Consider the following 72,089-nt stretch of genomic DNA (forward strand, 5'->3'; position numbering starts at 1 on the left):
CACTGCGCAGCGATCCCTCTTGCTGTTCTGGCTTCCGTGATTCAGAATATTTTTTTTCTTGTTTTCCTGCTCCAAAAACTAGGTGCGTCTTGTGGTCTGGTGCGTCTTATTGAGCGAAAAATACGGTATATCACGTCTAGTTTGGCTCTCACTTAAACAGCCTCTGATGGGGAGTGGGTGATTCCTGTCAGAGAGGTCCCCATCAATCCCCTTCATACAACTTCTGTGGTAAGTGGATGACACATAGCTGATTACCTCAGCCAACACTCCTGTACGGAGCATGTCAAGTCATACAAAGGATAGTTATATGAGCTGTGGAGGGTTCCTTTTCACACACCAGAATCAGCCTTGTGTCTAATAGCAAGGACCATGTCTCTATACCTCCACAGTGCAAGCTGGATTTATTATTATACACTTGCATATGATATATAGACACAGCATGCATCCTTTCTCCTTTTCAGAGTGTTTTGTTTATCTTAGTGCAGTTTTCAAATTGATTGTCTCAGATTTTGCATGTATTTATTGGGCATCCAACCATTCCACTTAAGCAAAATAGTGCTTAATATGCCCCAAGGAGAAACTTTACCCAATTGGCTCCTGGTGCTGTTAATTTGCATATCATTACCACCTTCTTAGACTGATAGCTTTGACAGAAGTGTCTCCCATTACTCTGCATTTAACTTGCACATTATCCAGGCTAAGTCACTCTGTGCTTCAGTTGCCATGAAACATCTTTGATGGTGGGGTTCCCTCCCCTCCCTGAAAAATATATACCATGTAAATGAACTAATTTACAGACTAAAATTGGTGCAGAGAAGAGAGAAATACACCAAATACACACACACATATATATATGCCTTAATCAATAATTACAAAGAACACACGTGTTTTAAATACATTTCCCCCCTTAAAACTATGTGGAAGAAGTGGATAGGAAAGAAACAACTCACCCCACTGCAATTTCTGTGGATTTTTAAAGCAGGGCTGGGGAATCTTTCGCCCTCCAGATATTGTTGGACTCCATCTCCCATAAGTCCCAGCCCAGCAGGGCCAATGGTGGGCAGTTGTGATGATGATGGCAGTTGTGGCCCAACAACATTTGAAAGGCCACATCTTAAAGAGAGAAGGCACATTCGAAATAAGGTTATAATAATTGGTGTGTCACACAGACAACAGTGTTGAGGAGTGGGTCATAATCAGGCATCCTCCCATGTTTTTCAGCTTAACTGGTCTGCAGACAGGACTGGCACTGAAAGATTTGCTACTATGATTTCCTTGAAGCAAACAGGTTCATGTGTTGCATTCAGTGCATTCTGCTTTCTCAGTTTGTCTGCTAATGAGTCTGCTCTCACCTTCTTGCTCCCAAGGCTCACTAGGGTTACTTTATGAGGGTCATAATTCAAGTAGAGCCATTATCCTGGCACCCATCCTCCACCCACATGATGCAAATGTAATTATTACCCAATTAATTGTGTTCTCTGCTGGCTCTCAGTTTGTGCGTTTGCTGCCTACCTATTATTATATCAACATAATGTTGACAGGCCCTTTAGGCACAATTTTATGTTGCCACTGTATGTCCAATAATAAATGATAACATTTATTAAATATAAAGATGATAAAATTGTATAGGTATTATTATTACTATCGCTATTGTTGCTGCTGCTGCTGTTATGTTGATGTTCTATTGTGCTTTTAATTCTGTTGCAAGCCACCAGAGTGGCTGGAGAAACCCAGCCAGATGGGCAGGGTATAAATAATAAATTATTATTACTATTATTATTATTATTTAGACTTATATACTGCCCTTTATCAAAATATCTCAGGTCAGTTCACAAGAATGTATTCAAATACCATTCAGCATACAAATGGGCTCACGTAGGGTTGCCATATTTTGAAGAGCAAAAAAGAGGACATTTGCTGACTTCTACTTTTAACTAAGAATCGCTATGACAACTGTTTTGTTGTTGTTTAGTCGTTTAGTCATGTCCGACTCTTCGTGACCCCATGGACCAGAGCACGCCAGGCACTCCTGTCTTCCACTGCCTCCCACAGTTTGGTCAAACTCATGCTGGTAGCTTCGAGAACGCTATCCAACCATCTTGTCCTCTGTCATCCCCTTCTCCTTGTACCCTCACAGACAACTGTACCCATGAAAAAGAGAATGTTTCCTGGAAAATGAGGACATACAGCAACCCAACAAGTTGAGAGGGAAACACTCAGTTTAGGTTTGCATAACCACAGACTACAACACTACTTAGCATAGAGGCTGGGATGAGCTATGAATTAGGAAGTCCCTAGGTTGACTCTCGGGACGCGGGTGGCGCTGTGGGTTAAAGCCTCAGCGCCTAGGGCTTGCCGATCGAAAGGTCGGCAGTTCGAATCCCTGCGGCGGGGTGCGCTCCCGTCGTTCGGTCCCAGCGCCTGCCAACCTAGCAGTTCGAAAGCACCCCCGGGTGCAAGTAGATAAATAGGTACCGCTTACCAGCGGGAAGGTAAACGGCGTTCCGTGTGCTGCGCTGGCTCGCCAGATGCAGCTTTGTCACGCTGGCCACGTGACCCGGAAGTGTCTTCGGACAGCGCTGGCCCCCGGCCAATAGATGTGAGATGGGCGCACAAACCCCAGAGTCTGTCAAGACTGGCCCGTTCGGGCAGGGGTACCTTTACCTTTACCTTTAGGTTGACTCTCACCAGAGCCGTCAACTATATAGATATGTGGTTCTTATCCTTCTTTAAAGTTCACATAATGTTGTTTAATGAAATCTCTGTCCCCCTGGTTGGCTGGTAAGCACTGGCAGAGGTGGATCTGGATCTCCTTGAGGTTCTGCGAGAGGCTTTCTCTTCTCCTGCCATCTTCCACTCCTCTGGACCTGAAAGACAGCAGTGGTCTTCCATATCATGCAATCATCGGCTGCTTCCTTCCCATATGCTCAGAGATGGAGTTTGTGAAAGATCTGTGCTGTGTAGCTTGGTGGAAGTGGTGTTTTTGAACTTTGGGATGTCTCAGTATCCTGGAAGGGACTCCTCATGCTTGGTGGTTCTATATAACTTCACGGACCATCCTCCACTGTGTTCTAAGCTCTTGGAACATGTTGGCCGCAGCATGGCAGAAACACCACAAGCTTACTTCTGCCTCAACCGGGAGCTTCTGCAAGCTCAGATCTAGCACTTGCATTCTGCCTTCTGCCTTTGGGCCTATTCCTTGGCAGCCTGCTTGTACTACCTTCTAGGCTCCATGATTTGGGGGACTGGGGGTGATAAGGGGCATTTCTGACACTGACACTATTTGGAAATGTCTGGTAGGGAAGAAGAACCCGTGGCCTTCCAGATGGTGCTGGACTCTAGCTCCCATCAGCCTGAGCATCATCTGGAAGGGACTGTAAAGCAACTCTACTATAGGTTCCACTGCTCCCATGCTTGCAACCTTATGCTTTAAAGGATTACTAACAGACTAAAGATATCACCCAATATTTCCTTTATAAAATGTATATACCATTTGACTGTAAGACACAAACATACTTCAAAGCAGTTGTGTAACATGTATTAGTTAGGTCCAATGTGATTATCAGACCAATTGTCAGATTATCGGTTCTTCTGTGTTGCTTTCATTTTTAATCTGCGTGGACATGTTTATTTTAAAGCGGCACAGGGAATCTCCCACTGTTTTGGGTAGCTGACACAGAAAGGAAGGATTTCTTCTTCTGTTTTTACAACCCAAACTCTGCGGAAAAGAGAGGGAAACAGAGGAAACATAGCTCTCTCTCGCTCCTTTTAAAAAAGTGAGCGTTTGGGAAAGGAGAAGGAGGAGGGTAAGGAGGAGGGGACAACCCAAGATAGCTCTGAGGTACATTTCAATCTGCATGGTTCAGGAAGGCAGGAATTTTCAATCTCCTCTCTATCATTTTCGATATCATTAATCCTAAACACTCCATTTTCCATGCTTGCCCGCCCAGGCCCTGAGAGTGAGCGACACAGAAAGTGACACATATTCATCACTTGGCACTCGGCTCTGTGAAGGCTGTAATATAATATTAGTGTTGGGTTATCACCGTGTCTTTCTCTGTAGCCTCGGCAGCGAGGACGGTAGATGACACAAATCGATCACCTGTGACATTTTTGATTTGGTGTCACTTTCCCTATTTCTGCCATTTGTTTTGGCAGTTAAGAGGTAATTGTGTGACATTAGCATGAAAAAGACTGACTTTCCCGGCATATTTTATAGAAAGATATAGATTTTGTTCCCCAAGCGGCAACAGAGGGATGTGTCTCTTTTGTCTTTACGTTGTGGACTTAGATCTTCTTTGGAGGTGGGGGAGGGTGGAGGAAAGGGTGTGACATTTGCAGAATCTTGCAAAGTTTCCCCCCCCAAAAAAAAAAAGTTTTTGGCATCGATAGCCCTATCAAACAGTGTTTAGGAGACAGAATTCACACCACAGTGTTGTATTTTCTACAGCCACTCAGTAAGTAGTATCTGGAGACTCAGGCCAATCAGAATTATTGGTCCATGTTGTAATTTAGCATATATATATTTCAACCCTTTGGTGGCCAGCAAAGCAAATTTCAAGCTCAGCTACTATTTATTTAAATGCAAAGAGCAGCTGATTTTCCAGCCAGTACCCTTATATTGATTTTCTGCTTAATAAATTCAAATCCAGATACATTCAAATGCAAGCATTAAAGCTGCTAGCCACCTTTGGGAAGGGAATGAATCATGTACACTTGCAAATAAAGCTGTCATCAGCATCTGCTTTTGGCTAACTGCGAGAACTCACTGAAGTATCCTATCCTATATACTAACAACAACAAATTCATTCTCTAAGTATCAACCCTTATGCATCCAAAAACTCAGCAACCATGAACAAGAAAGAAGTATTAGCAGGCTCAATGGGACTTCCCAGTTCACAGAAGTACAAAATAAACTTTAGAAAAATTTAAGGAGGTCTTCCTTTAAATGATGACTCAGTTCAGTGAGGACTGGCCATGTTAAATGGACATAGAATATTGGCTGTTGGGGGTGATGGTGGTATGGAATTATATTGGGAAAGGGAATGGCTGGCCAGAACCTTGAACAGAACAGTCTACAATGAAACATTTGTTTTGCATACAGATGTCCCACTTACATCTGTCTTGGTAACGAGATCTAGTTCAGGCATAGGCAAACTCTGGCCCTCCAAATGTTTGGGACTACAATTCCCATCATTCCTAGCTAACAAGACCCAGTGGTCAGGGATGATGGGAATTGTAGTCCCAAACATCTGGCGGGCCAAAGTTTGCCCTTGCCTGATCTAGTTTGTTACCAGGAGATTGATGAATGGAATGGCTGGTCTTTCAGCTACCATGGGCAGGGCCACTAACCAACTGTCTTCATCCTCCTGTTGACAATAGATTATGAAAAATAAACCGTTTCATGCCAAATCAGAAATGCTATAAGGATCCTCTAGCCTAGGAACACCCAGCCTAGTCTATTGAACTGCTGTTAGATAGAACCAGCAGTATCCCATACCATCCATGTTGGATGATATTTTGGGCATGTTTTTTAGTTAATTATGTTTTCGTAGGAACATTTTAGTTTTATTCTTGTTGTAAACCATTCAGGGAATACGACTGAAATGTGATTTTAAAATGTTTTATAATAGATGAATGAAAAGTCCAGAACTCTACATTTACAAACAGAAATGAACTTGGAATATTTCACTTCAAACAAACAACATTTTTTTTTAATGCCTGTTAGCCAAGGTTACAACATTTGGGTCTGCCCAAGGCAATTTCAACAAGCTGAACAAATGCAATGAAACTAACATGTAGGTAAATTAACGTATGAATCAACCAGAACTCATTCCTTAAAATTTAAATTAATCCCTTCATGGTTTTTAATGTGCATTCATATTAAGTACCTAGGAATTTTTTTTACCATTATAATCATATAGGAAATTACCCATACTACAATTTTAGTTAAAATTACTGAAAATCTTCCTTTTCGCTGAGAGTTAGAAAGATTACAAATGTGTAATATGGAAGTAAAAAATAATATATTTCCTTTTTAATGCTGAAAAATAATTTCAGGCAATTGGGTGAATTGTCAGTAAAAGATAACCCCACATTTCAATGCTTTCTTAGTTACCTTAAAATAAGCTTTATGAACAATGTGAATCCTCATTCAAAATTCAATTAAATGTTCGGAAATGCTCTTAGGATGTATTTTTAATCTTTTGTTAGAAGCCACCCAGAGTGGCTGGGGAAACCCAGGCAAATGGGCGGGGTATAAATAATAAATTATTGTTATATTATTATATGCAAATGATCACCTTGCTTCTACCACACCTGAAAGTGACAGAGGACCTCAAATAGCAATTAAATAGTATCCTAGTGCAAATCTAAAAAATAACAATTCAACAAAGCCATCTCCAAACAACAGCAGTAGCCACAGAAACAAGAACAGCACACAGTCCATCAGATGCTTTGGCAAAATCAAACATTTTAAACTTGCCTTGAAAAGCAGATTAAAACTGCTACGAATGGTAGCAGCTGCCAGAGCCCGCCACTGGTGGCTGTTCAGGGGCCTCCTGTTTAAAAAGAAGCAGCTGGATCTGGGAGCTGCCATTTTAATTTCCCACAATACCCATGGTGTAGTGTCACTAATTCAGAAGGAACTGCTGTCTGCCGTTATGCAGACCCACCAAAGTAAGCTCACCAAGGTAAGGTTCACCAGATTACTTTGCTGAGGGTGTGCTCAGATATGGACCTGGACCTGGTGGGACGATGTACCTGAGAAAATATTCCACTAATGGAGTGCCACTACAGAAAAGGCCCTGTCCCTAATTCACCAATCACCTAAGTTCTATGTAGCTCGTTGAGTAATGGCTCTCACCTTCAAATTTAACTCTGTGGGCTATATGGAAGGATATGCATTTTGAGTGGTCCAGCAGGGTGCAACACATACAGTGATGAAATGGATGGATGTACGTTCTATACTTGCATCAGCTCCTTCTCTCATCAGATGCGCCATACCAAGTTGAACATGTTTAACCTAGTCAGGAGATAAATTGCTCTCCTTGTCAGTTTCCCATTTAAAATGCAAACGAGATTTGACAGAGTAAACTGAATAAAGATTTGGATCGGATAATCCAGTAAAAGCTAATTACTAAAACAAAATGAGACACTGAAGCACAGCCTCCCACCACCCTGCCTGCCTAACAAGGCTCCCTCATTTGATGAGTTCCCTGCCTCCAGTACCAGCGCTTTCTATCAAGGAACGCAAGCTATTAGCTCCTTTTAACAATTTATGACGCTCAATATACTGATTAGGGGCCTGTGATACATAATTTAAAACCACTTGGATGTCCTGTGGCCGTTAAGGAGAAAGCAATGAGTTTGAACAAACCTTGCTAATTAGAGGCCTTGATGACTTCTGATTAGGATTCCTAATTAGGTGTCCAAAGTAAATCTTTTCTTGTTTTTAAATTTGTTGTCTTCGGGGCTTCAGCTTGCTTATTACCTGATCCTAGGAAAGTGCAGCCAAGCCTCACTGGGGTGGCAGGTAACAGATTAGCTGCCAAACACCCCTCTTTTAAAACAAGGCATAGTTTGGGGGATGTGAACTAGTGCACAGAAATAAGATGTTGAGGGGTGAATATTAATATACATTCATTTTGAGTGGAGGATTTGTTGCCGTCACTATTTCTGCTTCTGCCCTGCTTATCATTGTTTGCTTTCTGTGATTTACTTCATATTTCCTTTACCTTACCCTCTAATAGGTAGTGAAAAACACTACCAAGACTGAATATTTGGAGGTTTTGAAGTGTGTGTGACCGAATCCTTAACTCCCCATATCAGCATTAGTGGTCAGCTCAGTGCTATCAAAGTTGACAGTGGCAATCACCAGTTCAGGTTTGAGGAAATCCTTCTATGCACCGGAATAACCCAGCCATCTATTGCATGCAAAAATATTTGAATCAGATTATTGATTCTTCTGCACTGTATCTCTGATATCTATCTCCATCAAGTGTGTGTGTGTGTGTGTTTCCGATTGGGAAAATGGAGCATGTGCAGTGAAAGTCAAGAGAGATCAGCAACAGACTTCAACTCATCTAGCGTGTTGCTGAGTGCTGGCTGAATGGCTTCATGCTGAATAAGGAAGCTTATTCACATGAACACGTAACTCAGATCCGAATTGCTACTTTAGGAGTGGAAGCCACACATTTTCCTCTGCCCTGTAAGCAAGGAAGGGATGGTTTGGTGGTGAATCATGGTCCCATCTTTTTCTTTTGTTTAACCCTGAGCTTGAGGAAGATGAAATTTGAAAGATAGCTGATTGCATAGTGATTTATAGATAGTCCCAGGTAGGATAATATGTTCCTGTTTGGATTTGGTTATCTGATGATTTCACAACACACCCTGTTTCTGAGTCAATCAATACACTGCCATTCAGTCTGATTTTTCAGATCTCCAGTGACATAGGAAATGTGTGTTGTGAACTAAATGCATGGTAAAGGAATCACATGGCAGCCTCAGTACTTGTCTGTTTCATCTCAGATATACCGGTACTCAGCTCACATTTTCAACATGGGACCTTAGTCCTAGGAACTAGCTGGAATTTTTTTGGGCAAGCCCCTGCATTAAATAATACAACATACAAATCTCAGCAAAGTACGATATAACTACTCAAGGAGATAATCTTCAAATGGACAATGGCTCATGAACCCAGTGCCTAACTGATGAAGAGCTTTTTTATGGTGGCCTTGAGCAAAACCGCATTTAGTCAAAAGGCAAATCATGATTTGATGTCTTAGTCAATACCAGTTCTTCTTTGGAGTTATAAATTGCACATGGGGATACCGTGGGGAACTAGGACAGTCTGTTCTTTTGTACTCAATCCCACTTCCAGTGGTTTAATTTAAAACTTTGTAATGAAGTTGCGTTTGCAATTTGCTCCACTTTCACTAATACATACCGTGGATGTGCAAGCACAGGTATTATCTACTAGATCTCTTTTTACAGGGGGAGTGGGAGTGGAAGAGAGAAGGGGAAAGGACTTAACCTCTGCCCTTTAATACCTAGTCAAAAAGCCAGTCCATTCCCTGGAAATAGCTGATCTGTTTTTGTTATCCTGATCTTGGATTTATTGAGATTCCAAGCTGATTTAACAAGAGAATATTGGAGGAGAGAAAGGAATGTTTGCGTAGCAAATTTATGTGCTCTTTTTTTAGCAAGCTGGGTCTTCCCTCTTTCTCACATCCAGCTCAAAAACCCAGTTAAGTTGAACTACCTGGATTTGAGGTGTTTTAGGACTCAGACCTATGAGCCTCTGGACTGCAGCAGCTCATAATAGTAGAGTTGGAAACAGGACTTCTACCTGCAACACACTTGAACAAAGCTGCTCCTCTTCCTTTCACAGATATTTTGTTTCCATTTGCAACTGTAGCTCCCTCTGATGAGTTATCATTTAATTCTTTGGTGGGGAATTAGCACCAGACGTCATGTGCATGGAAGTTGCCAAATCAATTAACCAACTAGAAGGGTTACTGTTAATAGCACCAGTTTTCCTATAACTTGATATTGCTGGATAGTCCTGATGAACTGCAAAAGCATTATTAGTTTGCTTTCTGTTGCCACTCTGGAAATTTTCTTTATTAGTGCCACTTTGTTTTATACAATTCTTTGCAAATGAAGGAAAACAACTTTTCTGCTTGTATATGTTGATAATATAATTTTGGTTACTGAGAACAAACAAGACTGTACAAAAACAAGATTGGGTGCAGGCCTGGCCAGGACATAGGCGTGATGCACCTGTGACAAAGGTGACCTGTGGGCTTGCTTGCTTGAGTAACAGCTGTTAGGAACTTCAAGGTCCCTGCTCTCCCTTCGTATGGTCTTTATATTGGACCTGGAGACTCCAAGAGAGAACATTCCATGTCAAGAAAGAGGGCAAGTGGGCACCCTATCAAATGACAGGGCAGGAGCTACATGGAGCAGGGCCTTTTCACTGGTGGTGCTCATTCTTCCCACTCTTCCCAGACTTGCTGTCTTTTGGCTTGTATTTTGGAGCTTTATAATTTAGGAAGACTTTGGAAGAACTCGTTGACAAGTTGCTGATGTATGAGCAGATTTTATTTGCTGCTATTCTGGGCTTCTGGTGCACCAGGGTTTACACCAGCATAATAGAGTTGGCCAGAACACCAGAAGGGATTCAATTTATGAGTTTTTGCCATTATCTGCACAGCAGGGGGTGGTCAGTCAACAGTGCAAAGGCTGAGCTGAAGCATTTCCTGCTAGTTACCTGCTTTCAGCAATAAGGGTCGCTGTTTGGTAGTACCCAATTAGTTAGCTGTCAGATTCTAGAGCTCCCTATTGGTGGCTCTTAGGTAATTCCAAAAAATACAGAGTAATTCCAAAAATACAGAGTCCATTAATGAAACACAGTGCTCATTCATAAAGCAGTAACATAAATCTCCTTTGCCACATATTGGGTGTGTATTTCAATGGTTGAATGTACAGTTTTATGGCCATGTTGTAGTGTAGTGCTTATGCAACTGTGAATAAAAGGTGGCTGGGCTCACCGTCTCGGGGTTTGGGGGGGAGACACAAAACAGATTTCCAATTAAGTGCCCCCCTTTATTTCTGAAACAAGGCCTGTACTCTGAATAGTGACACCAGGGACCTAGAAGGTGCAGGGCTTGTCAGTCCAACCCCTGCACAATCTCATCAGGGCTGACCTTAAGGCAATTGGAGCAATTTGGCCAAATTGGGCCCTGTGGGCTGCTCCTAAGGGGGCCCCCACACCAGGGCACTCTAGATGGATTTATTTTTATCTATAAGATTTCACAGACTTTACTATGAACTGGGGCCCTACAAAAAAAACCTAAAGTTGGGCCCCACTTCTTCAAATTGGGCCCCACTGGCTAGCCCTGAGTCTCATAGTTGCTGGGCCTGAGTTGCCCTGCCCTTGCATGAAGTCTTGGGTTTGCAATTTTGAGAGAGGGGAGACTGCGGCACTGGGGAGATGGCAGGCTGGTGAGGCCCCCTAGATTTAGAGGCCCTAGCCTTCAGCCTACTTAGCCTATACATAAATCTGGCACTGAGAATCAGGCTTAAGATCAGACTTAAGGGTCTCAGTATTCCTAAGTCCCTGGTGCTAAAGCTAGTTGAACTCCAGTGATAGCATAGCAACCAAACATATTTTTAAAACAGCCTTTTTGGGTTCTTTACCAACAGTGGTTTCACATGGAAATAATGTCATTGGCTTTGTACAAACATAAATGTACAGCCTACAGGGAAAAATAAACACAAAAAAGATGATGGGGAGGAAAAGCCAAGATAATTTCAAATGGTTCCACTATGGTGGGGAGGGATGGAGGGAGTAATGATGGGCTCCATCCAATCAGGGGTCATAGCACTCATACAACCACTGTTCCTGCAGCATAGCATGAGGGAGTGTTGTGTTTGTTTGTCTCTCAGTTGCAGTTTCCTAGCAACTTTAAGGAGTGCTGCTGTTGCTTAGAACAACGGATTTGAAGAAATAATATTGCACAGTTATCAGTTATCTGCAAATCTCATCAATCAAACAGTGAGCCTATTGGTGTGGAAGGTGGGCCAGAGGGGCATGTGTTGGGACACCCATAGTCCAAAGTTTGAGTGAAAGATGGTGCAGCATGGTCTCCTGGATGCTGTGATGCTACAGCTTGGTGAGAATGACTTGGTCAGCAGAAAAAAGCATCAACCTGGTATTAGGAAGCTTCCTATGTTTCTAAGGGGAGAAAGTGCCCCTAAATATCAAGGGACTCTTTCCATTACTTTTAACTTAGCTCCTTAGATTAACTCTTTGATTAAGTCTACCAATCCAAAAACTGAAGAAAATAAAGGAGTAGCTGGATAAGCAATCATATAAATAAGCCCTGCATCACAATACAAATGGTCCTGTAGGTTCCGATTATGTAAGCGGAATTAATAGCAACGGGTGCTGTTTCTTTACACCACTGTGCACAGCTTAGCACACAGCCAGATTCATTTTTCATTTCAAGCAAGGCCTAAACAGCTTCAGTGTTGCCTAAGATGAATATTCAAGGCCTTCCTGCAATTTACATATCTGTAATCCGACAGGGAAAAGAAGAAAAGGTTGTCAGGCAAAATGAATTTGTGTCTCAAGGTCAGCCCTGTTTTGAAACCGATAATGATATTTAAGAGCCCCTTTGCTGTGATCTGCATTGCATTGCTCTAATTGACAAATTAGCCATCCATATGGGCTCAGAGGCAATAATGCAGCCACAAATCCCAATAAATACAAACATAATCTGATATAAGATGGATCAGCCAAACAAGTTAAGGTAAGATTTAGCGCCTCAAATGATTGTGCCTAAAGGAACTGCTCTTTGACAAGTTCTCATGGATCCATATGGCAAGAATGCAGAGTTTAGGGACACAGCGACATGTCTCTAATGCTACTGCTTCTGTTCTACAGGGGAAAGTTGGGTTGCTAAATTGCCACTTCCTACCCTGTCTGTCCTAGTCAGTTCATTGAAACCCTTTTTGGTGGGAAGGAACCAATACTACTTAAGAGGTGTATTGTTGCACATCATTGCCAAACTCTTCTCAGCTCAATTCAGAATCAGCTTAGTTAGTGGTAGCCAACTGGGGCTCTGAAACACCTGGAAAGGTTTTTGAAAAGATGAGGCATCGGCATTTGGTCTCTTTCCCCCCTCACTACCCTACCAACACAACAAATGTAGAATCTTTGAAACTCCTTTGCTTCTGTGGCCACTTTTTATCTAAGCTTAACTTCCATTTACAAAACACAGGTGTGCAGCTCTACTGTTATATTAGGGAGAAGTTACCTGCTTCCATTTTTTGTCAGAGAAGAATTGAGACCAGGTGCATTGTTGGAATGGATGAGGGAGGATTGGTCTTTTGTGTTGAGTTCCAGATCTCCTTCCATCCCCTCTTTAAACATCTAAAATGAGTTACTTTGCTCACAAGGCTATTAGCAGCCATGTGACAGGAGCCAGCCAACAATAAATAGCACAGTGCAAGTTGGGCTTAATGCTTTATCAGCAAAATCAGCTATCTTCTCCTCTGCCCTCTTCATGCATCTTCTGGTTCTGGAAGAGCAGGTAGAAGAGGGGTTTGTCACAGCAGAAGTGGGAGACACTCATGCCTCTTCACCAGCCAGAATCATCTCTGCCTCTTGGCTTCCCTCCTCTCCTGCTTCTGCCTCTGATTCAGGACTTCTCTCTGCCACAGACTCTCCCAGCTCACTACACCTTCCGCTTCTGACACCTGTGGGAAGTAACATAAGCAGCCAAGTACAACACTTCCTGTTTGCCAGGGTGGCAGACAGGAAGTGTTGTACTTCCAGAGTGGCAAACACACATGGGGATGTTACTCCAGCTAGGAGGACTTCCTGCCACACCTGTCTGGAGCATCCTCCCCCTGCGTGTGACCAGGTAGATGGGTGTGACCCTGGGAGACCCTGTAAAAGGGCCAGTCACGCAGCCCTCTTCCTCTTTGACTTTCTTGCAACTCTTGATGATTTTGCTGTCCGCTGGCTCTCAGCCAGCAGCACATGGGCTCATTCCTATATGGGATGAACTCAGACTCTTATCTGTAACTACAAGCTAAAGCCTGCCTTCAGTGAACCTACTGTGAACTGAATGTAAGTAAACTTCTGATCATTACTTTTAAAAGAGGACTGTTGTGTCTTTATTCTTTTTAAGAGGGAACAAAGGGGATTGACCAGGAACCAACCCAATCTGGACAAGGCAGACTGGATTAAGTAAAGAGATTCAAACGAATCTACCAACTAGCTTCCAGCAATATACTGGGGAATGTACTCTGCTACTAACTCACTAGTGTGATTGAGGAAGGATAATATTTAATCAGTATATCCTCTCCTACTATCCACAACATTCCTCCAAACACCTCCTCCTCCCAATCTTTCTCCTCTTCTCCCTCCTCCCAATTATTGTCATCCCATCACCAATCCTCAGGATCTGAGCCTTCTTCCCTCGGGGGTTCCCCAGCTGTTTCCTCCCACCATTCCTCTGCATCCAACCAGTCCATGACCCCAGCCATCCAATCTCTTAATTTGCTCACAGACCGACATTTGCATAAAATTAGCTTATGTAAATTATATTCAAATTTGTGTCTCAGACCTGCGCTCTGAGCTTTTTCAATATCTAGCAATGGTCTGCACCTGACTAGTACCTTCCAAAAATCATTCTCTGTTGTCAGTAAAGAGTAGTTTCTGTTCTTTTCCACACAAAAGGAAACATGCCTTTCTTGCTTCCTTTAAAGCCCATTTTTCTACTTTAGCTAAATATCACTGATACGACTGCATTAAAATGATCTATTTTGTGATTAGGATTATACTATTTAGAGTACAGGCTTGAGCCAGGGTGAGAGGATAAGTGAGAGACTAACGTAACCATCTGGCCAGCATTAACTTCCCTGACCTTGACGCAACCAGGCACAGCTTTTTAAAAAATCATTAGTTAAGTTGGACTGTTGTGTCTTAAATCTCAGTAGGTGATCCGGAGGTTTCCGCTCAAAGACGTCGTCCTGCATCATTCACAAATCATCTTTAGCCCATAAACTATACGTATGGGCTTATGCAGTGTGTTCTTTGCTTTTTCATTCTCTCTTTCCCTCTCATTGATTTTTTAAAAAAGGATAATGGACAGCCATCCCACCCACCCCACCCCATCCTCAGTGCATGAGGATTCAATAAATTTCCTAAGGGGATTGGTTGTACAGTGCTTGTCATAAGGGTTCAGATGAAAGCCTGTAGGGTAGAGGTGGGGGAACCTGTAGCCTCCAGATGTTGCTGAAATACACCTCCCTTTATCTTTGACTTTTGGCCATGCTGAACATCATCTGGAGGGCTGCAATTTCCCCATCACCACATTTTGCAGTAGCTGGGAGGAAGGTACCATAGCAAGGCCAACAGACGCTCACCTATATACCCTGGAGCAAAATGTCAGCCTAGAATTGCTCCACATTTTACCATGTCAGTTTTATCATAGCTCTTCTACCCCAATCCAAACCTTTTAGCTTGGCAAAGCACTGAATCAGAAGTGTAAGAAGCTTCCACAGAAGGGGCAAACCTTCATGTTGCTTTCTTGGCTAAGCATTTGAACTGCACATTCTAAGCAGTTCCATCATTACATCGGCACCAAAGGGAAATTCATTCATATATATATATATATATATATATATATATATATATATGGAGTTATATATAGTCTGTACTAATCAAAGTGCACACACACAAACACAAACACAAAACTGCACTAAGGGAACCCATAGTTTGTCCCAAGAAAAACTGAATTCTAAATGGCCGAAATATTGGGAAATTTTGGAACAAGAGGGAGATAGACTGAAATTGCAGAGTTTTGAGAAATTAAAAAACAAAGTGCAAGACTGGCTTCATTATTATCAGATAATGGAGGCATACAATTTGGACAAGAAAATTGGCTTCCAGGTGGAAAAATCAAAATTAGAAACAGAACTGCTAGAACCCAAAACTAAGATTTTGTCAAAGATGTATAACTTGCTGTTGAAATGGAATACACAGGATGAAACGGTGAAATCTGCTATGATTAAATGGGCACAAGATGTTGGACATAACATAATGATGGCTGACTGGGAACAGTTATGGACCACAGGTATGACGTTTACGGCATGTAATGCCTTAAGAGAGAATATTATGAAAATGATATACAGGTGGTACATGACACCAGTCAAGCTTGCAAAAATCTATCATTTGCCCGATAATAAATGTTGGAAATGTAAAGAGGCTGAAGGTACATTCTATCACCTTTGGTGGACGTGCCCAAGGATTAAGGCTTTCTGGGAGATGATTTATAATGAAATGAAAAGGGGTCTTAAATATACCTTTCTGAAGAAACCAGAGGCCTTTCTCCTGGGCATGGTCGGCCAAATGGTGCCAAAGAAGGACAGAACTTTCTTTATGTATGCCACAACAGCAGCAAGAATACTTATTGCGAAGTATTGGAAGACACAAGATCTACCCACTCTGGAAGAATGGCAGATGAAGGTGATGGACTACATGGAATTGGTGGAAATGACTGGCAGAATCCGAGACCAGGGAGAAGAGTCGGTGGAAGAAGATTGGAAGAAATTTAAAGATTATTTACAGAAATATTGCAAAATTAATGAATGTTAGAAGGATGTCAGAATGAAGTTAAATGGTTTAAGCAGCAATGTTATAAAGGTGTATGTAAAAATGGATTATTAACAGGTGAGAATCCAAAGTTATAATATATTAAGTTAAAGGATTAAGATAAAAACAAAGAGGGAAAGAAACTGCTGAATTAACTAACTGAATTGGAATACAAAAAAGGGAGGTGTGAGGAGGTCAGGGAAGCAAGGAAATGAATGCAAGGTGGAAAGATTGATGTATTTTTTCAAGTGTTTTTAATCTTTTTTTGTATTTTGTATTTTTCTTTTATTCTTATTTCTGTCTTTTTTTCTTTTTTTTATCTATGTGATTTTTTTCTTTGAAACCTTAATAAATATCATTTAAAAAAGAAAAAGAAAAACTGAATTCTAGAATGTATATAAATAATAAAATGTGCATATTTTGCATACTTGATTTCACTTCTGTTAAAAATGGGGAGGAGTGACATGTCATGCAGATTAAGAATTTGTTCTCAATCACTGGAAATTGTGATCAACTCCTCCTTTGGCTTTTGAGACCTGCCCCCCCCCCACTACACATCTTGCATTGTCTGAATGCTTTTCAATTTGTCTTCCAAGCTGTGTCATTTGTGAGGCTCTAATGTAGTGAAGCAGAATATCCACACCCCAAAAGTGAAAAGACAACAGCTGGACATTATATGAAAAGAAACTTTGTTGCTCAGAGTCTCCATATTTCCAGGCAAGAAGCAGAGAGAGCTATCCAGTCATAGTCAGGTAATGTAACTTGAAATCCCAATAGGGTGTTTAAATCCCAATAGTGTGTTGGAGTACAGTAGGCATCTCACTAGTGCATGAACACCATTCACCAGGCAGCTATTCATTTATTTTATTGATTGATTTATTAAGGTGCTCCAAGGATCAAGAGCAGTGTACATAAAAAAAATTACAACACAACTTAATAATACACTCATTAAAATCAATTTATATAAGACAGCTGCATAATTAATATAGTAGCAGTGCTTATGCATAAAGCTGACTTTACTCATCACACTTCTCCACCCCTACAAGCATCTTCCCCTGTCCCTGAAATGAATACATTGTAATGGCATGAAACAGCTCATAGGGGAGATTATTCTCTGGGGTCACAGCTGTGGGGTCACCACCAAAAAGGCTCTTCCATGAGTTCCCACATATATGACCTTAATGGATCCTAGGACTGGCCTGCTCCAACATGCTTGTGCAATGGCCCATTTGAGCATTACATTTTCTTCCTGGGGCCCACTATCATGCAACCTGCATCTCTGCATGGTTACTTGAAAGGAAGTCCCAATGAAGCATGCCTATACTCTTTCAGAACAATGAAAGAGCACTCTTTGAGAAATATACATATTTTTAAAAACTACCCCAGGGCACTTGCAGGCACACAGCAGGGGCTGCAAATTAAGCTTGATTACTCCGTGCAAAACATTAGCCGGGATACATTTACAAACAGTGGCTTCCTTCGTGCTAAAATTTATTTACTGGTAGGAATCGTTTCGTAGCTTTTAAAGCCTGTTGGGGAATTGCTCCACTTGGTGCTTGGCCATCTGGGCTAATTAAGAAAGAGAGGATTAAAATCACAGATGGGCTCCTCTAATAACAGTGATCAAAACACAACAAAATAATATAACAGGATTATCAGATGAAATTGCTCAAGGGACAGTATTAAAGCATGGCAAAGCCACGGATGGTTTGCATTTGGCCAATCTGAACCTAAGGCTAGTTGAGCCTAAGCCCTTGTTTTCATTTAACTGAGTCATACATTGTTACATTTTCCATATTTTTCATATGGCACATACTATTGTTCTGTGGTTTCTGTATTATTCTTTGTACACCCTCAAACTATGCTAAATGAAATAGTTAGCAGTTTCCATTTTCTCACTCTGCTTGCTGCTTTGCATTGAATTTGTACTTAATTTGAATTTATTGAAGCTTGCCTGCTAGCTATATCTGTTTAGCTGTCATTGTTCTGTTTCCCTTGCATCAAAACTGAGCATGGAGCTCACAGCCTCAATAGTGCATAATAAATTACAGTATGAAATTCCCAAACTGGGTGTGTTTTTGAAATGTGGTATGTAACCATTATAACCAAATGTGAAAATCCGGTCTCTGGATTGTTCGGCAATGTAATACATATTTTTATGTTAGCATTTCAAAAGTTCTCAGATGGCCTCCCCCTCCATCTGTTTTCCAGTGTTGGAAAGAATGGCATTTCCACCTTAATTCTGGAATTATTTCAATCTCAGAAGATAATAACTGCCTCACTTCATCAATCCAAAGTCCATTTAGCCCAGGCTTCCTCAACCTCAGCCCTCCAGATGTTTTTGGCCTACAACTCCCATGATCCCTTGCTAGCAGGACCAGTGGTCAGGGATGATGGAGATTGTAGTCTCAAAACATCTGGAGGGCTGAGATTGAGGAAGCCTGATTTAACCCATCAGGGTTGAGGGAAACTGTGATCCTCCAGATGTGGTTGGACTACAGCTCCCATCATCCCTACCTGGGCATGCAAGTTGGGGCTGATGGGAATTGGAGTCCAAAAGTGTCTGGAGGACCACCAGTTCACCATCTCTGATCTAATTTGTCTTCAACTCTGGCTAACACGGCCTAACCACATGCATGAAAAACTTTCATGAGCATGGTGTGATGAAGAGAGTCCTCTCCCTCTTTGCAGAATGCAGTGATCAGAGGTGCCCTGCCTTTCAAAATGAAGAACATAAGAGGAACCTTGCTGGATCAGACCAAAGGTTTATCTAGTCCAGGATTCTCTTTCTCACAGTGGCCAGCCAGGAGCCTGTGGTAGCTCACAAGCAGTGCATGAGGATGACAGCTTTTCCACTGTTGTTTCCCCGCAACTGTTATTAAGAGGCATACTTCCCCCGATCTTGGAAACAGTAGTATATAGACCTCAGGACTAGGAGCCAATGATAGCCTTATCCTCCAGGAAATTCATGTTTAGCTGTCAAAACTAACACCAAGTCACAGCCCACAAAGATGTAATATTTAAGTAAATTTATCACATATTTGTTGAATTTGCAAGCCATTATAGTCCCTTAATACACTGGCATATAAAATGCAGATTACCTAAGACAGGATACATGGTTGTACTCAATGTTGCACTAAGCAAATCATTATGTCAGTGCAAATATTTCTCCTTGTGCAATGAAATGATCTCCCTCTCTCCTCCCCAACCCCCCCCCGAACATATTTGGGGATAGCATGGGATGCATGCAAGGAGAGGAAAATGGGGGATCCTTTTGCACTAGCGCTAATTCTTTTGCAAAATGTAGCTGAATACCATCCAGAGAACAAACTATTATGGGTATTCTCAGGCACTCCTCCACTGTGTCTGGAGACACTGTTAACAGAGGAACCCCCCCCCCCACCCTCTCTCTAGCTACCAACTGCTATTGCTGAAGCAATCAGGACAACCCTCCATCCTGCCTGGATACAGCTCTGAGAGTCAGCCTTCCTCTAGTTGCCAACTGCCATTGCTGAAGCTGTCAGAGGAAGATGTAGCAGCGGCCCCTCCACTTCACTAAGATCAAGCTGTACAATTCGTTGGATTACTGCCTGTCATATAGATATGAAGAGTTTTGGAGAACAGAAAGTCAAGACAGCCAAACTTTACAGTACCTGAAAGGGAGTGTTGTTTAGATTCCAAAATCTTTCCATCACTTAGGACAATTTCAGTAAGTCTGCTCTGAGTAAACTATAGCTGAATACCATCCAGAGCACTGAAAAACTGCATTTTTTAAAAATGTTAAAGTATAATTTCATTATTTTAAAAAATCTTACACTGCTCTACAGAACAGGCAGACAGCTAGGTGGCCTCATTCTGTATAACCTATCAGAAGGCACAAAACAGCACCAGAAAGGTCAGTGTGAAGCTGAAAATTTTAAAAATTGTACAAGCAAGTACAAACACTTGGCCATATCTTAATTTTTTTCAGGTAAGAAAGTGCAAGAGATAAACCCTTGGTCTCCACTCTTTGAACATATGAAACTAATATGCATTTAAGAGTTTTAGTTGTCCTAAACAAATATATCCATATAATAATATTGTTTTAATTTGTGTAAGCAACCTTGAGTCCCAGTCTGCGGAAAGCAGGGATATTAACAACAACTACTACTACTACTAATAATAATAATAAAGTATATATTCATACTTCTCCTACAAAAGTCCCTGGAGTTATTTGTCTGCAGTTTGGCACCTGTACCTGTAAATTTAAAGATTCTTCAATATAGTGAATGGGGAAATGCAGAGCTTCATTGTATACAAAGCAGTTCAGGAGTAAGATTCAGACTGGTGGAGAGAAACTGCTCAATTGCTAAAATAGTAGGTGGATAGATTCTGGGGCATGAGCTTCCACAAAACATGGAAGCAGGACTCTTGGAGCAAACTTAAAAAGAGCAAAAGTGGCATCAGGCTTTGTATGCAATCTTCCCTTTTGTTCCCCAGTGCATGCCTATAGGCAAACGGACAGCAGAAGGTTGGGAGACCCATCTGTCTGCTGAATTTCACCCCCCCCCCCATTTGCTTATGACTGGGGTCATTTTAGTGCAATGGCTTTCCATTGTTTTAACAATTAACATGGGATTACTGAGAGCAGATTCTATAAGCAACACTTCAGCTAGCAACAGCATTTTAAAGCCTAGGTCTGTGTTTTAATTCCTCGGATTCTATTAAATCAGGCTGCTGAGATTAGTCGATTAAGCTGTTTGTTTTTTCTGATTGCGGGTATTTATTGGAGAACAAAAAGAAATAAACCTTAGCAACAAAAGACCCAGAAAATGTGTGACAGCTCCGTAGTTCTACATAATTCACTTTGCAAAGTCCTGGCCCAGATGAACCTACAGCAAAGAAGACCAACAGAAGAGCAACGTGGCAAAAATGAAAGCATTACATCCTTATGTCTTGGGTGTGTAGACCAATGGCCCACAGTATTATGACCGCTACCTAGACTGGTTACAGGACTGGTAACATAAAGACATAAGGAGAGCCCTACTGGATCAAACCAAAGTCTCATCTGGTCCAACAACTTGTGGACAGCCAGGTGCCTATGGAAAACCACAAAGTAGAGCATGAGAACTATAGCCCTGTATTTTTTCCTGGCAACTTCTGCTTCTAATTTATGAGCCCTCTTTAAGGATAACCCTGTGTAGAGTATACTGTAATTGTCTGAAAGTAACAAAAGCAAAAAAAGTACAGTGGCTAAGTCATCCTGTCCAAAAGGGGTTGTAGCAAGCAAACCAGCTCTGGCGTCTGTTCTGATATGGAGTAGCAACAGCAATGAATGTCCAAATATCCTATTGTTTTGAACATGATAAATGACAAGGGGGGAACCACGAATGATTCTTCTTTATTTTGAGCTTCTTGGGAATGGAACTGGGCCATTTTTGATGCTCAGCTGTATAATCAAGAGGAAAACCTCCCAGGAAGTTTTCCCAGACTATAAGTAAGCAAAAGCAATGGGGCATTCAAGTTTATTGTCTTTCAAAGGGATGGCATTTCTATTACATACTCCCAAGTTTTAATGAAAAGCTTGAATTTCATGCTATCAGTTCTAAAAGGAAAGCTTTGGGAAGATTTTATTTTTGTCCCCCAGGAAAGTATGAGGAATGTGTTTATTTAGCTGAGATAAAATGATAATTCCTAAGAAATCATTGTGGATTATGGAGTGAAGCGATTAGAGAGAGACGGTTATATTTATGAATGTGTGCATAGGCCTGCTGGTTAAGGGGAGATTAATCCCTCTTAGTCTGCAAAAGGACCCTCAGACTGCTCAAGCAAGCCACGCTTAGGCACCACAAGCCTCCTAGAAAGTCCTAAATCTTCACATTAGCTCCCTGCGTTCTCTTCATCTCAAAGTATAAGCCGTTTTTCTAAAGGATACTTCCATAAACAAGCCCCTGTGGAATCGTCAAGAGTTTGGAAATCCGGATTGGTGGAAATTTTTTTAATCCAAGGTTCAAGTGGATAGAAGGAGATTAGACTGCACTTTTAAAAGCTCATTCTTAAAGGGACAGAGCTGTCCTAGATCACGCATGCCATCTTGAGGGGTTAAATGGAGGCCGGGGAAGGAGGAAGGGAAGAACAAAGGGGCGCAAAAACAGAAAGAGGGGTAAAGAAAAGAAGCAGAAAACTACAGTTTTATGTCTCTGGCTCCCTCAGTCATTCCATGCCACGAAATCTTATATATTGTTCCAGGGAAAGAATATGTCTGTGTGTCAACCAACAATTTATTTCCAACAAGATATTTTTGATTGTTTTCAGGGATCCAGCTGAAATACTGCTGCTCATTTGGACTGTGCAGAAACACTGTGGATCAGTTAGGAAGAGAAATTGGCAGGAGAAATTGAAGTCTGTAGACATAAAATAGAAAGATTAAGCTGGTAGCAGAGTCTTAATGGCCAGAATAGTAAGTAGTGAACTTCTGCAGTGCTCTGGAGTTTGCTTCACATATTTAGTATTCAGGGGCTTCTTTTTTAAAGTGTTATTGTTGTGAACTGTCTTGGAATCAACTTTTGATGAGGGTGGATATATAAATTTCATGCATAAAATAAAATAGAAAACAAGACTTCCATCAAGGAAATCATATTCATGTTGGGAAAATGTTTGAAATGCCAAATAGACCAGCTGCTTAGAAGGTCCTTTCTCCCTTACTTTCCAGGTATCTCCTTCCCAACGCACAACATCAGTTTGCGGTTACATGTATAGCAGCATTTCATTCTGCAGTGTTTTGCCATTAAGGAAGAATGAAAGTAAGGCGTTTTCATGCAGGCCACACTATACATATGCACACAAAATAAAATATAAAAGCTGTCAGCCTCACAAATGCAAATTTTCCCTCCCTTGTACCCATCATCACACAGAAAAAAGCTGCTTCAAGAAGTTTGTGCATTCCAGATGTTGTAGACTCCAGTTCTCATCATACCTGATCATTGACATGCTAGCTATGGCTGTTGGGTGTGGTTCACAGCATCTGGCTTAGAGAAATGGCTTTAGTAGTTCTTTAAATGCCTGGGTAAAAATGGCGCTCAAGCAACTATTCATGGCTTGTTTCATGTGTATTTTTCCACCTGACATGAGAGAAAGCAGAAGAAGAAATGCAACAGCAGAATGTGCATCGTATTGTTTTGATGATGAAATCTTAGCCATCCTGATGAATGGAACCATGAAAGAGTGTAGCCACACTTATCATTCCTCTGCTCTTCCCAGGCATGGCCAGAGCTTTCCCTGTGAAAACTCGCAATTTAAAGCTAAATCAGAGCAAATGGCAATCCACGAAAAACCAAAATTGATGTTTGCTCCAATTGAGTGCTAAAGAGTGGATTTTCACAGTGAAAGTCCAAGGGTAAAAACACACTCTTACTCAGACACTGAGCTTTTAAGCACAGACCTGTGCCTGGGAAGAGCAGGGCAAAGGGTAAGTGTGGATAAGCCCTTAGTTAAGTAGTGAGGAGCTGTCCATGCGTGTGGGTTCTGAAATGAAACTTAGTAAATATGACTACATTCCAATAATGTTATCAGTTTCAGAGTGGACATGAGCAAGTTGTGCATGTTTCTCTGTGCTGCAGAAGGGATGGATTTTATTGCCTTTTCCTCATCTTTGGTCTGCGTTCTGCTTTATATACTCCATTTTAAACATGCCCTAAATACAATGTGCAGAAATTACAAATATCTGTTTCAAAACATGTGTTTGAGATAGGAATGTCCTCCAGAGAGCTCTAAATTGACCGTGGCTTCCTATGGAATGTATCAACATTGGGAAATTTGTGGCTTTGGGTCAAGACCCTGCATATAAGTGGCTTCTCTAACTCTTCTCACCGGCTCACACAAATAGTCGAGGCTGGTGAGTACTTAAGGTTCCTAACCCCTATAGGTATAATTTGCGGGTAGCCATCTGATCTTATTTTGATCTTAATATGATTTTAAGTTGTATTTCAGTTGATTGCTGAATTTTATGTCTTAATGTATTATATATTTTGATGTTAGCTGCACTGAGCCCGGTTCTGGCCAGGGAGGGAGGGATATAAATAAAAATTATTATTATTATTATTATTATTATTATTATTATTATTATTATTTATTACAGGCATCAGTATGAAACTCTAAATGGCTTGAGATGCAAATAGCCAAAGCAACACCTCCTCCCATACAGTGGTACCTCGGGTTAAATACTTAATTCTTTCCGGAGGTCCGTTCTTAACCTGAAACTGTTCTTAACCTGAAGCACCACTTTAGCTAATGGGGTCTCCCGCTGCCACTGTGCCGCTGCCACACGATTTCTGTTCTCATCCTGAAGCAAAGTTCTTAACCTGAGGTACTATTTCTGGGTTAGCGGAGTCTGTAACCTGAAGCGTCTGTATCCCGAGGTACCACTGTATTGCCCTGCCTGTGTATTAAGATCTTCATTGGAGGACCTTTTGCTGGCGTGATCACTTGCAGAAGTGCATTATGTTTACATGAAATAAATGGCCTTTTCTGTGGTTGTGCCATGACTTTGGAAAACTCTCCCTAGAGAGACTCAGATGGTGCTGGCAATCTTTATCACAAAAGGTTACAACTTATTTGCCCAAGCATTTTAGAGGGACTACATTTGTCTTTGTTCTACTTAGTGGTTTTTAGCTATTGCTAAAAGGTTTCAGGATCAGGTTTCAGGTGCTGGTTTTAACCTTTAAAGCCCTATACGGCCTAGGACCCTCGTACCTACGGGACCGCCTCTCCTGGTACGTCCCACAGAGGACCTTACGGTCTTCAAACAAAAACATCTTGGAGGTCCCGGGCCACAGGGAGGTTAGACTGGCCTCAACCAGAACCAGGGCTTTTTCGGCTGTGACCTTGATCTGGCGGAATGCTCAGTCACAAGAGACTAGGGCCCTGCGGGACTTGACATCTTTCCGCAGGGCCTGCAAGACAGAGCTGTTCCACCAGGCCTTTGGCCAAGGCACAGTCTGACCCCCTCCTTTGATAACCCTCACAGAACTCTAGCCCAATGGTTGCCATTAATTTGATTTTGAATTGATTTTAGAATGAATTGACTTTAGAATTGACTTTAGAATGCCGTGTTACTTTTATTGTTGTTAGCCACTCTGAGCCTGGCTTCGGCTGGGGAGGGCGGGATATAAATAAAATTATTATTAATTATTATTATTATTATTATTATTATTATTATCATCATCATCATCATCATCATTATCATCATCATCATCATCATCTTTGTGGGATGTGTTTTGCCTTTAATGTATGTTGTTGCTATTATACACTGCTCTGAAAGATTAAGGGAAGTTTAGGGTTGTTATTTTTTTAAAAAGACACAACTTTAAATTAATTAATATAGCTTTATTTAGAAGAATACATTTTTATAAATATAAATAAAATATACATTTATTTATTTGCAAATCAAATTTTGTTTTCTGAAAAACACACAAACACACTGTTAAAGGATATCAGATTAATGTTTATTCTGAATTTGTACAGAGCATCCCTTTAATTACTCCCACAAATTAAGATTTTTCAGAACTGAATCCTTGAAAACTCTGATTCTTAAGAGGAAGGAAATCCAAAATTTCAACCCCGGAGTCTTTAAAGATTGCTAACTAGTCCAAATAACTAGTCTAAATAACTTTAAAGATTGCTAACTTGTCTCAGACTAATGCTAATGAGATAATATGCAATTGACCAGAAACAAATAAATTATTCAAAATCCACTGCAAGTGTGAAAAGTATTTAAATGTTATTGATAAAATCATCTAGACAGCCTCATTAGCAATTCACTCACATACCACCTGTATTGATTAGAGAATTTAAACAACAAAAACAAAAGAGGTGGGAGGGGAGGGGGAAACACAAGCCTAATAGTATCCTTAATGTTAGCAGTAGCCGCCTTAGGGGGATGATGGTTACTGGGTTTGTTTAATATTTTGTTGCAACTTTTCAAGCCTTGTGTGTAGTCAGATCCCAAATCTAACAACCTAGTCTGGTATTTATTCTTCATTTTTTCACATGCAAGCAAATTAGGAAACGAAAGCATCCTGAAAAGCCTTCCAGGCAATAATGGAAGATTTGTGGCATGTCAAGTAAGCAGGCACCCTATGGCTTTGTCCTCATTTCCTGAGTCCTGGCAGATTCAGGTAACACTAAATATCATGTGCGGGGGGCGCGGGATATACAGTGACTGTATGCAGTGCAATTGTTCCACCTCATGTATAAGATTTTTCACCACCTCTGCTGCATGAAAGCTACAATCCTCTCCATGCAGACCTTGGAGGAAGCACAACAGGACACTTCTCATGGGATTCCCCTGAGAACAATCCAACTCTGCTCAAAATATAACGACTGCATAAAAATGGATCCCTCGGCTGAAAGATACAGACTGCTCAGACTCAGCCACACTCTCTCAAATTGCAGTGACCTCTTCAGTCACTTTGTTTGTCTGTTTTGCAAGTTCCACTGTGCTGACTCTGTGAGACTGCCCAAGCCTCATGGGAACCACATCATGGGAGCCAGTGTGGTGTATTGTGGTTAAGAGTGATGGATTCGTAATCTGGTGAACCGGGTTCGCTTCCCCGCGCCTCCACATGCAGCTGCTGGGTGACCTTGGGCTAGTCACACTTCTTTGAAGTCTCTCAGCCCCACTCACCTCACAGAGTATTTGTTGTGGGGGAGGAAGGGAAAGGAGAATGTTAGCCGCTTTGAGACTCCTTAAAGGGAGTGAAAGGTGGGATATCAAATCCAAACTCTTCTTCTCCTTCTCCATGCTATCAGTCAAAACAGTATAGCAGGATCAGTGTACAGTCATACCTGGGGTTGAAGTTGCTTCAGGTGGAGTGCTTTCGGGTTGTGCTCCACAGTGACCCAGAAGTAACAGAATGTGTTACTTCCGGGTTTCGCCGCTTGTGCATGTGCAGACGGTCAAAATGATGTCACGCGCATGCGTGGAAGCGGTAAATCGCGACCCACAGACGTAGGTTGTGTTTACTTCAGGATGCGAACAGGGCTCCGGAACGGATCCCATTTGTATCCAGCAGTACCACTGTACATGGCACAGCAGAGCACTAGATCAGCAACTGAATCATTCCCTCTCCCCATAAGTTTTAAACTCTTCCACTAAGATATGCTCCCTGCACCTCGATAGTGAAGCAGACAGTGACTGGTGATGCTGCTGCAACGATGGGTGAATTATTAGGTGTACTTTCAGTCTCTAAGCGTTTGGAGAAGATGCCATGCAGAAGATGATGCTGACTTGTTTTCTATTGCTTTAGAGGGCAAGACTAGAATGAATGGCTGGGAATCTCAAGGAAGCAGATTTCAGCAAAATATGAATAGAAACATGCATGGGGTGGAGAGGGGAGGGGAGCGGGAAAGCCCCATTGCACTAGCAGAAGTCCTTACAGAGGGCTTCTGCTAACAGGGCTGAATCACACCAGATATCTCTTACTCATACTGGAGGCTGAAGGAAGCCATGGGTGAAAAGAAGAAGAATGGAAAGAATAAGGTTTGCACAACGTATCTTTTCCCTCTCTCCTTCCCCCATGCACCCCCTAAATCTGTTCTGGGTTTTCCTCCATCCATCCATAGCAGACATAGGGAAAGTGTGGGGTACATGCAGGGCAAGGAGGTGGGCATGTTCTGCTGATAGAACATGTGCCCATTGAATTGGATCAACAATTTCACACAAAATTTTCTGATCTATTCAGAGCAAGCCGGAGGGTGAGCATCTTACAAAATATTCTGCAAGGCTGAAATTATTCAATAGTTGGGGTAAGAAAGAATATTCTCAGATTTTTTTTTCCAGAACATCTCCTCCCCCCATGAGAAAATCGGCCCTGCTCTTCAAGGGCATCCATATAATAGTTTCCCCTGCTCTCAGCTTCGTGTTGCATGCAAAACTGCAGTGTGTAAAGCACAAAAATCAGATCCCTTAAAGAAGCAGAGAGGTTAATCATGTGATTTGGAGCCTCTACCAGTTCCAAAACTCCCACTATCCACATGGCAGCATCATGGTGAGAAATGTCTAATGGGGGGTGGGTGGTATAGTTTGCATGCATGCCTACCCCTCCTTCGAAAACACAACAGGGATGCACCACAAGTCTTTGATATCTCAATTTCATGAAAGGACTTTTGGCAACATTCAAGTCATTCCTGCAGACATTTATGCCTGGAATAGCATCCCATTCAGCTGCAGGCCTGACAGTTGATATTTGTAACCAGTCCCCTGCCTCTCAAGTCTCCCCTTAGGCTCCACCAGGCCTGCCATCACACCATTCCTGTTGGCTCTTTCCTGCTGTCACCAAGCAGTCTGAACCAGGGCAATTACTAAAACAAATCAATCTTCTCTTGACAGTTCATTTACACTGAATTAATTTGGAATTAGATGCTATTATTGCAATTGGCAGCTCCCAATATTCCCAATACAACACAGCATCTTTGGGGAAAACTGCTCTGCAGCCCACTCTCTGAATTACAAAGGACAGTTTGCACTGATTGAGATATTAAGCTGGAAAAGGTGCTTAAAATAATATGTGAATTCCATTTTTTTTCCATCTGTGAAGATATCAGGAAATTGCTTTCTGACTTCTCTGAGCAGTCAGGCTATCAATAATAGAGCTAATCATCCCCTGGTGGTTTCCCCCTTTTGTTCTGCAGGACAACCTGATCCTACACATGCCCAGTTGAAAGCAAATCTCACATTTCAATGGGACATTTTTCTAAATAATTGTTCTGCATATTATAACCTGACGTCTTTTCTGATACCAATCAAATTAGGACAGCTAAACTTCGCAAGAGGTGAACTAGCAAGAAAAACACATCCTAACTTTATTGCAAGCTACTCCTGCACATCTGACTTTTGTTTAAAAAGCTTGAAGACTGGCTTTCCTAGTTGCAGCCATGTGAAAAGGCTGGGAGACTGATTACTTCTAGAAGCAGGCAAGTGGGCCTTCAGAGTGTGGGGTGGAAACCATTTATTGTAGTTCAGATATTAGTTTATACCATTCTTTTGAGATGAAAGAGAGAAAAGTATCTGATTGCTAGTCTTATACCATTTCAATCTTGAATTGATTCCATTGTTGCAGGGGTGTGGAAGCACTGGCTCACAGGCCAACTTTGGCCTGGCCTGGGTCCCAAATTGGCCATGAGACCATGTTCTCCAAACCACATCCACCTGTCCCACACTTGAAATCATATGTGATATCAGGATGGGACAGGTAGAGATGCGGCTGGCTCAGCTACATGACTGAGCTCCCATGGGGAACACAGTCTGCTCGGTTGACTGCACCACCAAGTTCCTCATGTGGAATCTTTGCAAACCCTGTGCAGAGCATTGAAGTTCCAAAAAGTCCCATGGCTGGTAGCTGATGTCAGGTGATTGACACGTAGGCAGCCCTATCATAAGGTTACCAGATTTTTTTCAATGAATCTGGGGACACTTTTCAACTTCCTATTAAATAGATGGATTTTGTCTGGGGACTGAATTGTAAATCTGGGGGCTGGCCCCGGGAAACGTGGACACCTGGTAGCCTTACATAAAGGTAAAGGTAAAGGGACCCCTGACCATTAGGTCCAGTCGTGACCGATTCTGGGGTTGCGGCGCTCATCTCGCTTTATTGGCCGAAGGAGCCGGCGTACAGCTTCCAGGTCATGTGGCCAGCATGACTAAGCCGCTTCTGGCGAACCAGAGCAGCACACGGAAACGCCGTTAACCTTCCTGCCGGAGCAGTACCTATTTATCTACTTCCACTTTACGTGCTTTCGAACTGCTAGGTTGGCAGGAGCAGGGACCGAGCAACGGGAGCTCACCCCGTCGCAGGGATTCAAACCGCCAACCTTCTGATCGGCAAGTCCTAGACTCTGTGGTTTAACCCACAGCGTCACCCGCCACCTTACTTACTCACTGTCAAATGTGGCCCATGGTGGGGTAAGGATCTGGCTCTTATGAAAATGCCCCCAAAGTTGAAGAATCTTTAAAAGTATTCAGTTCAGAACAATTGGTTAGTTTGCTTTTGGATGATATGGACCCTTTTATAAGGACCAAAGTATGTCTTATCTTCCATGGAAATTTCTGGTTGTAGGTAGGTAGCTCATATGCAAGTTGTACATGAACCAGATTGCTCCTCTCTATCACAGAGGACCTTGACATCTCACCTGCACAGGCTGAGCCTTTGCTTGTAACTGGTAGCCTGCTACCACCTGAGGACTTGTTCCCTTATGACTGAGGCACTCCAATCTGTGATACAACCCTCTTTGTACCAGGCACCAGAAGGGAATTTGGAGCTTGTTCAAAGGAATAATCTTCCTCCTCTACCACAAGCTACTAAGGCATGAGTGAACTGAATGCCCTACACCTTTCCTCACCAACCTTGTGTCCTTCAGATACAGTTGGACTACAGTTTTCATCATCCTTGACCACTGGCCATTCTGGCAAAGCCTAATGGGAGGTGTGATACAAAACATCTGGAGAAGGATCTCCATAAGCTCAGTTGCAGAACAGAGAGTTGGCACTGGTTTAGGGGTGCCCTACAAGGTAGAGTAATTTTTTTAAAGGGAAGGCAGATTCCACTGCCCTGTGGAGGTACATGTCTGTATTTTCCACCACAGACTTTACTGGAAAAATTGGGGACAGGGCAGCATAAGATTTCTCCCAGTCATGAGGCACTGAGCACATCATTGAAAAGAAATCCCCATCCCTTTCACCCTACCTGAGTTCCCAAACAGTAATGCCAGCTCGATTGTTCCATGTGCCTCTAGAATTCTTTCTGTTGCCAGGCCTGAGTAGCTGAGACCATAGTCCATTCAAGACCTTCTTCTGTAGGAAATTAATTATTCTTAAAAATTTACCTTTGTGCCTCTCCTAGCCTTGCATAAAATCCTGCTGTAGCCAGCTTCCACTCAGCTCCCCATAGAAAGTTCCAGCAGCAAATTGCTGTGGCTTACACAGATTTGTTCTACTGCTTTCATCGTACAGAATAAATATGGCTTGGCTTCCTTCAAATCGCATAGTTTAATGCTGTGACATACTTAATTTTAATGGTTACACACACACACATTAAGGTGGAATGTCCTATGGCTCAGCAAAGCCCATTGGTTCTCAGAGTCCCCTTGCACATATGTTCAGAGCAATGTGTCTTCACCTTCCCTACCTCCTTTTCTTTCTGATTTCTTTTTCTAATTATACTCAATATCTATAATATATCATATTATTGTTGCCTACATCTTAACAGCGCTTGCTAGCTAGACAGCACTCCAGTGCATATATTTGTTCTGTGCCTGTTGAGGGCCAGTGGATGCCAGTATGTATGATGCTGCTAGTCAAGAGGTCAAACCCAGGCTGAGCTGCCATGGATTTACAGAAGGCTTTAACAGTGGCAGAGCAAGCAGATTGGGCCCTTGGGGCAGCATGTGTGCCATGCACCCAGGGGCGGGGCCAGCTGCCTGCAGGGGCGGGGCCAGCCAGGGCAGGACACTCCATGGGGCCTCCGAGGAGTCTGCCTGCCTCCTCCCACTCAGCCGCCCTACAGCTGAGGGGCGGGGCGGCAGGCAGACCGTTTGGGGCAGTGCAGAGCCTGCGGGCACTCAAGCCAGGGCATCACTCCCAGGAGAGACATGTGGCTCGGGCACGCTGCAGGCCCTGTGGTGAGTGCCGCCCGGCATTTTGTCATGCCCCTCAGTGGTGACACCCGGGGCAGAACAGCCCCACTGCACCCCTTCCTTCCAATTAAAGATATGACTTTAATAGGTCACCATATCTCAGTCTCCATTTCCACACCTATTAGAGGAGGGAAGGTGGGAGTACAAGTGGTGCAGTGAGGATAAACAACTTCAGCAGTGTTAGAGGCTGGGTAGGATACAAACGAGAAAGTATATGAATATTTGGAACTTCTTGGACTTGTTGATCCACCTAAGGACTAGGGTTGAGCAAAAAATCACCTCTTAAATTTTTCAGTGTTAGCTGTGGGTGCTGATATTGGAGGTGATGGCTGAGTCATTTCAATGAATATTCTGGAGCGGGAACAATTTTTCTCAGAAAACTCTCATCTGGGAATTTCCCATTTACCCCAGCCTCTTTGGTTAAGTGCCACCTTCCCCAACTCCTGCTATATAAAATGCATATTCCCTGGATGCTTCCCTGAAAGATACCATTACTTTTATTCATTTATTCCATTCTCACCCCACCTATCCTCTAAAGAGTACAGGATGCACAGTTTTTTACCCACTTCAATTTACTCTCACAACAACTTTGCAAGGTAGTCTGAAAAATAGTGGCTGGCCCAAGCTTGCCTGGTATGATTCATGGCTAAGCAGTTATTTCTAGTCCTAGGCGGAGGCCCTAACCACTGTACCACACCTACTCTTTGTTCCAGTACAAAATATATTTAAATGTACTATGCATTTGTGTGCCATGTGGTTAAACAATGGCAACAGGGGGTGGGGAACATGTTGGCTCACATGGAGTGCATGGGAGCTGGGTTCTATACTAGGCACTGGACTGTGCTTGGTAACATAGCCAGAGACAGCAAATCAGACTGTGCAAGGGAGCAAGCTCTTCATTGACCCAAACAATAAGGAGCATTTATGTAGCACATTTCATTTAAGCCAGTATTTATTACTGTCACGCTGCAGGTGGATGACTGAGACTGACAGAGGGTTGCTTACCAATGCCTATCAAGTAAATGCATGGCTGCATCACGATCACTGCATAACCTCTTGAATGCAAACTTGGAAACTGCATTCCTCACCCCAACAAAATCCTGGTCAATGTCTGTAATAATAAGCAATTTTCCCTAATAAGGACAATACTGCAGTACTCTGTAATTCAATTACAGTGGGAAAATACAACTGTGCAGTTCTGCTTTGGATATTTAACGAAGAATTTGAGCCCACCATAATACCAGTGGAGAGCTACAGAAAAGCTGTTTCGTGTATTGTCATTATTGTTGTTGCTGATGTTGTTATTAGCATGTCTAAGTTCAAATCAACCACTAATTGTCATTTTTACTCCCACTGCATAGTCACGCAACTATGCAATTTATGGTTTTATCAAGGGCTCCTAAGCTTCATGAGGCTGGGCTCCTGCATTTCACACACACACACACACACTCCTTTCCTTTTAAATAAACCTGATTTTTTTCATAGCTTTCCAAAGCAGATATATATTTATATACATATATAAAATTCTTGAATTTCTGAAACATGCAAACTGATCACTGTGGCATTAAGAAATCTTAAGAAGACTTATTTTTAAGGGGTTTTATTAGGGAAATTCCTGCTCTTTAAGATATCGGTACGGTTGTCAAAAGCAGTCACTTTTGCAGATGTTGGGGCTTTTCTTACACTAATCTGCGAGGAAAGCCTGAGCCACAGAGATCACTTAGCAATTTTTAGATTTAAGGAGATGAGAGAAGAAAAGCAAGAGAGCCAGTCCCTCTAGGGTCAAGCCTTATTTGAATTCAGCGATCTCTTTCTAAACATGCAACAGTGTGGTTAAGACTAATTAATGCAAGGCAGCTTGAAGAGATTTGATGGGGGGGAGATGGAATTGCAATCCAGAGAAGACAAAAACAACAACTGCTCATCTTTCTCCCTGTCTCCCTTACCTTCCAGTTCTGATACATGTGCACCAGGTTTTAGAAACCATTCTGAAAAGCACAAACATTGTATGTGCTCCTTTCTCCCTGTCCAGAGTCGTATCCATCCATCCATCACTCTAATGCCCCGGGAGAGCTTGAGATGTAGAGGAATTAAGCACCCTCTCTTATTTATTAGTCTCTCTATTAACTCAGTATTTCTAATTCGGCAAGTCTTTAACACCTTTTTAAGCTTGAGAAGCACTAAGCCAGCTCTGTTCTTGACTAATCATATCAGCTTATTTCTGATATCTGGAAATTACAAGGAACACAATGAGAAATTACCGTAAACAGTCCGAAATTTTCAAATAAATGAGAAAGCACCGAAAGAGGGAAAAGATACGCCCAAACCTCTTTCGCCGACCGTTGACCAATTCCTCATTGTGCTCACCCTGGCATCGTTCCCTTTCACCTGAATTAGGGCCATGATGAAACCTAATCGGATTGATCCAAACCCAATGGCGGGGGGGGGGGGGGAGAGACTAGCCAAGCCAATCCCCAAACACTAGTTCAGCTCTACAGACTGTCAGATATATTTAAAACACCCTCCCTCATTTAAGCAATTCAGATTAAGTATATCATGGCTAGTTTGTATCCATTTGCTAATTTGTGGCAGTTTTGCAATGGAATACATTATATTTCTACACCCAATCAAGCAATGCAGAAAAGTTGCATTAAAAGAAAAAAAAAACCCTGACAGCATTCACATGTACATTTCCTTCTGGCATGTTAGTCCTTTAATATCTGATTAATGTCTATTTTGTCCCCTTCCTCCAGAGTATTTTCCATGCACTGTGCTGTATAAATCTGCATACATTTTGCTATGGAACTGGTGGAAGGGCTGGGCTGGATAAAAAGAAATAGTGTGCCTATTTTGTTAATATGACTTGCTGGAATAAGCTATTCCCCTTGCAAGCTAGTGCTAATTTCTTATCAAGTCCAGTCTGTATCTTGTGTTACATGGTGTTATATATTTTCTTTTTCTTGAATCGTGAGATGCCATGGCATAAATTGGTGGCTGGCAGAATATCTCTGCTTCTTTTGGGGTCCAGGGGAAGCATTTTTGAATGTCTTTTGAAAGTCAGGTAACAATTGCCGAAGAAGGCATATAAATTTCAGCTTCCTATCCACTTGTAACCGGAAATCTAAAAGGGGTAGATTTAGGCTTCCTTACAACTGACCAGTTTGCTAGCTGTAACACAAATTGCCTTTGCTAGACCTACGGCATGCTGATAACTGTGTGGAACTGCTCAAGAGTTCCCAGTCTTTAGAACACTACTGCACTTTCCCTCCTAATTTCCTCCACTTTGTCATGCTTAGCAAAGCACTCCCCAGCTACCAGATGCACCTCCCCATCACCAATGCAGCCCCCACGTGGCTGCAGAATGGTCCAACTCTTTGTACAGCATCTCAAGATGGCAGCTACCCTAGATTTCACTTCTCCCATCATCACCATTATCATTTCCTTGTATGCCATCTTCCCATAGTTGAAACATGCTGAAGGTTGCTGCAACATGCCCTCCCCAAATAAAATCACAAAAATAGCACAATTTAAATAGTCATAAACAAACTAATGAAGATAGCTCAGTAAATAGTCAACAAAATTAAGCTCAGTATATAGTCAACAAAATTAAGCTCAGTAAATAGTCAACAAAATTAAGCTCAGTAAATAGTCAACAAAATTAAGCAATCCCCACATACTTCACAATGAGATGTAATAATAAAAACACAAAGCCATAATCCCAATAACACTGAAAATAATGAGTTGTATGTGACTAATTCCTACTCAGATGTCTATGCTCTGCCTTCACAGGGGAGAAAGCAATACTTCTGAATACTCATTGCTGGAAACTGGAGAAGAAGAGACTGCTTTGTGTTGCTCACATATACTCCAACATTTTCCCCGATGAAAATAGGAGCGTCCTATTCCATAACAATAATTTTACTATTTATACCTCACACATCTTATTGGATTGCCCCAGAACTCTGGGCAGCTTCCAGAATATATAAAACAAACAAAAAAAAAACAAAAAAGCCACTTTCCTATACAGTGGTACCTCTGGCAATTTACCCATAATTGCATCCAAGGGGGAAGGGCATGGGATGGGTAGTGCCGGCCTGCAGTGACTTGCATGATGCAGATGTTTAAAGTGGGAGGGTATATGGTGGCAGCTGTGAAGGAGTGTTAGAGGATTTAGAAGGAACTGGGAGCTGCAAGAGGGTCCAAGCACTAGGTGTGTGGGTTGGGAAGCTGGTGATTTGGGGTTTTAGAAGGCAACAGATATAAAAAAATAAAATCAAAGTGGGAGAGAGAACATGCCTCTGACACTGTCAGTCCATCTCCAAGACATGGTAAATATCAACATTATCAGAGTAGTGTGAAAAATTCCACAGGCAGATTAGACTCAGACTTTTCTGAGGAGAAGATTTGGAGCTAAAGGCAAGGGCTTTCTATGTGGAAATACCGCAGGACACACAGCCAACCCCTTCTCTCACCACTCTGTCCGGAACTCTCAGAAAGCAAGCACTGTTTTCACATCTACAGTCCATTCTCCCATATATGCTATCTGTCTCTCTATGATGCACTTCAGTCAAAAGAGAGCAATACACATGGTCATCTAAAAGGTATAAGACCATAAGGTTCAGGGTATAAATTTGCCTAGCTGCCCATCAGCTGAAAGAGATGACAATGAAGGGAAAGGAGAAATCAAAGGCAGTTGGTGTCTCAGCTAAGTCTGCTGGTCCATCTCTCTTTCTGTTGCAGCCAGACAGAATGGCTGCTGATTAGGGATGGGATAAAACCTACCAAAACCCACACTTTCCAAAACATTAGAAGAACCAAAACACAGCCACCCTTCAAGATTCACACTCCTCCAAATTCTGCAATGCAGTTCTTCAGCTAAGTAATGTGAATAGGCTGGAGCGAAGTATACATAAAAATGCATGTACTGGTGAAAACATAAAAAAATGTATTCTAGGAAAACTTGCTTTACAGAAATGTACATATTAGGTAAAACTGCATGTAAACATGTGCCTTATTAGGAGAAATGTGCACTAAAATGCTGGTGATTTTTCATATGAACTTTTATGATTATTGCAAAGTGATGTGAATAGGTGAAGAATTGATTGTAAGACTGGAAAAGTGAGAAACCGAGACAAACTGAAATAGAAAGATTTGCCCATAAATGTTGCTTTTTTGCAGTGTTTTATCATTGTGTACTTGCAGACGAAGGGGAAAGATGAAAATAAATGAAAGGAATAGAAAGCTGCAGGAAACTGTGCAAAAATTGGATGATGGTGATGATGATGACAGTAAACAATCAAAAATCCCTGGTGGATTGGTTCCATTTTGGAAACAAGAACAGGTAATTCAGAACTCCAAAATCCAGGAAGAAAAGCAGACAGGGAGAATTTTGGTCCCCGTGTCTCATTTTCTACCAAGTATTTTCTCAGATAATCAAACTACAGCAGGAGCCCTTTTTCTGCAGCACATGTGTCCTAATCCTTAATCCATCTCTATCCTGGAACAAACACACAATTCATTCTTGTTGGACTTAACTTCAGTTTCTCTGCTCATGGAGACAGTTGCCACAAGTATTTAGGGTGAAGGTGTCAGATTCCAGCAAAGGTTTCATAATGGGATAAACACCACCAAGACGGCTTTAACCTCTGAGTGATGTACATGAGGAATGTTCACATTGACAGCCCAGAATAGTTGTGATGCTATTTTACTGAGAGACCCTTCAAACTGTGGCAAAGGAAGACTGGTTGCAGTTGTTTGTGGTGGTGGATGTTTACGGTCTGTGCATGTGTCTGGGGGTGGGGGGCATATGTGAAGGTTGCCACAGCCATTCAACAACCCATTTCATAATGAACATTTCCCAGTGTTCTGTGCATCTGCAATGCTTCCCACCAGTTGTGGATGGCTTTGTGGAGCTGTGCCGCTCACCTGATCCTCCCCACCAGCTGAGTCCCTGCTGCAGAAAGGGAGAGGAACAAGGAGCAGCATGGTGCAAACATGCTGGCAGGAGCACTGGAAAGGCTCTGCCAGTGCATTTGCACCATGTCAACCTCAGTGCTGCCTCACCCTTAATTGTCTCTGTCCCATTATACTCAGCCAGAGAGAGGTCAGAGGAGCAGCACAGCTGCAGCATGCCATCTAATACTGCCTCTCAATTCAGACCTTCAAACACAGTCCAGATCACACAGCTGGCCTTCAGAGCTGAACCTTTAGACGACCAGAACTGGCCAGGTCTGCTCTAGTTCCCCTGCCAACCTGACACCATTCTTCCACAACCTGAATGCTTGCAGATAGCCTACAGATGGTTTAAGCCTCAGCATAGCTTTCAAGATGAGCCATCCCCTCTTCTTTTAATAAAAATGAATTTAATATGGTCTTGGGAGTTGGGATTAATTTACCTCCTGAGAGGATAGCTTTAGCCCAGCTCTGAAGCATAAGGGCGGCATAGGGGTCCAGAAGGCATATTAATAGCAGTGTAAAGCCAATCCTCTATAGCCAAAACATCTGCTAATTTAATAGTAGAATCATTGTTGCGCTCCTTCAAAGAGAGAAGGCAGTTAGAAACCAGAGGAAGAGAGTTTAGCATGGGGTGGGGAAAGGTTACTGTTCCTGAATGCTTTTTCAACAGCACATTCTTTTAATCATATGGCACTGCAAACTTGTAAAGGACAACTTATTACAACAAGATTCCTTACTGACTTGAAATGTAGAGTGGACTCCTTGTACTCCAACAATAAAATATGCATTTTTTATATTAAAAATGCATGGATATAATACATAATAAATACCAATTCCAATATCGGAGGAAGAAGTCAAAATATTTAATATGTACTGGAACTAAATAAATTGAATAATAAAAATCAGAAGTGGGACTTGAAGAAAAATTGAGCACTCCTGTTCAGGGTTCTAGCCAGCCAGATATATCCTCTTTCAGAATACTCCATTTCATTTCTCTCTTGTCCCCAGGTTTTCTGGTTTTCCCTCCAGCTTAGAGCTTTAAGGTAGACATTCCAGGGGTCTGTCACACCCTACTGTGACCAAGAAACAGACCCAAGGGTGCAATTATTCAGATGGGAGCACTGATTTTCACTGGCAAGTGAGAAGTTGAGTGCCTCAAGAAACCAGTGAGTTACATATTTCTCTCACTCTTGTTGTATCCCAGACCTCTGATCAAACTAAAAGATAAAGAGATAGTTAGTGATGGCAGCTGAACCCAGGATTACAGAATGAGTCTTCGTTTGCATTAATTATCATATTTTGTAGCATATGTCTCATTTCAAAACATTCACATCTTTGCCAAGACCCTGTGCCTCTTATCTGCGGAAATGTTGACCTATCAAATCTAACTCAGAATATGGGCTTAGCAATTGCTTGGAAGAGAATCTTTCAGATGTGATGCATGTAGACACACATAATCGAGGAAATGTCTGAATATTGTTATCAAAGGAGAAAGTTCAGAGAAAAGTGTGGTGCAAGAGCTGGTGGGGTCAGCCTTGATGACCTCGGAGGATGCATCTGAGCTTCACAGTCCCTATGAATCTGTGAATTGGCTTACTATGCGTGAAGGCAGTGGCAAAGGCATCCCAAACAGAATAATGTGAAAAGAAAGATATTTGAAGTGTATTGGAGAAAAGAACATGGTAAACCTCTTAGAGGAAATGAAATGGAATGATTTTTTCTCAAATAACCAACATAAGGATTTGAAAATGAACATCTTTTAGTATTAATTTAATTAAAGCAGCATGCTGCCATCCTTTATAAAGCTAGAAGAATCAGTCTGTTTAATGGGTTCTCAAGCTAATCAAAAATTAATTAAGCGTTTAGTGGGGATTCCAAATCCCTGAATTGGATTTGAAGAAGGCTGTTTCCATGTCTCTTTCAAGCATTGCTTATTTTACTGTAACAGAAGGTGTGGCTGGCAAATCATTATCTACCTCTTTTAGGTGATCTTCCCTCACACTCGTTCTTTGAAAATGGAAAATAGCTACTTCTTTTAAAGAAAGAGACCCTTCTGATATTTCCCCACGGATGCAAAATTCAAATAAACCTACTTTAAAACCCACAGATGTGTCAATTGGACTATTTTTTAGGATGGGTTTGAAAACATAAATCTGTATCTTTTTGCTTGTCCCACAACTGTTCCTAATATTCATAGGACCACTTGTATCTGATTAATGTAGCACTGGATTTTCATACTCTCTGAGCTCAGTCTCTTATTGCAGTGGGCAGCATTTAATAGGTTCTTAGGCTAGCATAGATCTGACAGCTGCTAATTTACAACTCAACTCACCAAAATCTCTAGGGTATTTATCTATTTTAATCAATTGTGTGTCAACCTCTTATCTGTTTGTTTACTTGTTGCTGCATTCATTTTTAAGCTAACCAAGTTGTGCTGTCAGTGACTCTTCTAAAGGTATGAGCACATGGATTGTTTGAGCAGACAGATTGGCTTGTTTGCCACGTCTAATCCTCTCCATCCATGCACACCTCACCCCCACCCACCTCCCTGGTCCCCTGCATATCTGGCCATTAGATGAGGGCAGCAGGAAGGCAAGCATGGAGCCAATGTTGATATTATGCAACATTGACCAAAACAACAGCCACAAACCCTCCTTAGATGCACCTGAATTATTTGTGGGTAGGTGGAACATGAAAAGTTTCCATACAAATCTCTTCATCCAAATTCACAAAGGATAAGGCTGTCAGTGGATGCTAACCAGGATGGCTATTCAGGCTGTGCCCTGGAGCTAGCCAGATCCCAGATCCTGAACTAAATCAGGCCAATTTGATTTGACTTGGGATTTGTGTGGATCAGGTTCAATCAGTCCCAGACTGCCCTGGGTTGAATCAGCTCCACCCAAAGCAATCCAGCCCTGTAAAAGGGAAGGTCTGGTGCAAGGAAGGCAGGGGTGTGTGTGAGGAGATGTGTGTGTCAGGAGTTCAGCCTACACTCGAATAGGACCCTGGCAGAGACACATCCTCTACTGGCATGTCTCTCCCTCCTGGCCGATTGTTTGGGAGCTTCAAAAGCTTTCTTCTGCCTGAACATCACAGCGACCGATGCCATCTGACACCGGCACACTTAGGAATCCGCAGAGTCTTCGCAGTTGTGTGACAGACCTCAACAACTCAGCATTTTGGCTAATCTACTTTATTTACATATAAACACACACGGAGCACTACAACATGGCTCCCTCTCTCTCTCTAGCATCAGACAGCAAAGAGAAAAAGAACAAAGGACAATAGTCCCACTTCATGGAACACAGTAACACAAACATCCTGTTTCCGTCATTTCCCACTCTGTGGAGTCAAAACACATACCGTCATGTGAAAGACAACAATCCTATGACTGCAATCATGGAAATCATGGAGCAGGAATTCTAACAGTGTATGCATCCTGCATGGGGCTACCTCTCAACCACATGTTTAATTAAACATATGGTTGGGAGGTGGAGAAGGAGAGGCAGGCCTCTTCTCCCACCCCCAGGCCGGCCAAATACATTTGTGTATCTGAGGCAAACCATAAAATGCCACCACCTTCCCCACTGGGGAAGAAGGGGTGCGTGAAGATCTACAACAGGAACAAGGGGTTGGGGAGTGGGTGGAACGAAGATCTTCATTGGGATCTGCTACCCCTGTGGATCTTGCACCCCAAGGCAATGGCCTCACCTTGCCTCTTGGCCCTGTCGTCCTCCCCCCTGGCTTCATGACTGTGCCCGGGTAGGTTTGAGGACTGGATTTGGGTCAGGTAATCCTGGGTCAGATCGGGGTTGTTCCAAAGCACTGCATCAGGCCCCAAATTACATTGGGAGGCTTCTGCACAGCCTTAACAGATATGAATTACATCCAGTGTCAGAGGCAGTGAGTATGCCCTTCTGCTAATCAGAAGTGGAGAAAGTGCTCTTTCAGCCTTCCCATAAGCATCTCGTTGGTTAGTGTGAGGGCAGGATGCTGGACTAGGTGGGCTTTTGGTCTGATCCATCCGGGTTCTTCTTTGTTCTTGTGTTCCTAGAAGGATGACATAATAAAATGCAGTTCCCAGCTAACTGTGGAACAATGGATACAGAGCAAATGCTTGTCTGGCCTGTATTTTCATTGATACACATCACATACCCTTTCAAACACATCCGAGCATTGCAGGCAAACAGACTGTGGGTCAGTGATCTTCAAAGCTGACTAAAATGAAAGGGAATCTTCCCACTTATGTCAACACTTTTGGTTCAGATAAGTGAAAGAGGAAGAGAGGAAAGGTGCCTCGGGGTTACATTTCTGGATGAAATCTGAATCATAGCAAATGAGGGACAAAGTAGGATGAAGGACTGTTTTCTGTTGGAGCAACTTTTGACCAAGGATGTTAAAGTGATGCACACTCTCACTTTGCCTCTGTAGGCCCTCTCAAAATCATTGGCTCATGCCAACTGGCTCACTTGGCATACCTGCCCCCTCCTGTTCTGACCTGAGGCATTGGAGATGGTGATGCAAGATTGAACAGCAACGTGCTATGGACATGGGCAAAATGCTTTCCTTGCGCCGCAGCATATCTAAAGATTTCTCCAGCACATCTGTCATGAAGGGAAAAGGCTTCTGGACCAGAAATGTGATTTTCAGGCACACTTGAATCCTAGCACCTGTTATTTTACAAACTGATGGTAGAGTACATTGCTAGTGAATATCCTTTAAGTATCACTTGGAAAAAGAATAGCAGCTATCTATAAGTATTGCTATGCTGAACCTTCACCTCCAATTTCTCAAATATTTTATTGCCCTGCAAAAGTGGCTTCAATTTTCCTGTCTTATTATCAGGGTACTGTATAATTTCTGTGGGTGCAGGGCTTCAAGTTAACCGTTTTTTGACTTTGCTATTACTTTCTTGTGAACATTTATCTCCACAGTGTCCCTGGCTGCCCACACCTTCAGATCTGAAGAAGCCTTGTGGGAGGAGTTATATCACAATATATTCCCCTAGCCTAAGTCTTGATTGAAGCACCCTGGGAGGCTGCAATGTGAAGAGCAGTGGTAAGATGATTTGAAGAATGAAACAAAAAGACATTCACATACATCCTTCAGGCACCTCAAAAATAAGATAAGCATTAAAAAAACACACCTCTGCAGCTCAGTCATAAGTTCACTGAAAATTTATCTTCCCTTTGTCAATTTTCTAATGCAATTTATTTTCTCATTAACTGATGGATAATTGTTTAAAAAATGGGAGAAAAAATCAAAACAGAACTAGATATGGCAAACAACAGTTACAAATTGTTCACTGCTTCCAAAGGTATTGCATAGGTAGTCTCCCTCTTGTAGCAAGCAAAACTTTGCACTTCAAAGGAATAAGAGGTATGATCTGTGTCACCCTTAATGCTTAATTCATTTTATGAGATCTATAGAGCAAAAATTGTCCAGACTATTGCATCTAATAAAACTTACACATCTTGCATTTCCTTTCAGCTTTGGAAATACATTGCCTCAATTTTTGGGGGGCTCACTCATCATGCCTACTGTTAAAAACCTTGTGCCAGAATGTGATAAATGTGGGGGACTCAGTGAACCTCATATACTGAACAAAGGTAGGAGTGGAGCAAAGTTTCAGGAGTTGTGAACCTCTAAGCTTAGCTTTAGTTCAGTAGGAAACACTGAAACAGCTACAGATACCTTTTTATGGATGCAAATTAAGAAGTCAGGAGAATAAAGCCCAGTGCTTATGATTTGTATATACCTGTATATCCACTCAATTCAATGGACTGAAGTGTGCATAGGATATTTTGCTGTTAATTATCTGTTTCCAAAAGTACAGTTGGCATGCCCAAGTACATAATCACACATGGCAATAATGTGAATCGTAATTCAGCGTTGTATTTCAATTTTTCACAGATGTGATCCTTCCATCATCTTGTAGGTTTCTGCACTGGTAATCCTAGGAATATACATATATGTATCATGTAATCACATGAGCAAGAGCCTGAACAAACTATATCCAAACTATGTTTAGAATCCAGCAGGCAAAGTGGCAAAGTTAGACCAAGTAAATTTCATACCTCAGTTTATAACCTCTCGTTATCCAACTGGGAAATAGGAGCAACAATAATTCATAATTGTTTCAGCAAGTAATGTGAAGCAGAGGTGTTTGCGAGGGCGTTTTGAGGGGGGGGGGCTGGAGTGCTGTCTCATGGTGTATGTAGAACCCAGAGACATGGACAGCAAGGCATCTGCTCCAGGACCTGCAGCCCCTGTGCTCTGTTTGTCTTCCTGCCTGAGAATGTGCAAAACTACACCTGCAGCAAGTGCAAGCTGGTTGTCTTGCTGGAAGACAAGGTAAAGCAACTTGAGGCCTGTCTATCCACACTTTGAGCTACTGGGCAAAATGAGGAATTTCTTGATAAAGCAGAGTGGACTGTCCTGAAACAGCAAGACATGTGGGGTGCCCCTAGGTAGGAGGAAGGTTGCCCGTTGCAGCAGGCAAACCCCTGGAGGAATGTGAGACCCAGAAGCAGGACTGTCAGGAGTTAAGCAGTGTCATTGGAGGTGCAGAATTGATCCCATGCCCTCATCTTGGACACTGATTATGGGCCAGAGGAGCAAGGACAGCAGTTGCAGATCCACCAAGGTGGCTGTGCAAGGTACATATTTATTTATAATAAAATGAATCTGTATCTGTAGTGTCCTCTGTCTACATTACTACTTTCCATGAGGGAGAATCCACAAGGGATCACAACAGAACTAGTCATGTGAACAAGGATCCATTATATATAACACACACACCAGAGAGCAGCAACACATAGCATAATTCATCATTTATTTGAAAGACTCTCCTCCCTGGAAGAGAGGGGAGTGGTTGTGGGCGGGAGCCCGAGCACCGCCCCTAGCAGGGGGCGTAGCCCCCTGCCTCCCCCTCACCTGGCTGGTGCCCACGCCCCTCTGGAGGCTTCCAACCAGGTGCCTCGGAGGGGGCGTGTTCAGCAGCCTTTTGCTGCAGCGCCAGCCTCTCCCCGACCTCATTCTTTACTGTTGTCTCGTCGAAGGGCTAGGTGTGGCCATCGCCTATGCCTTCAATTTTGGGGTATTCCGTTAAAGGAATCTGGCGGTCGTGTGTTCTGTCCGATGCCTGCTTGGTGGGAGGCCATAGCACGACCCTCGGTGACATCAGGGGGGAGCCTATACTTGGATTAGCATCAACAGGCTCCACCTACTGGTGAATAAACCCACTTGTTTGTGAGATCCAATGCCTAAGCCAATAAAGTTGTGGCCTTTTCATGCCCATTAACCTAATATCATGTGTCCTTGTGTATTCATTTCGCATCGCGGGGGTCGGGTCCTCGAACCACAATCAGCATGGCTGCAAACCTATATGTAGTTTCCTGGGAGTGAGGTCCATTGAACTCAGCGGTGCTGGCTTCTGATTGTATAGGTTCAACTTATAAAGCCAACTGAAATGCAACCTTTAACTTTTAATTAAAGACACAAACAAATTAGCAAAGAAGCTTTACCATTTTAATTGCTATCTTGAAGTTGGAACCCTATCAAAGAAAAGGGGGTAAGTACCCAACCTCTACTTGATTATTTTTCTCATTCTTTGACCTTCTCTACGTTAATCTGTCACAAATAATATTCTCTTTTATTACTTTTATGACATATTATGAATCACACTGTGATCTTTATCGATGAAGTGTTTTCTATAAATGGAAGAATATAATATACACACTTGGGACAGCTCATCTCATTTGCTTGCCAGAGCAAGGAGGGCTTGACAATGACCTTGGCCCTCAGGCAGATGATGTCATCATTTCTACGCTGAAAAAAGTATTGGCGCTGCATTCACCTGCATTCCCCGCCCCACTACAGCACTGTTCATCTCACAAAGCAAAAATGGGTGTGTGGGGGAAGAAGGACTTATAAAACAGAAGGGCTGTGGGAGGTGATATGCCACTCTGTTACTGGCTCCATGGCAACTTTTTGAAAGAAGCTGCCCTGGGACTCTTGAAAGACAAAAGGGGGCATGGGAATTGTCTTCTTCATGACCAAACATTTGTCATTAGAGACCTATGTATCAGATACAACAGCTAAAAGCCAGAATGACTCCTCCATCTTCCCGATGCCCAAGGATGTCAAACTCATTCTCAAAGCGGTGATCATTATGCAGCCGAAACAAGCACATCCATTCACAGGAAGAAGGCATCAGCAGGCTCAGAGAAGCCCCAAGGATTTTTTTGGAGTTACATATGAAAACTTTAGTGGTAAAACCTCAGAGGGGAAAACAAGGGCAACGCTTGCAATGAGGTCTAAATATGCTGTCCATGATTACTGACTGTTGGGAGGGATAAAAAGCTGGGAGTTGGATAGGGGAGGGGAAATGGAGTCACATACTCTGAATAAAAGCTGGAAGACTGAACAAGAGCATTCCACACTGCAACATTTCATTGCAGCCCCTCTGCATCTTCACCTAGACCAGATGAGCTTTGCTCAAGGTCTCCCAACTTTCATTAAGTACTGAAGTTGTCAAAAATATCGCTAGAGGATTCTTTAATTCCAATCATTGTTAGGAAGAGCCTTGACACTGAGGGAGAAGCACCGTGCCATGAAAAAGCACACTAGAGAAGGAACCAAAGGGGGTTCTGCTTTGCCAGTAGGTGACAATTAAAGTAACTCGGATTCTTTGCCTGATTTGCTATTTTGAGTCATCCCTGCTTGCTTTTTATCCTCAGCAAGCTTTTTCAGCTGCTCAGCTGATAATGTAAATAAATGCATAGACAGTGCGATGGGGAGAGATGCGAAACTTCGGTGGGGTAGGGAGACAGGCCGGGGTTGCACAACAGGGTAATACTATGCTACCTGAGCCCCCTTCTTTTTTTTAAAAAAAAGCACGACATCTTTGAAGTACCAATCTGGCAAATACACTCAATCAATTATAAATGAAATAATCTTCTTAAAATATTAGAGATTTGGGTGCTAAGCAATACTGGAAGATTACGGAGAGAAAATCAGTTTTAGAGCTTCCTAAAGTGACAGAAAGAGAATAATCGGAAGAAATGGTGAGAATTTTAAAACGATTATGTAGATTTGTGTCAGTGGAAGTGTCCCAGCAATCCTGAGCTGATCTCTTGTACGCTGGAAATAGATTAAGACCAATCCTTTCTTAAAGGGGCAGGTTGCTTTCAAGTTTATCTTTTTTTTTTTTAGACGACCTTAACATTATTTTAAAACTGAAATGGAATCTCAGACCCAAGGACATTATTCAGTTGTATTATAACCAAGTCAGGCTGGGAGTGGGAGGACTGGATGGGAGAAAAAGATTTTCAAACAAATTGCAAAGGGTGTCAAACCTCTGTTAAGACGTCCAGCCTGATCCTAAGCATCTTTGCTTAGAAGACTTTCCAAATTACTTCAATGGGGCTTGCTTTAGCCCAGGAGGCATGTGTCAGATTGGAGTGTAAGGTTTATTCCCCCTTTAACCCAATTTAGTGGATACACCCCATGAGAGGCCACACAGCATTATTTTAGAGCTTGCTTGTTGATCTCACACCTAAGCCTATTATATATCAACCTACTGGGAGGTTTCGAAAGTATTCTGAGGATGGGTGGTAGCAGAAAAGGGTCACATTGAGGAATACAGAGTTATTGTGTCAGGGAATTCCATACACCCAGAAAAATGAAAATTAAGGAAGCACAAATATCTAAACTCTGTAGAGAAGTGAATCAAGGGAACTATTTGCCTGTAGAAGCAATAATAACTGCTAGTAATAATGATTTAAACACTTTAGCTGGGCAAAATAGCCTAATCCTATGCATCTTGTTTCAATGAGTTCAAGAGGACTTACTCCATAGTAAGTGTAATGCAATTTTGGCTCCACAGCCCTTATCTCAGTGATCTTGCAAACAGTCTTATGCTATTGATTAGTGTTGGGAAAGGGCTGTAGCTCAGTGGTAGAGCATTTGCTTTGCACTCAGAAGATCCCGGGTTCAATCCTTGAGGGTCTCCAGATAGGGCTTGGAATGACTCGCTGCCTGAAACCCTGGACAGCCACTGCCAATCGGTGAAGACAATACTGTGTTAGATGGGCCAATGGTCTTACTTGGTATAAGCCAGCTTCCTAAGCTTCTATGCACTACTCTTACTGTTCTACAAACAAGCGGCTGAAGCCCAGGAGGAATAATGACTCAGCCAGTCAAGCAAAAAAGTTCATAGCTGAGATTTCAGTTCATCTTCCCAGCCCAATTCTAACGCATCAGCTCTCTCCATGTAACTTACTGATTGGACCAGACTCACTCTGAGTTTTCAAAAAAAACTTCATACATCCAAAGTAGGGAAATATTGTGCAGTACCTCATGATAAAGTGATAATGTCTTGTTAATTCATATTGATTCAACATTATTACTCATTACTAGCTTATTAATCAAACCAATATTCATTACTAACGTAGTATTTATTTCATCAATACCTGGTGGCTTAGAGGGAATATTCCAGCAATGCTTATAATAAATGAATCACTGTGAAAGCAGCATACAGTGCTGAGTTATAGGTCACATCGCATACAATGGATGAGACTTGTTTTTAACTTGAAAGAGGCTTTGTGTTTACTATTAGCAAAAAGTGGGATATAGCAACTGCAGCAGCAGCAACAACAACAATAATGGTGGAACTGATTTTTTTACTATTACAGAGCAGTTGAGCACTATTCATTCCAGAAATGGCCCCATTCTTGGACAAATGCAACATCTGCCCAGGGTATTTGTCCCACTGCTGCTGCAAGTTTCATCCTTGCAGTGCAAAGCAAGATAGGGACTATACTGTAGACCAGGTAAGCAAACATGACTCCACATGTTGTTCAACTCCCTTTAGCCTCAGCCTGCATAGCCAGTGACCAGGGAAGATGTGGCTTCTAGAGTTGGCTACCTGTGCTCTAGGCAGGGTGCTATGGACCATGGCAGAGCAAAAGGAGGACTGGAGAGGACAATGGAATTCAGAGGAGGGTACAGGTGGATATGGAGCTGGTCTGAAGGGCAATGTGGGAGGACAGGGAAGCCTTATACTGTTGCCTCCAAATGGCTAGGAATCCTTCTAACCACTGCCCCGCTGTTATCACAAGGCATGAAACAAAAGTGAAAGAAGTTCTTAATTGCAGAACTAATGCATTTATAAAGGTTAGGCATGAGGGGGAAAGCACCTGACTTCTGCTGTCATCCCTAAAGTGTGATGCTACACTTACCTGATTCACTGAAGAGACATTAAACTTGGGCAGGATGAACTAGATAATGTTTGCAAAGCTCTTAGCCGAGATTGAGGTGCTGCCATGTATTACTTGTCCTATATTGTGGCTGGATGATGCATGATAGTCAGGCATGGAATCAATTTTTGAATAATGGATATTAGAAATGTCAGCTATGACACTCAACCATAATGCATACAGCACTCTTGACTGCTTGGATATTGTTTCAGGCACTTAATATACAGTTGAAATGCTGTAATCACTCTATACTAATCCCCACACTTTATAATCCGCATATATAAACACACACAAACCTGGCTGGCTGTTCCCCACCTCTGAGTAAAGGTTTAATAGCAGGAGCTGTATTGAGTTGCCATAACACCAAGGCTCCCCCCCTTTTTTGGCTTAATAAATATTAGACAGGGATGAAGCAGTCTAATGCATCTGTGCCTATTGGCTCTTAAAGACTAATGTGCTCTAAAGCACCTCTCACCTTTGCTAGTTTTTATCATAATGTAGTATTATATCAGATATGGATAAAACTACCAGCTGGAGTTGAAGCACAAATGAATTATCTAATCCTCTGAATTTCAGTGCTCAAGCTCAAAGTATGATTCCAAAGGTGAATTTTCAGTTTCAAATTTGACAAAAACCCTATTTCAGTTCTGTTGTCTACCATGGACTCCCTCCTAGTTAAATATCATTGCAAGATAACAAGGTTGTGCATGAGACTTAGGTTTTGCTGTCCAATCACATGCCATATTCAAGGGAACCCTCATGTGTCTCAGATGCCCACTCATGCCACTCTTCTGCTGGACTATTTAGCTACAGGGAAATGTTCTATGGCACATGTGCAATTCACACAGGAGAACCAACATGCCCACATGGGCTGAGTATTTGCCTTAGAACTTTCCCAGAAGATCCATGGAAGGTGTTGATGTGGAAAGTGTTCATATATTATTGATCTGAGCTTTAAGATTTGTCCTTTGGAGATATTGTGCAAATCATCTTTACTTATTTGTTGAAACCATTTTTATACAACATTTCACTAAAAGGTTTACAAATAAGTTGTTGTTCTTGTTGTTCTTGTTGTTCTTGTTGTTGTTGTTGTTGTAAGCCTATTTTCATTTGTGTTTGGCATCCATTGGACAATCCTCTCACTGAAGCTTTCCCAAAAGCTGCTTATGAAAACAGGCACTATACCCATCTGAAAGAGCTCCACATCCACAAACTCAATTACTGCTTAACTTTCACAACAAGCCTTAAAGTTACCTTGCTCTAAATCATTCCCCATCGATCCATTCCCATTATAAAGTTCTCCTCTCCCTGCCAAGCATGCTGTTCCAGTGCAATTGAGCCCAAGACCCTAAAGATTAATACTAAAGCAACCTGAGGGTCAGAGGTCAATGAGGTCTTTAACAAACGTGTCAGGTGCTCTTGACTTTAGCAGGCTTCGGCCTACTTTGAAGCCCTCTCTGATCCATCATAGGTTTGTCTAAGTTGTCATAAAGCAAATTTGCCACCATTGATTCAGACAGAATGAAGGTAGGAACAAGAGGGAGAGAGAATACTCCAAGAGGGAGGATGGTAATAGCTTATGGGCAATTTATGTCAGAGCAAGAAGGGAAGGGAAATTATGGAAATGTAAAAGAAAAAGATTTCATTTTGCCAAAACAAAGAAGGGGCAGGCCTCAGTCCCCCCCCCAAAAAGAAAATAAAACAATAAGTGGTGATAATAAGAGGAATAATATTAGCACAGTTTAAAAAACAATTAGGTTTCCTTAAAATATATCTTTGTACCAGCATAAATTTCAACTGAAAAGCTACTTACAGTTTAAAGCATAATTAAAACTAAAATAGCATGTTCTTTGGTGGTTGTAAAGCAGCATGTTGAAACTGAGGATCTGGCCCAGAGAAACTGAGTTTTGAACAAAATAAAGAGGAGGAAATGATTTTTTCCCTAAGAATAAGGTTCAGATGACAAATGGCCCGTCGTTCTGCAAAATGTATTAACGAGGCTTCACTATGCAACCAATTGCACAAAAGCCAATTTAATTTCTTGTTTGGGTCATTTATCTCCCCAGCTTTTTGTTACCTATAATTTGGCTCCAGATCTTTTTCAAAACTCATTATGAAATATAATCAAAATTCACATTCCTGCACTGGGATGGTGCTGAGTTTTATTTTAAAGGCACAGTGACCAGAAGAGGTTCCCCAATCTTACTAATGCATCCAGAAGTATTCTAGCTTACCATAGTTGGATCAAGTATACATTTCATATGATAATAAACTGAGATTATGAATGTGCTCCAACCGGGATCAGAACTTTCCTTATGTGTTAGGCCACCATTTTTAAAGTTCTAACTTGGAGATCGAGGAACACAAGTCCTATTCCCGGCTTCTAAACCAATACCTAGAAGAAAAGGCACCTCAACTAATTCCTCCTCTGGAGAGATAGAGTTAATGTTATGTTTTGCCTTAGGAGCCCTGGCAAATTGCCTTATGAATATCACAGGATTTGGCCCCATGTTAGTGTCAGTCAACTGAAATTCAGGTTTAATGCAAACACTCGGTTGGCTTGGCTATTTTTTTGCTCCCAATGAAAATTACAAAGGAATGGCTGCTTTTCTTTTTTCATTTTCCAATTTGAAGTGACTCTAGTTTTTATAGAGACATTCTGTAAAATTCATAATGCGAAACGCTGCAGATGAATCCCACCCACACCCCAACACAATGCGCATGGAACAGGTTTTCAGGGGGCAAATGTCCTTTCCTATCAGAATTCTGAGGAAGGAGACTGCTGCAGAAGCACTAACTAGTTGGGTAGGGGCACATCAGGCAAGATAGGATAACAACAGAAAGGGCAGAGGCTGTCAGGACCCTGGACAGCACTTTGTGGATGGTGCTGGTTGCAGCTGCCATTCTCTGAGGAACTGGTGGTAGTGGGTGACTGCCCAATTTTGCACCTTCTGGCTCCTCTTCCTCTTTGTCGAATAACTGAAGCTCCAGACTGAAGAGAGCCTGAGCTGGGTACTGGTCTCGGAGGAAGAGAAAACCATCTCTCCTAAATGCCTCTCACAGCTCCACAAACAGCTCTGGCCTGGGCAAAGCTAGCACATGAAAATAGGACCTAGAGTCACATAGTGTTTGTACATCTTTATGATGGTGAATGGGCCACAGGCTAATTTGAATTGGGTCTGGCCAAATTTGGAAGTGAATTCATGTACATTCCCTTCTGCTCTCCACATTGAGCAATCCACAACTGGCTAATATCACTATTTGCAGCCAAAAGGTAAAAGCAGCAAATTGGGGGGGGGGGCTGAGAAAAACTGCATACCCCACCCCCACTCAAAAGCATTACTTTCATGCACACCCAAATCAAAACACATGATTATTCAGTGCAACCCTACACACAAATAAATAATCTACTGAGGAACAAAGTTAAAAGGAGGTAGGGTTTTGAATGTGTGTTTAATAACCAGAGCACCTGGCTAGAGTGGTACATGCTCTAGTTACCTCCCACTTTTTTAAAAAATAATATTTATTAATTTTTCAACAGTTAAAACACAACACTACAGAAAATAAAACAAAAAACAATACAACAATACAATACAATACAAAAAACACTACAAAACACTAACACACAAACAACTAACAAAACAAAACAAAAACCATTTAAAACACAATCCAATATCAATATCTTATCTTTCACTTATTTCCACAACCTCCTCACACCTCCCTTTTTGTATTCCACTTCTATTAATTGTTTCAGCAATTCCTTTCCATCTTCCTCTGTTTTCTATCCTATAACACATTCTAACCTTATTTTTCCCTTTAATACTCTATTAACCTATCTATACTTAATTCCTTATAACATTTCTACTAAAGCCATATAACTTCAGTCCAACATTTTTCAAACATTCATTAATTTTACAGTATTTCTGTAAGTAGTCTTTAAACCTTTTCCAGTCTTCTTCCACCGATTCTTCTCCCTGGTCTCGGATTCTGCCAGTCATTTCCGCCAGTTCCATATAGTCCATCAACTTCATCTGCCATTCTTCTTGGGTGGGTAAATCTTGTATCTTCCAATACTTCACGATGAGTATTCTTGTTGCTGTTGTGGCATACATAAAAAAAATTCTATCCTTCTTTGGCACCAATTGGCCGACCATGCCCAGGAGAAAGGCCTCTGGTTTCTTCAGAAAAGTATATTTAAATATCTTTTTCATTTCGTTATAAATCATCTCCCAGAATGTCTTAATCCTTGGGCATGTCCACCAAAGGTGAAAAAATGTACCTTCAGTCTCATTACATTTCCAACATTTATTGTCGGGCAAATGGTAAATTTTTGCAAGCTTGACTGGTGTCATGTACCACCTATAAATCATTTTCATTAAATTTTATCTTAGGGCATTACATGCCGTGAATTTCATACCTGTGGTCCATAACTGTTCCCAGTCAGCTATCATTACGTTATGTCCAACATCTTGTGCCCATTTAATCATAGCTGATTTCACTGTTTCATCCTGAGTATTCCATTTCAACAGCAAGTTATACATTCTTGACAAATTCTTAATTTTTGGATCCAACAATTCTGTTTCCAATTTTGATTTTTCCACCTGGAAACCAACTTTTTTGTCCAAATTGTAAGCCTCCATTATTTGGTAGTAATGGAGCCAATCTCGCACTTTGTTTTTCAATTTTTCAAAGCTCTGCAATTTTATTCGGCCATTTGGCCTCCATATTGAGTTTTTTCTGTGCCTTCGCTTCCATTGGCGACAGCCATCTTGGAGTTCTCTTTTCTAACTTATCCTTATATCGTATCCAAACATTAAACAGTGCTTTTCTTACAATATGGTTTTTAAACGCTTTATGTGCTTTTACCTTATCATACCACAAATATGCATGCCAGCCAAATACATTGTTAAAACCTTCTAAATCCAACACATCTGTGTTTTCAAGAAGCAGCCATTCTCTCAGCCAGCAAAAAGCAGCTGATTCATAATAAAGTTTAAGGTCTGGCAGGGCAAATCCACCTCTTTCTTTAGCATCAGTTAATATCTTAAATTTTATTCGAGGCTTCTTGCCCTGCCAAACAAATCTGGAAATATCTTTCTGCCACTTCTTGAAACAATCCATCTTATCCAAAATTTGCAATGTTTGAAACAAAAACAACATCCTTGGCAGCACGTTCATTTTTATCACAGCGATTCGGCCTAGCAATGATAACTTCAAATTTGTCCATATTTCTAAATCCTTTTTCACTTCAGTCCAACATTTTTCATAATTATCCTTAAATAAATTGACATTTTTTGCAGTCATATTAACCCCTAAGTATTTCACTTTCTTAACCAATATTAGTCCTGTCTCCTCCTGAAATTTCTCTCTCTCATTCACAGTTAAGTTTTTCTCTAAAACCTTAGTTTTCATCTTGTTCAACTTAAAACCTGCTACCTGTCCGAATTCTTACCTCCCACTTGGACTCCTGCAATGCATTCTACGTGGGGATACCTTTGAAGTTGACCCAAAAACTACAACTAATCCAGAATGCGGCAGCTAGACTGGTGACTGGGAGCAGCCACCGAGACCATATAACACCGGTCCTGAAAGACCTACATTGGATCCCAGTACATTTCCAAACACAATTCAAAGTGTTGGTGCTGACCTTTAAAGCCCTAAACGCCCTCTGCCCAGTATACCTGAAGGAGCGTCTCCACCCCCATCATTCTGCCCGGACACTGAGGTCCAGTGCCAAGGGCCTTCTGGTGGTTACCTCACTGTGAGAAGTAAAGTTACAGGGAACCAGGCAGAGGGCCTTCTCAGTAGTGGCACCCGCCCTGTGGAACGCCCTCCCATCAGATGTCAAAGAGATAAACAACTACCTGACATTTAGAAGACATCTGAAGGCAGCCCTGTTTAGGGAAATTTTTTAATGTATTTTTAATCTTTGTTGGAAACCGCCCAGAGCGGCTGGGGAAACCCAGCCAGATGGGCAGGGTACAAATAATAAATTATTATTATATTATTATTAATAGTGTGTTATATATTTTTCATGGGCCATGTTCACTGTCTTCCTGAAGAATTCAAAACCCAAATGGCCATGTCATATTCAAATTACAGATTAATTTATCAAAAATAAATATTACCATGGTTCAGAGCTGTAATTTATCTGTCTGTCTCTTAGAATCTATCTTCGGTGTAGATCTTAGAACTCTTGCTTATTCAGGACAGTTGATCCAAAAATATATCAATAATATTAATGACCAATTGGACTTTCATTGGTCTGAGACTTTTTGGAACAAATCCCCAAATACTGTTCCTTGCAGCCACTGGTGAAACAACCTCATTCCGCTCAGTAGAAAATGGGCCCTCATAAGTCTGGGATATATTTTCAGTGGAGAAAATTACCTGTCAACAAGATGATAAACCTGCAGTGTCCATTGCTGGGTGGAACCTATTTGTTTTATATGCTAAGAAAAACTCTGAAGCAGCATGGTGCCTTCAATAAATTCTCTTGATCCCAGCTGAAATGACAAAGAGATCTGTTATCCAATATTACTTTTAAGGCAGTTGGTAAGCTATTTGTATACTGCACCCCTGGATGTGCTTAGAATGCTGTGTCTATAGGTATCCAATGAATCATAGAAATTGCCAGCCTAACTCATAGTGGGTCATACCTCTTGAGAGAAGCTCAGGGAGTTATTTATTTATTTGGCATTAGGTGCAAATGCATTCAGTGTCCAACACAGAGAATGGATGCAATTATTTGGAACTGGATCTGCAGCAGGAAACACAGGATTCCCAGCCCTGCGTTTCCTTCAGAGGGGGACTGCTTGACATAGATTTTTATGCCAGCTTCCAAAACTGGAAGTAAAGCCATGCTGAAGGAAAATGGCAGTGGGGAAAAGGCAAAAGAGGCTGGTCAGACATGGGAGGATTAAGAACTATCTCTCCCCGCTGATTCTCCCTTGTGAAGCGCATATCTCTCCCCCATATCCCGGTTCCTGTTATCTTGCAAACCAAGTTTCAGGAATACATTTCTGCAAAGATAACACTTTTTGAAACCCTCAGATGCAATCAACAGTGCATCATGTTGCAAAAAGGCAAGTGAATATGAAAATGAGGTGAAACAGGCGGATAGGTGAAACCAGTTGCAGACAGCATGGTGGACTGTGCCACTCACCTGAACTCCCTCTGGCTGAGCTACTGCTGTATAACAAGAGTTGGAAAGGCAAGGTTTGTGGTGCAGTGCAAACAGGCCAGCAGGAATGACAGGTTGGCTCCTCTGGTGCATTTGCCTCATGGCAATCTCACCACTGCCTCACCCCATCTTCTTCCCATCCCCGGTATACAGCCACAACTCAGCTGGAAGTAGTCAGATGAGTGGCACTGTCCCACCATGCTGCCTACTGCTGGAGAACATGTGTGAAAGTGATCTAGACCAGAAATATTATGACAATGCAATCCTATGCCAGTTTTCTCAGAAGTCAACCCCATTGTGCCCAGTTTCTGATCCTAAATTGCTGTGTGTAAGATTCAAAGGGCAACATCAAAGCATCTGCCTAGAGCTTTTGGACTTGGTGGGTGTTGGGTTGGGGAAGGAGGTGGAGCTTCTCCACTGCGTTAAATCTTGGCTTACCTTACCTTGGGGGAGAAGAGGTGGCTGTATACAAAGTAGCCTAATGTTTAGCAGCCATGCTTATGTCTTCTTATTTCATGCAGAATTGCACATGGTGCAAAACTCCCAGTGGACTGAAGGAGGTGAGGCTCAAAGCAGATTATCTTCACAAGTCTGGCAACACGGCTCTGTAGCGTCTCTAGTGGGACAGATATGCAAGTGCTATTATCACTCTTCTAGACAAGCAGGGTATCAAATGAAGATTCCTGTGCCCTTCTGTGTCCTGCCAGCTTTTCTGGCAAGGTAGCAATAATAAGCAATCAGCTGATTGAAATGCTGCATTCCAGCCAGCCAGCAAAATAAGCAGGCTTTCCATCAGGATTCTCCACAACAGAGCCCTCATTGTGATAAATGAAGTGAAGAGGAAGACAAATGAATATAACCTACCACTGTGCATGGATTCATCAACTCATAGAGAGCTTCTGACATAGTAGGGGGTGGGAGAGAGTGGAGTGGAGTGGAGGAAGATTCTGCATTAAGAGCATTGGTGAGATGAGACAGAGAGGAAGGTTACTTTTGGCTCAAAGGAAACACATCTGCTGAAAATGATACCTTCGGGGTAGGTGATGCATTTAGCAAACAGCTCTGAACCTGATTTTCAGAGGTTCAGCTGCCAAAATCAGGGCAGCCTTCTAAGGAGAGTTCAAGTTCTAAATGAAAGGTAGCCAACAGGGCACTCTCCCTATGTTCTTAGACGCCAATTCCCCTCAGCTCCAGCCAGCAAGACCAATGTCCAGGGATGATGGGAGTTGTCGTCCAGCAATATCTAAAGGGTACTGCAGTGGTCACCCCTTCCCCAAACAATGAGATAGATTTGCAAATGCACAGTGGTATTATTCCTAGGCGTGATCTGTTGCAATCCATAAGATTTATTTATTTATAGGAGTATTTATACCCTGCTTACTAACCAAAGTTCTTGAGATGTTTGTCTGCAAACTCTCAGCAATAGAGAAATGCTTTCAATCCAGAAGGTTGAACAATATAAATCTGCTAAATTACTAAATATGAACATTTGTGAGAACTATGCATAATCAGACATCTTAGAAAAACCTTAAAGAAGATGAAGAGTTTGGACTTTATATCCCACCTTTCACTCCCCTTAAGGAGTCTTCAAAGCGGCTAACAAACTCTTTTCCCTTCCTTCGCCACAACAAACACTCTGTGAGGTGAGTGCGGCTGAGATATTTCAAAGAAGTGTGACTAGCCCACACTAGCAACTGCGTGTGGAGGAGCGGAGACGCGAACCCGGTTCACCAAATTACGAGTCCACCACTCTTAGCCACTACACCACGCTGGCTTAAAGGTAAAGGTATAGCAAATGGATATGCTCATCAGCTTGCTTGGCAAAGTTACCTTTATCGCTTTCTCCCATCAATACTGAGCTACATGACTTGGAGTTCTAGTCTTGTGAGGGAGACCAGGTAGCTGTCCAGCAAGGCATGGAGCAGTTCCATGCCAAACCATCAGAAATGAAACACAAGACTAGGGTCTAAGTAGGAAGAAAGGCAGCTCTACAGCAAGTGAAAGGATGATTCTGCCCACTCACCACCTTCCTGGAGCACCAGTGGAGTCTTGATCAAGAACATATTTTATTTATATACCTCCCTAAACAAAACATGTTTAAAAAAAGTGAAACAGTAACAAAACAGCAACAACCCAAAGCAGCTGGAAGGTTCAAAACCTGGGATGATAAAATGCTTTCCACCTGATGTTGGAAACATACTAGTGTGGGCACCAGGTGGAACTCCCCATAGATGGAGAATTACCACTCCCTATGTCTCAGATGACAGGGCACCCTAAGATGGTCTCAATATAGGTAGATTCTTCCTATCAAACAGGGCTGACAAATATGAGGTTTGTTTATTGGTCTGGATTTTGGCTTGAACTCATTGCTGCCTCTGTTCCTGGGAGTCAGGGAGATGTTATGGAGGGTTTGTAGCTGGGGTGTGTCATCAGTCAGGCCTCTGTCTGCAGATTCCCTAGGTGGGGTGTCTTTCTACCCACAGATTTCACAGAGGTGGGTCTTGGCCCCAGTAAGTACTAGTCCCACTGCAGGGGTCATCATCAAAAGTGGGGTAGGCATGGACTTGTTATGACAGTGACACACCTATCCTGTTAATTTAATTGAGGCTCTGTCAACTTATACAAAAAAAAATGTTTAATGGAAACCAGTATGTGGGGGAGATCTCTTACATTAGTGGCACAAACACTGCATAATCACCTAATAATCTATTGCAATGTTAGAAAGAACTTGAGGTTGTTTCATTTCATTGGCATTCTTCATCTGGCTGAAGGGATCTATATTCAAAGGCTATTTCTGGTCTACCTCAAATGATAGCATTGTAAATTATTGAGCAATTGGTAAACAAACATGTCTCCTTGTAATCACTAAAACCCTCTGCACTCCTTAGATGCTCCATCATCTGAGTCAACCCATCTCACATGAATCCTCTGGGTCACAAGACCACTGCTGTGAGGTTTGCCCAGATTTTTGCATGCCCAGTTGGTCTCAGCAAGATACCATTAGCTTGCAGAAGGAGAAAAAAATAAGCCCCATCTGGGGCTCTGAAAACACAAGTTTGCCTTTATGAATTGAGCAGAAGGTGGGGGGTACAAATGGTTTCATGGGGGGAAGAGTGTTTTCATCTAAGGGCCTAGTCCTAGGCATGCACATGCAAAAGCCAGCTCCGTTCAGATCAGTGTTTTCCAATAAAGGGATTTAGGACTGGGAGGTAAAACAAAAGTTATTCTCAAAGATAGATAGATAGATAGATAGATAGATAGATAGATAGATAGATAGACAGATAGTTGATAGGTAGGTAGATAGATTCTCTTTCCCCTTTTCCCCTTGGGGTATATGCTGAAAAAATAAATGCATGGAACCAGGACCTGAAATGAGTATTCTTCTTATTAAGGCTGCAGTACACCCCCCCCCAAACTGCTGTTATGAGGTGGAGGTCTCCCTCTACCCAACCCAAATGGGTCTTCTTTGAGTAAGGTTTAGTTGACTACCATCCTATACTGCAGAGACTTGCTGCCCCTTTTAATGGATATAAATATAAGAGCAACATTGCACAGGAGTACCTGTGATCCAGGACCTCCCTGGTTGGAAAAACAGGGTCAGCTACCACTCTTTGAAGTTAGATTAACTAGAATACAGACCTTTTTCAGTTTAGCAAGAGAATTCTTACTCAAGAGTCAAAAGAGAAAGAGAAGCGCTTTGAACCATATTGAAGATAAAAAACATGCCCCTGGCTCATGCACTTCTCCCTCCTTCTCTCTTGCTTCTGAACAGATTTCCTTCTCCTCCTTTCCATTCTTTGCAGTAAGCATAGCTTGCCATAAACAGGGCTGCCATAAACACAAACAAGCACACACACACACTAAACAGGAAAATCTGAAGGAGGATTCAAAGTGCATTCACCCAAACATGCTTAGAATCCTCCTGGTAACCAGGAACCCTAACCATGCAAGTTCCCCATTCACATGGAGGATTCTGAGTACATCCACACAAAAAATGTGCTTAGATAGGTCCCCTACAACCCTTCCTGTTCAGTGTTGGATGCAGGGGTGTACCTAGCCAACCATTGGCTAGGTTGGCCCTGCCAAGGGCTCAGACCCAGTAGGGGGGGAGAAATCACGTTGCTGCTGGGTGCTCCTTACCGAGAGAGCAAAGGCGGCATCTGCGCAGTGCCTCCCACAGTGGCAGCTCACCACATTCCTGGGAACACTGGGATTACTAGGGCTCAGGAGAGGAGGGGGGAGGGGACAGAGACATAATCAAAGCTCCCAGGCCGATGGCACACATCGGCAGAGCTGCTTTGTGAAGATGCAGAAAGGGGTCCATCCAGAAAAGGGTGCTTTGAAGGGGGTTGTAGGAAAGGATTCCCAATCTCCTAAAAGAGGAGGAGGATATAGGGGAGTGGGGAGATGGAGAACACTGTTATTTTAGAACAGGATTGCTCCTTGCTGTTGAGGTTTAGGAAAGACAAGAAAGACCTTGCCCAAAGGGACACTTGTGTGCTGTGGTTGGTCACCTGAGCCATATGCTATTCCTTTGTATTTCTAGCTTTTATGGAACAATTCCGCATCCATTGATAACTTTATATAGGGAGAAGCATTTGCAGGGGGTGTGGGGGAGAGAGTAATCTGCAAAACAATCAGAGATGACCTGTTTCTTGTTTTAACTACTGCACCACTCTACCTTTCCCTGCTGTTAATAAAAGCACAGCGTGGCCTTTCCTAATGCTCAGTGAAAGGGCTCTGGTTTACCAAGATGCCCATCTGCTCCTCAAAAGAACCCACATGAAAACAGAGAAGAGACTATAGAGATAAATAAAGAGATACATCCGGGTTCAAAAGAAGCTTAAGGGGATGGAATAATCAGCAGGAGAAAATCCTGAAGAAAATGTCTGCAATGCTTATGTTAAGGGATCCCAGTGATGCATGAGCTGCTGTTTTTACAAAGTCCCTCATGGCTGCAGAAACAGACCAAGGTTAGGTCAAAGGCCAAGAAAAGGGTCAGTTTGCCATTGAAAGTGAAAATTGCTTATAATGTGCTTAACACCAGCTTTAGGAATATTAAAGAACAATCTGGGTTTTGTCAGTTAATAAACTGTAGCAAGCACTTCATGCATCAACAGTGGACTATTATTTTATGGATGTATTTATTTAATAACCCTATGAATCTAATGTTGCCATTTTAAGTTCACTGCTATGGTGTGTCACAGGGAAACTGCTTTGGGAGACTAGGGAACAGATTCACCTACCATTCATTGATGCAAATATTAGGCAGAGAGACTGTCCTATCAATTGCCAGATACACTTTCTGGACATTATCTTGATCTTTTATTTCCAAGAAATTGAAATCAAATGTTTGGTCGAAAGATGGTTGGCTCAGTGGAGTTACATGACACAGACTTGAAGGTAAGACTCTAGTTAAGGAGAACAATTATCAGTACCACCACCCCAGCCAGCATGAACCACAGGGCCACGTTTGTTCTTCACATCGTCTGACTCCCCACCCTGCCGCCACACACACCCTGCACTGTCTTCAGATTTGCTCCAGGGGGTTAGGGGATGTGGGTGGCACCGTGGTCTAAACCACTGAGCCTAGGGCTTGCCGATCGGAAGGTTGGTGGTTCGAATCCCCATGATGGGGTGAGCTCCCGTTGCTCGGTCCCAGCTCCTGCCAACCTAGCAGTTTGAAAGCACGTCGAAGTGCAAGTAGATAAATAGGTACCACTCTGGCAGGAAGGTAAACAGTGTTTCCGTGCACTACTCTGGTTTCACCAGAAGCAGCTTAGTCATGCTGGCCACATGACCCGGAAAAACTGTCTGCGGACAAAAGTCAGATCCCTCGGCCAGTAAAGCGAGATGAGCACCGCAACCCCAGAGTGCGACTGGATTTAACTGTCAGGGGTCCTTTACCTTTACCTTTAGGTAGCACCAAGTTGGGTCCAACTCTAAATACTGAATTTGCTTTGCCACATGTGAGCGGGTGTCATTCATTGCGTGTCAACACATTCCAGGGGACATTGCCTGATCATATTATATTACATATCATGCCATACCAATTATTTTATTTAAGGTATTTAACACCACTCTTCATTCTTGCAAATACCAGGGTGGTATACAAGGAGCATGGTTAAACTTGACATAGAGCAGACTAGAGTAGAACATAACCTCCCCAGACAAATAAAAAGGCTTTAATTGGGAAGTATGAATGGTGAAGCTTTGCTAAGTTTTTTTAAAAAAACTATCCATATTTGCGATTATGACATTAAAATCCTGAAGGGACACAAAACTAATGAATTAAATGCAAAGTAACTAAAAAGATACATCCTGGGGAACCAGTGCTATGCCGAATTGTACACTCTGAGAATGTTTGTGAACTTGATGTAATTCAGCTGTAATTTAACAGGTAAGGATTTCTCCACAAATCCAATTTATTTGTTCATTTTCTGTGCTGTAGAAGTTGGCCCTCTAAGCTCTCCTAGGAGATGTCAAGCTGCTCCCATTCAGAATAATAATAATAATAATAATAATAATAATAATAATAATAATAATAATAATATTTTCTTGGACCCACCTATCTAACCGAGTTGCCTCAGTCACTCTGGGTGGCTTCCCACAGAATATAAAAGAACACAACGAAACACCAAACATTAAAAGCTTCCCAAAACAGGGCTGCCTTCAGATGTCTGCAAAAAGTCATAGAATTGTTTCTCTCTTTGACACAGTTTGTATTGCAACCAGCAGGATCAGATCCTTAGTTTGCATTGCTCTCTTGGAACTTCTGGATTGTGGTCTTTCTGCTCGGCTGAGTGTTTAGTTAGAGTTCTGTCTCATTCACAGGATCATCTAGGGTACGTCAACACAACATGATTAAGTAGAGTATACCTCCTACTGAGAGCCTATCCCTCCGACCCCCAAATGTTGCATATCAACATTATTTTAAGACTCATCCCTGGCCAGATTGGACTTTGCAATCCATCTAACGACCCTATTTGACACACACACACATATTTGACCCTCTCCCCTCAAGTGAAAACCTGTAAATAAACCCTCCAGTTGCCAATCAATGGGCAATCTTTCTAAGCCTTGGAATTGTTCTGTTAGATTAAGCCCCCCTAATGAATTCCTCATTGAGCCACTGAACAGAAATGAAACCTTGTTAGCTCATTATCCTCCTAATTAACCCATTCTACACTTGCACCATCCTCATGGGGAGGTAGCAGACATGTTTGGGTTTCACACTGAGGTATATCAATGCTCTCTCCCAAGAGCCTTTTGTATTGGTAACGGAGATTTATTTGCGATGACTAGAGAAGGCAGCAGCCTGCAGCCCCTTCTCTGCCAGATGAAGGCCTGGACATTTTGCTACCCTCAGGCTACAATTTTCCCAAGGACAGGCAATGTGGATGGAGCACCACACGCCCTTTTTTCTTCGGTGACAAATACCCTGTCCTGCTGTTCTTGCTTTCATGCTGATCACTAGGCTTGTTAAGCTGATGAAGAGGCCTGCATGGATAACAGCACTCTCTCTGTACACGCACAGATGCACAAGGAAGAGGTGCCTACCTAGGCTCTGTCAGCTAAAAGGTTTCAGCAAAGAACAGAGCAGAAGTGCTCCCGGTTGCCTTACCTTTGTGACATAAGAGAGGTTTGCTTATCCTGTTTAAAGTAGCTTCAACTGAGCAGCAAATAGGAGAAGGATCTCTTCCCAATAAGAGCATCTGCATGAAACCAGGCCATTTTCCATAACTCCATGGCATTTGGCCTTGGAGCATTCTGGGATGTCAAGTCCTTCAAGTCCTTGATACCAGATCTATCAACTGGCCATGTTCTTGTTTGGTGGCATATGTTATGTGCAAAACTGGAAATAGGGCCAATAAATAAGGCAAATGCCTTCGGGGGGGGGTTGTATAATTCCTTATGGTCTCATAGCTCAGCTCCTGTCATATTTTGCCCCACCCATGCAGGATGTATAAGAAAGTGTCTGTGTTGGTAGACAATTGTAAATTCATGTGGAAAGAAGAGCTCTTTGTTTCCCCCCTAGCAGCTTTCATGTGGATGCTCTTCATTTTGCTTCTCATGTTTTACATGCAAACATTTCAATGTTGCAACCCTGTTCTGACCTACCTGGAGATTCCACTGCATTCGGTGCACAAGACTGCATTATAAATCAGGGAAATCACCACCTTATTCTAATCTACAAATCCAGATGGACTAAAGGACTAAACTAGATGTGACATTAGTCATATAATTTGATTGGCTGGTTGCTTTCCCTTCACAAATTGCAGGCATGGTGCAGGGAGCTGGATCAGGACTCTGGTGGGGAGAGAGGGAGATTTTAATCTTTGTTCCACTGTGGTCCTGACTGAATCCCCAACCCATGCCTGCTGTTTGCAATGGGAGCAAAAGCTATCTACCAGTGCCTACAGAACCTTTCTTTCCATTGCAATTGGCGCACACTGTGGGGTATCGACTACAGTCCTGATCTGGCTCAGCACATGCACACATCCGTGCTGACAACTTGAATTATTATTATTATTATTATTATTATTATTATTATTATTTTATTTATATGCCACCCATCTGTATGGGTTGCCTCAGCCGCTCTGGGAAGCTCCCAAAAATATTAAAAACGCAATAAAACATCAAACAGTAAAAACGTGCCTATACAGATTGCCTTCAGACATTTTCTTAAAGTCAAATACTTGTTTATTTCCATGACATCTGGTGGGAGAGTGTTCCACAGGGCAGGCACCACTACCGAGAAGGCCCTCTGCCTGGTTCCCTCTAACCTCACTTCTCGCAATGAGGGAACTGCCAGAAAACCCTCCAAGCTGGATCTCAGTATCTGGGCTGAATGGTGGGGGTGAAGACTCTCCTTCAGGTATATAGGAATAATAACCACACGGGAGCAAGAGGCACGACAAAGCAAAACACCTAGTTCAGCCCATGGTAGGATGATCTGTGTTGTAAGGACATGTCAACATACAGGCAAATTTCAACCGGCAGTTTGTAAGCATGGCAGGGGCAGGAATGAGTCTCTTTTACAGCCAGGATCTGAAAGAAAACAACAAGGAAAGCTAGCTACTGCTGCTGCTACTCCTCTGAAGTTCACCTTCCCCATCTCTCCTTCCTCCTTTCCCTCCTGCACAAGCTCCCCTTTGTAACCCCCAGCAGCCAAGTCCAAAGGGGCCTTTAAAACTCTATGAAAAACATAAGCAGCTGTTTTCAACTGTTAAGGGAGGCTGTTGATATCATAGTTCCAATAAAAGGAGGAGGGGGGAGGCTGTATGTGCTTTCTGCAGCTTCCCTTCGAAAATAATTCATTTTTCTCTGCATTATATTTCATGGTAACCTAGAGACTCAATATGTTCTGGATTACTGCATCCATTTCTGCTCCGGCCCTAATGGCCCACAGGAGTGCAAACCTTCCAACCAGAGTCCTCTAAATCTGGTGACTGGGGAGCTGGTTGTACTTCCTTGTTTTCCACTTGATAACTAGCCCCTTCCAGCATTGCTTTTATGGCAGTAATCTTCCTAGGCTGGATGCGATTCTTGTCCCACTTCCCTCCCCTTTCCTTTCCTCCCTCGCCCCCCCTTCCTCCTGTCCCCTCACTGGCAGAACCACCAGCCACTGAAGAGATTCATCACTCTGTCCTTTGTGCCAGGGCCGAGTCCTCGAGATCTGTGGACGGTGGTTTCCGAATGTCCCCAACAAATGAAGCAGCACCAGCTGGCATCAGTAATCTTGCTCCCAAGCTGGAGCGGCCGGAATGGAGCTGGGTCTGTGGAGCTCATCAAGCAATAGCAGCATTCAGAAAGTATGGTGAGATATTGGCAGACAAGCATGCAGTCGCAGTCGCAGTCGCTGTCACAGAACAAAATAGCTGGCCGGCCCTGGCCTGAGCAAATGGCTTAATGCATTGGGAAACAGGGCAGCATTTGGGGGAAACACAGGGAGCCCAAGGGCCACATCCTCAGCAGTACATCTGATGAAGCAGCTGTATGCCTATTTCACCAGCTTGACATCCAGGTGAATAGTCACTGTCTAGGTAGCTTATGGTAAGGGTAAAGGTAAAGGGACCCCTGACCATTAGGTCTAGTCGTGACCAACTCTGGGGTTGCAGCGCTCATCTCACTTTATTCGCCGAGGGAGCCGGTGTACAGCTTCCGGGTCATGTGGCCAGCATGACTAAGCCACTTCTGGTGAACCAGAGCAGCGCACGGAAACACCGTTTACCTTCCCTATTTATCTACTTGTACTTTGACGTGCTTTCGAACTGTTGGGTTGGCAGGAGCAGGGGCCGAGCAACAGGAGCTCACCCCATCACGAGCATTCGAACCACCGACCTTCTGATCAGCAACTCCTAGGCTTTGTGGTTTAACCCACAGCGCCACCCGCGTCCCATAGCTTATGGTAGAAATGTAGAAATGATTCTTTCTCGCCCTATTCAGAGTACACACTATATCTGAACCCTGTAATCATATTGTCTCGCAAGACCTCTCTTTTCCAGGGAAGAATGTCTTTCTTAGGAATCAGAACAGCACCAGCAAAAAGCTCTGGTTCTGACAATATAACACAGCAGTAAAGAATCTTAGGCCCAGCAACTGAATGTGGCCCTCCAGAAACGTCTGTCTGGCCCTGGGAACTTTCTCCCAGCCCACACCACCTCCCTAGGCTTCAATCCTCGCCAGCCCTGCTCTGCACCCTCCAGCTTTTGTCCAGCTGGAATATGTCCATGAACTATGACACTGCCTCTTGCTTGGCTGGGTGGAGAGATGTATGTGTGTTTTTGAAGAGTTCAGCTTTTGCGTGGCTTAAATATTACCTACTACATGCAGTTAAAAGTTGTTCCTGTGGCTCTGCCCGTTTCCCCACCACCACCTTGTGGCTCCTGAAAGTTTACTCCTTGGAGAATGCAGCCCTCATGCTGAAAATCTTCCCCCATGCCTTCTGCAAAAACCTCCACTGAACATGATCCCAAGGAAACAGCTGCATGGAAGGAGCTTGACGTATAATGGTCTTGCTGGTAGCACATTGTTTTTACCGCCGTGAATGACTGTTAGATAAATGCAGATGGATCATAATTCAATACCACAAAAACTCAGCATTGGATTCTGACCTGTGGATTCTCTGATTTCCCAGGTTTGAGCTTATCACCCCAAATAAAGGCTGAGAAACTCTACCTGTTGCTAAAGAACTACATATTATATGCCAGGTTTGTTTTTTCTTCCTAGTGGTTTCTCATTTGCTTTGAGTTCATTCTTGTGCCACTGCATGCTTACGTATGGAGATGGAACATTTTATGCAGATATATTTTTTAAGCAACCTAATACAGCTACTTGGCAAGTCGGGTGTCTGGGAAGCTCCTTTTTATCTGCCATCTATTGTGTCTATACAACATAAGAATAATCCTGTGCACCTCTAGCACAGTGATGGGCCTATGCCGCTCCAACCCACCCCTGCCTATTCAGCTGGAATGGGGAAAGAAGAAAGAGATTTGTAAATATTTTAACCAGATTAACAACCACAGTTGAGGTGTTTCTGGGATCAACGTCTAGGGGAATCGCCATCGTCAGCTTAGACAATAAAACAGGAGCAGATTAAAGGGGGAGAACCTGTCATCAGCCATGGCAGCTAATTGGTTCACTGTGATCAGCTAGGCGTGATAGCAGACAGCATTAGAGCTGAACAGAGGAGTAAAACACAATGGATTTTTCTGAAAATGGGTGGGTTAGCCAGATGGCTGTACGAGATCATGTCTTTGCTTGAGTGTCTTTCCTTAAATTGCAGTGCAGTAGTAGCTAGATCTCCTGGTCAGCAACCAGGGCATGTTTGGAGTTGAGCAAGGATTGAAGGACCTTATCCAGCACGACACGATCCGAGGGTTCCTTAACCCCTCACCCTTTCCCAGAGAAAATAGCAATTGAGGGTTTAGTGGAGTTTCCCCCTTAACCCTCAGATGCTTACGTCCATTTGTAGTCCAGGTCAGAAGCAAATGGACGTGAGCAGCTGAGGGTCACAAAGAGAGAAAATCTACCCAACCCCTTTTTTATTATTTTGGGAGGAGAGGGTTAAAGAGCCCCTTGTCTGTGCCTTGAACATGGTAGCTGAAGTGTATAATTGGGCAGGAAGCTTGGAGTAGGGGACTCTGCTGTCAGTAGGGATGGGGAAATCTATCCATTTTAGTTTCTCTCAGTTTCTCATTTCTCCAAATTAAGTTCACTTGTCCACATTCCCACATCAGTTTGCCATTTATTTATTCTCAAGTCCTTGTGGCATTCATCAGCAATTAGAAGGTCCTTTACAATCTGGCTCTCCCTCCAGTGAGTCCACACAGTCCTAGCCTTGCAAGCAACACACCTCAGACATGTCCTGGTAAATGCTGGGACTTGGGTGGAAGGCATGTGGCTCTGCCCCACTATACCAGTCACTCCTGCATGCAGCCCCTTCCAGAACAGGTCAATCACCACCTCCTAGAATCGGTGAACTGCTTACCTGTGATTTGTCTAGACTGAACTTTAAATTAGTGGTGTGCCATTTTTTTGTATGTGAGGTTCAATTTTTGCCCTAAACATTGAGGGGATTTCTTTTTAAAAAAATCCTGCCTCCCACTCTTTTGTGCAGGTTTACCACTGTGCAGCCATTGTCCCTCCAAATTCAGGCTGCCTTGATACCCTTTTTAAAGGATCTTTGCCCTGCATTATCCAATCAATCAGGGATCACATCATGAACAAGATGATGCTACAGCAAGCAAACAGATTTGACTATGTGGCAGCAATGTCACAGTCAGCAAACACATCCTCCTATCACCCTCACTCTGGAGGGGCAGGAAGAGAAGGCATCCACATTGCCTAGGGAACAGGATTGACATTCCTAGTCTTACTGTACTGCACTGGTGATTTTATTGCCTGCCAATGCTATGCTGCAGGACTTTTGCTCCAGCTCAGCTCTAATTCTGTATACTTAAGCATTTTAAGTTGGAGCAGGTTGTGGATGGGATATGCATTTGAGTGAACATGCATAACATCCCGCTGAAAGTATGGTAATATGGGGCATATTGTCAAAATCTGCATTCGGTGCACATCCAAAAGTATTTGCATTCTGCCCTCCTCGCTATCTTACTTTCCTTGAGATGTACCTTCAGGTGTGCACCTAAATACACATCCCCATCCACACACGGCCCCAACTAATCAGATGCCTGCAACTAGCTTCTGGTGCTTCAACATATTGCCTCTCCCAACTCCAACCAACGCCTGTCTCCTTACAGTTTTCATCTTTTCTTATAGGGATGCCGGAAATGGTCAAAAAGTGGGGGCGGGGTTGGCATTAATGTTCAAGAAATGGAACCCTGCTTTTTTCAATACAGCACTTTTGTATAGCTACTGGCATCACCTGATTGCCTTTGAAGGTGTCAGGTGGTCACCTAACAAATACTGTTGGCAAATGCCTTTGCATTAAATACCAAGTATGGTCAAATATCAAATGAAAAATGAGTTATTGTAATATCATCCCTTGTTCTACCTCCTTCTCTACCATGGGTATTGGGGTGCTTTGATTCCTTGATTAAAAAGAAGCATATTGAGCTTTCATCACTAGTAGAGATGTCTGTTCAATACCCACACGCCATTTTGCATCCTCTGGTCTAGCTGCATGGGCTGTGTGTACCTATAGCTTGGTTAAAGAAAAAAGAAATGTCCAGCAGTTTCTAGGAGGTGCAAGCCCATGTACAGCACACAAAGTACAACACAGAAGGATCCGGAGGCACGTGTAACAAAGATGAGAGTAAATTAATGATGAAACCAGCCATTAATGCTGGAATCGAAGGAGCTGCTTAAGCGCACTCAAGAGACATGCACTAGCTGGGTTGAGTTTTTTATTTTTATTTTATTTTCTCCAAATAGTTGACCCCAGGCCATATTCCACACTGCTTTTCTGAAGCCCTTTTCAAAAGCAGCTTGTTGCATAGAGGAAAAACCCTGACCTAAGGAAGCAGTGAAGAGACACAGCCTTAATTGCACAGCTCTTAGAATGGAACCCCTAAAAACAGAGAGCACAGAAGCAAGAGCTAAAGAACTCAGTTGAAATACGTTATTCCTGCACCACTTCGAAAGAGGTTTACAGTGGTACCTCGGGTTAAGTACTTAATTCGTTCCAGAGGTCCATTCTTAACCTGAAAGTGTTCTTAACCTGAAGCACCACTTTAGCTAATGGGGCCTCCCGCTGCCACCGCACTGCTGGAGCACAATTTCTGTTCTCATCCTGAAGCAAAGTTCTTAACCCGAGGTCATATTTCTGGGTTAGCGGAGTCTGTAACCTGAAGCGTATGTAACCTGAGGTACCACTGTATTACATGAGCACACTTTGGTTCAAATATTTTGGGTTCATATTGTGCCCGTATGGACTTTCCTCATCACTGTTTGTCTCCCAGTAGTTCAGTTGTCAGTATCAGCAAGAAGGAACAACTAATGCCCAAGTTGGACCAGCAATTTGAAGTGCAACGTTAAGCATTTCTACTCAGAAGTAAACCCTAGTTCAGTGAGACTTGCTCCAGGTAAGCATGCGCAAGGATTCAGCTTTAATGTTGCAAAAAAAACAAAAAACATGGAATGTGTTTCTTCTGAGCACCTACTTCCCCTGGACAACAGTGTCAACTCTAGAGTTTGATTAAAGTGTGGGATAATGATTTGAGAAGGATTGTAAAGTAGCTTCAACCCCGCATACTCCCAGACACCCCAGGGCAGTCTATTCATAAAGAATCATTCTTAATGCAATCAAATACTTCTTCAAACTGTGAAAGCTTAAATATTCTACCTTTGCCATTTTGGTATATGTTACACGCCCCCCTCCTGCCCCTGCCCCCCACAATACTGTCTCTGTGTGTAATATAATCCTTGTTTATGATAATTAATTTTCCTTGTCTTGCCTTCCTGGGAATCATATGCACACGTTTTACTCCCCTTTTAAAGATCAAATGACATTTAGGCCTGGGCGATTTGAATCTGAGTTGGTCAGAGAATTTAATACAATAAGAGTGAGCTTAAGGGGAAAGCAGTTAAACCCTAGATATATTTCTTATTATTGCATAGAAAACCTTGAATTGAGAGGGAAGTTTGCATCTATTTTCCCGTTGCCTATTTTAAAGGCTGTCAGACTTGGTTAGTCTCTCTCAAAATTAGTCCTTTGGATCATCTTCTTACTAAAAACAAAATCTTAGCTTTTTTTTTTCCTTGAAGCGATAGCGGATTAGGTCGAGAAGCTTTGTTTAGCTAAAGCGAGGGATTAAAAGAGATTTGCCCCCATAAAGTTGTGGTTTGATGGTGCTTTTATCCCTGGATGTTGCTAAAGCTGTGTTGCTTCAGGATTAGGAGCATACAAAGAGTTTCCTTGTGCTTTTTCGCAGCCAAGTGGGGGAAAGGGGGGAGGAGACAGAGAGACAGGGGTACAGAGGCAAAGGGAATGGGCTCCCTTGGTCTCACAAAGCCAAAGTTTAAATCCACTGACACAAACTTCACCAGACATGGTGTGAATATAAGATTTCAAAAAAAAGAAAGAAAGAGAAAAAGGAAAAGGAAAAAAAGGAGGGGTGTGGGGAGAAAGAATGCTGGATGGCCGGGCAGAAGAGAATTGTCTTTCGAGAAGACAGCGAAGAACCGTGCACCCATTTTCCTGCCTCAAAGAAGTAAACTTTTTGCCTTGCTTAGAATGTGAAGACTTGAAAATGTGAACCCCAAAACATGATCCCATCATGGCTGATTCCAACGATGGTTCTGGTTAGTGCAGTTTTTGGTCTCCAGTCTAGCTGTATCTGTGGTTTAGCTGTGAGCATCTCTGAGCATAATGGGGTAGACAAAG

The sequence above is a fragment of the Podarcis vaucheri genome, assembly GCF_965113315.1.
Source record: "Podarcis vaucheri genome assembly, chromosome: 6".
Lineage (NCBI taxonomy): Eukaryota > Metazoa > Chordata > Lepidosauria > Squamata > Lacertidae > Podarcis > Podarcis vaucheri.